The sequence below is a fragment of the Camellia sinensis genome, chromosome 12, assembly GCF_055761805.1.
Source record: "Camellia sinensis isolate YWXY chromosome 12, ASM5576180v1, whole genome shotgun sequence".
NCBI lineage: Eukaryota > Viridiplantae > Streptophyta > Magnoliopsida > Ericales > Theaceae > Camellia > Camellia sinensis.
Window position 1 is genome coordinate 146,998,830 of NC_138972.1, and position 72,089 is coordinate 147,070,918.

General features: G+C 39.9%; 1 protein-coding gene across 1 annotated transcript; it reads left to right on the forward strand.

Moving 5' to 3' along the window:
• The first annotated feature begins 10,237 nt into the window (after positions 1-10,237).
• LOC114283185 (protein RAE1) lies at positions 10,238-24,801 on the forward strand. Its single transcript, XM_028226014.2, has 11 exons — positions 10,238-10,483; positions 10,780-10,866; positions 12,172-12,249; positions 12,354-12,547; positions 14,435-14,576; positions 15,250-15,330; positions 17,463-17,591; positions 23,220-23,297; positions 24,014-24,085; positions 24,418-24,498; positions 24,634-24,801. The coding sequence occupies exons 1-11, from the start codon at positions 10,427-10,429 to the stop codon at positions 24,682-24,684; spliced, it is 1,050 nt and encodes a 349-aa protein (XP_028081815.2). The 5' UTR covers positions 10,238-10,426; the 3' UTR covers positions 24,685-24,801.
• The last annotated feature ends 47,288 nt before the right edge of the window (positions 24,802-72,089 follow it).

The window sequence follows — 72,089 nt, forward strand, 5'->3', positions numbered from 1 at the left end:
GCTGAAGAGTACAGAGAGTTGGTTTATTCCAGCCAACCAATCTTCGGCCATACCCTTACTTCGGCTGAAGAGTACAAAGAGTTGGTTTATTCCAGCCAACCAATCTTCAGCCATACCCTTACTTCGGCTGAAGAGTACAAAGAGTTGGTTTATTCCAGCCAACCTCTAAGTTAGTTTTTCCAGCCAACTTAGAATAATGTTTGGTTATTCCGACCAAACGTCCTGCGGCCTGAATCCTTATCCTGGGCTTAGGAGGGGTGTTGGTTTAGTCCAGCTAACCTCTAAGTTTTTTCAGCTAACTTAGAATAAAATGTTTGGTTATTCCGACCAAACGTCCTGCAGCCTAAATCCTTATCCTGGGCTTAGGAGGGGTGTTGGTTTATTCCAGCCAACCTCTAAGTTAGTTTTTCCAGCTAACTTAGAATAAAATGTTCGTAATGTGCCTAAACTTCACTAAAACTAACTTTTACAGAGAACAACTCATGCTGAAAAGAATTGATCGTTTTATTGAGGAAAAAGAAATTACATATGTTTGAAAAGCTAAAAATAAAATAACTTGAGATTGGCCGTGTTCCATGGCCTAGGGATTGCTTTGTCATCCTTGTCTTCTAGGTGGTATGCCCCTTTGCCTGCTAACCCAACCACTTTATAAGGACCTTCCCAGTTTGGCCCTAACTTGCCATCTCCTGGTATCAAGGTGTTTCCCATTACTTTGCGCAGTACCCAATCTTCGATCTTGAATTGTCTTGGATGCACTGTTTTGTTGTATTTTCTGGATAACTCTTGTTGGTATGAGGCAATGTGAACCAGTGCTCTCTCTCTTCTTTCTTCCGCAAGGTCGAGTTCTAATGCTATGGCTTCTCTATTCAAGTCTGGATCAAAATTTTCGCTTCGAATTGTGGGGAGGCCAATTTCCAGTCGGATTACTGCTTCCATTCCGTAGGCTAAGGAGAATGGTGTCTCTTCCGTTGATCGTCGAGGCGTGGTGCGGTAAGCCCATAAAACATGAGGAAGTTCGTCCGCCCACTTGCCTTTTGTCTTCTCTAACCTTTTCTTCAGTCCATCCAAGACAACTTTATTTGATGCTTCTGCTTGGCCATTTGCTTGAGGATATGCCGGTGTAGAATTGTAGAACTCTATCTTGTACTCTTCACAAAAGCCTCTGAAGATTCTGCCGTCGAATTGAGTGCTATTGTCTGAGATTAGGGCTTTTGGAATGCCAAACCGAGTGATGATATTCTGCCAAACGAACTTCTTCACATCTTTTTCTTTGATTGATGCCAATGCTTCTGCTTCCACCCACTTTGTGAAGTAGTCTGTTGCTGCGAGAGAGAACTTCCTGTTGCCGGGTGCTATTGGAAGTGGTCCTACTATGTCCAAGCCCCACATTGCAAAAGGCCATGGGCTAGTCAATGGTAGGAATTCTCTAGCTGGTTGATGTATTTGGTGTGCGAATTTCTGGTATTTCTCGCACTTCTTCACATATTTCTCTGAGTCTGCCTGCATGTATGGCCACCAGTATCCTTGCGAAATGGCCCTGTAAGCTAGCGATCTTCCACCTTGATGGCTTCCGCACACCCCTTCGTGTATTTCGAACAAGAATGCTTCCAGTTTGCTGGGATGAACACACTTTAGGTAAGGTCCTAAGAATGATTTTTTGTATAATGCCAAAGCGGGGGAGAGCCAAAATCGCTGTGACTTTGCTCTTATTCTGTTGGCTTCTTTTTTCTCTTCTGGTAAGATGCCGTCTTTTAAGAACAGGATGATGGGATCCATCCAAGAGGGGCCTAGTTCTGTGCAACATACTTCTTCTACTTCGGGGTCTTCTATGCTTGGTCTAGGTAGGTAGTCGATCAGTAGTGGATGAGGTATGGAGGTATCTGCCATTGAGGCGAAGCCTGCTAGTTCGTCTGCTCTACTGTTTTCCTCCCTGCCAATTTGTTCTATCCTTACTACTTCAAATTTCTTGATTTCTGTTCTGACCAATTCTTGGTACTTGGCCATCCTATCATCCTTTGCTTCATAGTCGCCAGAAATTTGGTTTACCACCAGCTGTGAGTCGCTGTAGACCATTAGCTCGGTGGCCTTCATATGGAATGCTGATTTGAGGCCTGCAAGAAGCGCCTCATACTCTGCTTCGTTGTTTGATGCTGGGAAGCCAAGGTTGATTGCCTGCTCCACTACTAAGCCATCTGGTGAGATGAGGACTATGCCAAGTCCTGCTCTATGTCGGTTGGATGCTCCATCCACAAAGAGCTTCCACATCTCTCCAACGAACAACTTCCAGCAAGTGGAGGGGTCAGATGATGTCGTGGGGTCAAGGATGTTGCTGGTGTTTTCTTCAAGGTCCATGCTTGCTGTCTGCCCCTCGCCATCTGATTGTACTGTTGGTGAGTCTTGGTTTGTTTCCTCCTTGTTGTCTTTAGTTTGGTCTGTCTTGGAGTCTGATTGAGTACCTTTTACTAGGGGTTGCGCTATTCCAGCGTCAACTTCCATCCCCAGTTCGGTTGTGTCAGTTAGGTCGACTGGGCAGATATGATGACTTCCAGGAGTAAACTTTGCGACGAAGTTTGCCAAAGATTGGGCTTTTATTGCGGTCCTGGGTTGGAATTTGATGTCGAATTGTCCCAACTCTATTGCCCACTTCAAGATTCGCCCAGAAAAGTTCGCCCTCTCAAACAAAGCTTTTAGTGGAAAAGCTGTGAGGACAACTATGGTGTGGGCCTGAAAGTAGTGTGCCAATTTCTTGGAGGCCATCATTAAGGCTAATGCTAGTTTTTCCAGTGGCAAATACCTTGTTTCGGCTCCCAGCAATGTCTTGCTGACATAATAGATGGGTAGGTGTTGGATTCCTTCTGCACGAACCAACACTACGCTAACTGCGTGCTGAGAGACTGCCAGGTACAAAAAGAGTTCTTCACCAGGTACTAGGGTAACAAGCAATGGTGGAGAAGACATATATTCCTTCAAGCTTTCCAGAGCTTGATCGCATTCTTCATCCCACTCAAACTTGGCCTTCAAGGCATGAAAAAATGGTCGTAGTCTATCTGACGACCTGCCTATGAACCGATTGAGCGCAGCTGCCACGCCGGTGAGATACTGCACTTCTTTTACTGAGTTTGGTCTCTCCAAATCCTGGATTACTTTGATCTGGAAGGGGTCTGCTTCTATACCCCGGTTGGTCACAAGGAAGCCCAAGAATTTGCCAGATCCTACTCCGAATGCGCACTTGGACGCATTAAGGCGCAACTTGTGCTTCTTTAGGATCTCAAACATCTCACCTAGGTCCTGAAGATGGTCATTCTCATCCTTTCTCTTGACCACCATGTCGTCGATGTAAGCCTCCATTGTTCTGCCTAACAATGGTTCAAACATCTTGGTGACCATTCGTTGGAATGTTGCCCCTGCGTTCTTTAGGCCAAAGGGCATGACCTTGTAACAGTATAGTCCTCTTGGAGTTGTAAAGGATGTGACCTCCTGGTCTGGTTCATGCATGGCGATTTGGTGGTAGCCTCTGTATGCATCCAGAAAACTAAGTCGGTTATGCCCCGCCGTTAGGTCTACCAGTTGATCTATCCGTGGTAGAGGGAAGCTATCTTTTGGGCACGCCTTGTTGACTGTTTTGTAGTCGACGCAGACACACCATTTGTCATTCTTCTTTGGTACTACGACCGTGTTGGAGATCCATTTTGGGTAGTGCACCTCTCTAATTGCTCCTGCCTCCAGCAGGTTTCCTACTTCTTCTGCCACTATTTCGGCATGGTGAAGTGCCGATCTGCGAGTGCGTTGAATGACTAGTCTGACGGATGGGTGGACATTGAGTTGGTGACAGATGAAGTTTGGATCAATGCCCGGCATGTCGCAGGGTGTCCAGGCGAACACTTCGATGTTAGAGGTTAAGAATTCTAAGACCTCTAATCTCTCAGTGCTGGATAACGACGAACCGAGCAAAAAGAACTTATCCGGGTTCTTTTCATCTATTCTTACCTCGACCAAGTCCTCTACTGCTTTCTGATCCGCCGCTTTGCCGATATCTGCGAATAGCTCATTACTTTCGGGTTCTTCCACCGAATGAACGTATCCTTTGGCAGCGCGACTGCCATTCACCGTGACGAAGCATTGTTTTGACATGATCTGATCTCCATAGACTTCTTCAATTATTCCGGTGTCGTTGGGGAACCGCATTACCTGGTGGTAAGATGACACCACTGATCGCATGGCATGCAGCCATGTCCTGCCCAAGATGATGTTGTAAGTGGAAGGGACCTTTAATACCCAGAACTCCACTTGTTTTGTCACGCTTCCTGCTCTGACTGGAAGAATTATCTTACCGACGGGCCATTCTGGCATAGAGTTGAATCCAATTAGGGGAGACACGGTAGGCGCCAAGTCTTTGTCTTGCAGTTTTAATTGTTTAAATGTCTCGTAGTACATGATTTCACACGAACTACCTTGGTCAATCAGAATCCACTTGACGTCAAAATCCTTGACTCGAAGAGTGACGACTAGGGCATCATTGTGAGGACAGTATATTCGATCCAAGTCTTTATCCGAAAAAGACATGACGTTTGTTGCCTCTGTTTTCCCCTTTTTGATGGCAGGTTGGGCACTTAGCACTTCTCTAAAGTGCTCAGCCTTTTTGATTGATCCCCTAAGCTCGCATACACGCTTAGGTTCAAAAACTCCATGTATCACATTGATAACGCCTTGAGGCGGGGCGTCGATTGGCACCCCATTGGGATTATTATGGTCCTGGGGGGCTGGCTGCGTCCCTCCTTCAATGTATTTATCCAAGTGACCTGCTGCCACCAACTCCTCCAGGTGCTGTCTCAATGGTGTGCAATTCTCAGTGCGGTGCCCCTTTTCTTTGTGGAAGGTGCACCGTGATCTTTCGTCATAGTCCTTCTGAGCTTCTCCTAGCTTGGCTGGCCACTTGACGAAAGGCTCATCTCTTATTTTGCTCAGAATCCGATATATCGGTTTCTTAAACACCGTGGTTATGGCAGTGCGGATTCTCAACCATCTTTTATCCGGGTCTTCTCCGTTATCTCGTCTGCCACATCCGTTTCTGTTCTGACGATCTACTGTGTTGACCTTTGCTGAGGTCTTCTTTTCTGGTACTACGGTCGCACCAGATTTTGCTTTGGCACGTGCGCCATCCTCTTCTACCCTGATGTGCTGATGCACTCTTTCCATCAGGGCTTCCATGGTGAGGGGTGGCGTCATGGTGATCGAGTCCCTTAGTCTGTTCCCAACTGGAAGGCCTCTTTTATATTGTGCAATGGCGAGATTGGTAGAGCAATCCCCAATCTGATTGAATGTCTCCCAGTAGCGACTGTTGTAGGATCTTAGGGTCTCTTTATCGCCCATGTCGATGGAGAGTAGCTGGTCGATCTCCACCGGGGTTTTAGTGTTTGTTCGGAACCTTGTTACGAATGCTTCTGCCAATTGTGCCCAGGAGGCTATGCTGCCCTCTGGAAGTTTCTCGAACCAAGTCAAGCCTAGGTCGCTAAGGCTTGATGGGAAGAGTATACACATTAAGGCCTCGTTTCGCCTGTACACAGCCATGACCTGGCGAAAGTGGCTTAAGTGTGAGTAGGTATCCGTCTTCCCTTCATATGTAGTGAATTTCGGTTGAAGGAAGCCTGATGGTAGGGGCGCGTTTCAATCGCTGGAACAAACGGTGAAGTCTGCAGCCTTGCTAAAGCTTTGTCCGTTGGTTTATAGGCAGGGCGCGGTATTGGCATTCCAACCTCGACGCTTCCATGCGTCCGAGGAGCTAACCGCTGTAAGGAAGAAATTCTGTGTGGATCCTGTGCCCTAGCATCCTCCTTGCATCGTGCTTTTTCTTCGAGCACGGTTCGTAAGTCCGATGATCTGGGTAACTCCGTTTGTCTGGATCTGGTTTGATGCGAATGTGAGGGCCAATATGTGCTTCCTTCAGTGTATAACCTTTCAGATCTCGTCCTCTCAGACCTGGAGTGACGAGTTCTGGAAGACCAGGATTGAGTATCGCTTGTCCTGAGGCTTCTGCTCTCTCCTTGCGAGGGTGTGGTATTTCTGCTACGATTTTCTGAGTGGCGAGGGGGCGTCTTATTTTTGCGCCCCTCTCCTGTCGCCACTTCTTTTTTCTTCATCTGGCGTTTCAAGGCCTCTATGTCCGCCGCCATCTTCCTTATCAATTCATCTTGCTTCTTCACGCGGTCTTCCAGAGCTTGAGGATCAATCCTCCTCCTTTGCCTGTCAGGACTTTGCGAACGAGAGTGACGGGGGCTGTTAGTCCGCCTCCCCCTCGCATCCCTCCTGGAGTTATGTCGTTGGGGCTCCAAGTCCGCCATGGAAGGGACAGAAGGTAATCCTTCTCGCCTTGCGCCCCCATCTGGAGTTAGTTCGTCGATGGCGGACTGTGGCAATTCTTCAATGTGTGCCATTGTTTGAGGAGATGAGAAGCTTAATCAAGAGGTTTTGTTCTGTCTGTTTTTCCCACAGACGGCGCCAATTGTACGGGAAATAAATATACCTTCTCGTATAATCCTGTTGACCAAGTCTGCGCTCCTCCGTACGACGTCGCTTTGTCACCTGAAAACACAAACGTGAGCTAGCCGGCGGGTGTGTGCCGGAAACCTCTCCGATGCCTAAGTCAGCAAACTTGACTAATAGACAAAGCTCTGTGTATTCAGAAAGCAAAGTTGTGTGTTACCTCTCCCAAGGTGATGTTTGTGAGCTTTTATAGGTTTCGTGTGGCACAATCCTAGTAGGACTTCTACTCCTCCATGCAGAGTCCTCCTGGGATTCATACTCCTGAAAGATAATGCTTATCCTTCAACACCCCCCTCACTGCTTAAACCAAGTGAGATGGTTTTTACTATGGCCGAACTACAACATGACCGAAATAATCATGGCTATGCATAGCCATAGAATGAGCCGAACTAATTCTTCCTTTTACTTCTCTCACGTCGGCTTCTCATACACTGCACATGACACGGTTTAGAACGAACTAACGATTCGTGACCGGTATAACTCCAAGACCGGTCTAACCTTCAAGTTGCTTCCGGACCGAAGTAACTTTATACGTATCTCGGGCCGGAGTAATTTTGTACCTCTCTTGGGCCAGAGTAACTTTTACAGCCTTTTTTACTCAGCCCTTTGTATTGTGGGCCACTATGACCATCTTATAGCTCGGCCCAATTTGCACTAAAATTACCCTCTCATGTTCCAAATACATTTCTACCCACTAATTTGAGTGTGGTATTTATTTTGAGCTTTAAAATTATAATTTTACACTCACTTTTGAAAACTCCTTTCCAGACGAGAAAATTTGGCTAACCTGATCGTCCTTCCGGACGTCCCCTAGCCGGTTGATTGGAATAGCGTTCGTTGTTGTTGTTTTTTTTTTTTTTTTTTTTTTTTTGCACTTGTTATTTTTATATTATAAATACAAAATTTTTGAAATTTTTTAAATTTTTATATGAGTTTTAAATAGAATTTTGGATTGTGTGTTTCGTCATGAATTGTAAGTTTTTAAATCAAATAACTTTTCTAATTTTAAAAACTGAAAACTCTTTTCAAAACTCATAACCAAACAAATTTTGCACACTTAAATCATAATTTCAAAACTCACAAACCCAAAATACAAGTCTATTATGAAATCATATTTAGAAAACTTTATCAAACACTATCGAAGATTTTCATGATCAAAAGTCTAAAATAGCAACTAAGCCAACATGCTTGTTCGTAGCCGCAAACTTCACAACCACACCCGCGATTTGGCAAGTCCAAAAATCCAACTCTTATAAGTTTTGTCTGTATCCCGCGAAGGATGGTCGCGGTCGCGACCATGGTGTGCGCACTCGCGAAGGTCTTTGGCCTAGGCCTATTTAAGACATGCTGCTGGTTTATTTTGTATCTCTTCCATTTATTTTCTGTGTACTCTCTTCTAAGCTCTTCTAAGTATTATTATCTTCTGAGAGATCATTTTTATAAGTGAGAAATATTTTTGTGAAAGATATCATTTTATTATGGAGAGATTTTGCTAAGTATTTGAGAGTGAATTTTGTAGCGAGGATTACTTATAATACTCTCACATGCTTAATGATTCATTAGCATCTAAGAACCTCAAGCTAATCATCAAGCTATTCTAAGTCTTTCACACCTTTCAATTGTGAACCTTCTTGGTGGATTCCGAGATTGTAGACTTCGGTAGATTCCAAAGTCATTGGTGTCATGGTGATTTGACATCCATAGCGGAGATCTAGTGGAGGAAGAAGAATGAATCGTAAGTTGAGCAAACGCGCGAGTCTGGAGTAGTCTTTGTAAGATATCTCTTGTACTCTTTTCTTTCATAGTGGATTATTCGCTTGGACAAGGGCCCGTGATTTTTTAGTTTTATTTTTTATCACAAGTTGGTGGATTCCAATTATGATTTTTTCACGTAAAAAATATTTTGTGTCGTGGATTAATTTTTTCTTGCTCTATCTATTTTCTACATTAATTATGGTTGTGTAATTTTCCATAAAACTAGATTTTTTACTAAGTATAAAAATCATATAAAATTGCTTAAGAAATACAATATTATAATTATTGTGAAAATATAATTATAATTGATTTACTTACTAACAAAATATTAGATAAATTATAAATATACCCTTGAGATTTATTTAAAGTATAAATTTCTCCCTTTGATTATAGTAATTAGATTTCGCACCTTCAAATTTCAAAGTGCATAACAAATAATCTTTTTATTAATAAAGCATTAAGTTAATTAATAATTTTTAATTATGTTAAAAATATATTTTAATTAACGATTTTGATAATTTTATTATTGTATAAGAGAGTAGTTACAAATTTTGCAAGAGAGTAGTTAAATAAAAAGATTGACAAAAGAATATTTGTAATTTCCAATATCACACAAAACAATCAATATTTTAAGAAAATCTCAAAATATATATTTGTAATTCATCCTAAATTACATTAGTATAGAGAGTTTTTATACAAATGCGAGATGACCAAGACAATCACAACATGAGATAACAAAATTTGAGGGAGGGGAACAAAAGATGGTTGTGAGAGCTAATTTCAATTCTATGCGAATGATTCAAGTTATTCATTTTATAGAATTCATCGAGAAAATTACACATATAAAAAATTAAATTGATCAGACATTAATAATCATATGATTAAATCCTAATTATTTTTAAAAAATAAATGTATTATCAAAATGATATTTTCCATTCATTTATTTTAAAAAAATGTAACCATATGAACATTAAGGATGTCCAATTATTTTATTTATTTTTATTGATGATCTGCTTAACTTGTTGAAAAGATAAACCATATCATCAAATACGTGTGAGATGAGCCAGCAAGCACCGGCTGGACCCTCAAAAGCTGATCAGGGCCGAAAATAAACCGACAGAGCCCAAGAACAACCGTGGGTTTAAATGTTATGTCCAATCCAATCCCAAGATACAGCCTCCAAACAAAAAAATCTATTTCAGTCTGGGTCAGCCCAAACATCATATCCACCCGCAGTTCCCTTGTCGGGTACTCCGACCCGAACGGCCCATTTCAGCCCCAAATGGTCGCGTATAAATTAGGAGTGTGCGCAATACAATTTAAATGATTTAAGGATAAAATTATAAATCAAATGATAGGTTAGCGGATTAATGAATTGACAAATCACGATTTGAATAGTTTTAAGCGAATTTACAAATTAAAAAATATTCTAACAAATTATCAAACATTTATATAATATATAACACTAATTTACATAATATTCTTTATATGTATAATACAAATTAATTTTACATAATATGTTATATATATATAATTACTAATCTATAATAAATTTCACATTTTAAATCTATCTCATATTGAAAATATTAAAAATTAAAAAATATATAAATTAATTATAATAGGGAGAAGCAATTTAAAAAATAAATAATAAATTTTAAAATTTAATCCACAATTAACGGATGTAACTATACAAATTAATATAATTTTAACGATTCAACAATATTTTAAACAATCCTAATTTCAATAACACTGTACCCCGTAGCGTTATATATGTACGCTCTCTCTCCAATCTAAGGCTAAGTTTGGCGTACTCTAAAAAATTCAAAAAGTTAAAAAGTCACTATCCTATTTAAGTCACATCATCTTATTTAAGTCACATCCAACCCATATTTCATAAAAAGTCAAAAAGTACACTTATTTAGTCTTCCCAAACTTGGCCAATATATATATATACTCTCTCTCTCTCCTCCATTTGAAACCTCTCAACAGTACATCATCTCTGTCTCATATACATATATATACGTGTGTGTGTGCATATTTATTGAGAAATTAGGGTTTATGTACTCAATTAGTTAACGATATCTATCTTTGTCTTGTTTTGTTTGTAAAATTTCTTGCATTGGTAGCTGCAATGGCTACTTTCAATACTGCTTCGACACCGAATCCCAATCCGAACAAGTCGGTTGAGGTAATTCTTTATCTGCTCCGAGGCTCAATCACTTCGCCATGTTTATATTTTCATTGATTCTTGAACTTAATTGGACCTTGAAGATGATTTCTGTCGGTATATAGTTAGTTCTATTGGTATGTAGACACACATTCGTGTAAAGTGTTTGTTTTTGCTACTCTGTTCCACTATTGGGTTTATTTTTGGAATGTGATTTCTTTCAAGATTTGGGATTTTATTACTTATATGGGTATTCTCTCTCTCTCTCTCTCTCTATATATATATATATATATGTGTGTGTGTGTGTGTGTGTGTAGGTGGTACAACCTCCAAGTGATTCTGTATCAAGTCTTACTTTCAGTCACAATGCCAATTTCCTTGTTGCAACTTCATGGGATAACCAGGTTTGTTTTGTGTTGTTTGTTCAACTGCATTTTGTTGTTTATTTGAACTTGTGCTAAAGCTGGTATGTTTGTTTTCTTAGAAAATGCATGAAGAGAAGTCAGATTAAATATTTTGTATCTATTTCTTTCACTTGTATGAAAAAAGAGACAAATACAACATTAACTCAATTGGTCTGAAAAATCTATTAGTTCCATGAGATGAGTTTTTCAGTATGGAGACGCAAGACACAAGACCCAAAATTTAGTTTATTTTTTATCCTGCTGCAAAAAAATTATGTTTTGTTTCATTTACTTTGTTTAGTTTTAAATATATATATATATATATATATATATATATTTTCTCAATATTTCAAATGTTGTATTCAGGGCTGTTTGATAAACTGAAAATTAACTATTGAAAACTGAATACTAAATTTTTTTAATTTAAAATTTAATTGACATTTACTGAAATTTGTTGCTTTGTCTCTTACATTCTTTATATTTGTAGTGGTGGACTGTAGCCACTTAGTGGTGGTGTGAAGTGCAAGTGGTGGCAGTAGTGACGGTGGTTGTGTGGTAGTAAGATAATGGTGACAATGATGGTGGTAGTAGTGGCATGATGGTTGTGATGGTAGGCTGACAGTGGGGTGGTGGTGATGGTGAAAGGAGTGATGGTGGCGGTGATGGTTGTGGTGGTAATGGAGTAGCTGTGGTGTGGTTGTGGTGGTTGTCTTGTGGTGATGATAGCAATGACAACATGATGGCAGAGGTAGAGGGGCAACGGCAGTGATGGTGGTGGTAGCGGAGTGACAGTGGTGATATCGTGGTAGTGGTGGCGGCAGTGGTGGTGCGATAGTAGTGATGATGGTGGTAGTGGTGGTTGGTTGGTAGTGATATGGTGGGGTAGCTGTGGTGTTAGTGGTGGTAAAGGTGGAGGGATGGTGGTGATGGTGGCAATGGAAGTGGCATTTATAGGGTGATAGAAGTGCACCTCACCGGTGACATAACTATAAGCATTCAACATTAGGAATTAAGGAAGAAGTCTATAACTTAAAAATTTAGCCTATTTTTAAGATGTGCTTAAAATTTTAAATGATACTAAGGCCTCGTTTGACATGTGAGTGTTTTAGTCTAAAAGTCAAAAAGTTACTAAAAAAACCAAACAACCTATAACCTATACCAATTTTTAATGATACTATTATGGCTATCAAATGGACTTATTTTTAGTTTCACTGAATACATTTAGTTTAGGTGCTGAATTGTATTATCAAACCCCACTTTCTATTTGTTAGTCCTTTTATAACTTTTTGTTGTGTATTTGCATAGGTGCGATGTTGGGAGATAATGCGGAATGGGGCCACTGTTGGAAGTGTGCCCAAGGCATCAATGTCGCATGACCTGCCGGTATGGTGCCAAATATTTGCAGTAGTGTTTGCAAACTATTTTTGATTTGTTTTCCTGATTTTGAGTTTAAAAGTGTGGTAATTGATTGTTTTATATTTTTGAAGGTTTTATGCTCGACTTGGAAGGATGATGGGACAACTGTCTTCTCTGGGGGATGTGACAAGCAAGTTAAGATGTGGCCATTACTGTCTGGTGGCCAACCAATGACAGTGGCCATGCACGATGCACCCATTAGTGAAATTGCTTGGATACCGGAGATGAATCTCCTAGTCAGTGGAAGCTGGGACAAAACTCTGAGGTAAGTGTTAAGTTAGTTTTTGAATTTTGGTAGAAACCTGTAATTCCATTCTGGATGTACTTGTCTTGATTTTGTACATGCATTAATATGTCAAACTCGTCTACGTGATTCTTTATTTTTCAATTACTCGATTTACTGATACATCATAATGATGCTGTCGTAAGCTCATATTTGATTCAAATTTTTGCTAAGGTGTTTGTTTAGTTATCAAAACAACTTGCAGTCTAGATTTTCTTCCAGGAAGCTTACTCTGAAGAAGTTATTTTAGGAGTTTTGCCTATGATATGGGTCTTTTCTTTAGGGGAGTGCTTGGGTTGGTGTGGGGACAGTTTTTTCAACCAAACCACCCTTGACTTGGTTGACTATTTTGTCACCTGCTTCCAAACATGCCGGGACACAGGCTCTGATTACAGATGCATCAAAGGGTTACCTCCATGAAAATATCAAGAGACCTATTTGGCAAATTTGTTGACTTATAATGCAATGTTTTGCAAGAGCACTGAAGAGTCAGTGGTCCTTATCTCTCTTATTTCTATGTTGCATTAGTTCATAGAACGATTGCCAACTCCTACCCACACAATTTCTGCAAATTCCGCTCATCAAATCCATCAAATTTCCAGCAGAGAAAATTTTGGTATTAGTTTGGAAGAAAATGGTGTGGGGAAGAGGGGCTGGGCTCTTTGGGTGATGGGGGGAGTTGCAGCGAGAGAGAAGAGTAAAGGTGAAGGGAGGGGGGAGTTGCAGGTGTGGTTAAGAGGGGGCTATTTGGTAAGTGATAAGGGGGTAAGGGGAGGGCGAGTTGCAGAGTGAGATGAGACTAAGACAATACTCAGAATACGATGTTGTCGTCATCGCTCATCAGGGTAAATGTGGGAGACAGTGGCGTTAGACAGATGAGGGTCTCACTCATCTGATTAGAGAGAGAGAAGGATCGAGATGAGAGTTTGAGAGAGATGCCATGATGTCAAATGAAATGGGAGGGTTTTGTTTGAGAAGTATGGTTGTAAAGTTTGAACCGTACTTAAACTGATCCACTTTAAAAAATGCTTCAATCCACCCAAGCTGCATTGCCAATCTTTACAAACCGCGCTGGTTTTGATCAGTCTTTTGCACATTCCTATTTTCTTTTGTGGAGGATAGTCTGTCGTCCTATGTTGTGAAGAGGATACACAGGTGCGCATGTCAATGCAGTCAATTATATCTCTCCCAGAAGTTGGTTAGCTATCTCTTGTTTTCTTCTAGCATTCTTCTTATTCATAGGTCTTCTGGCTAGCTATCTCTTATTTTCTTCTAGCATTCTTCTTATTCATTGGTCTTCTAGCACACGGGATGGGTTCCATGCAGCTGCAGAAGGATTTGGAAAGAAAAAAAAAAATCTGTGGGCATATAAATAATTCTATGTCTAAAAGAGTATAATTGTGATGCAGGTTTGTGCTAGAGCCTTGACCGTAGCTAGTTAAAAAGAGCATTTTTATGTGCTTGGCTTCAAGGACGCAGGTGAAATTTTCTAGATTGTTGTCTCAAAAACTATAGGAATGGGAAATGTCCTCTGTCTTCCTTTCAGCTGACTCTTGGTCATTATTTATTCTTATAAACTCACAGGAGGTTAGAAGGAACTATCAACACACCTGCTACTTTGCAAGATGCTGTTTTGTATTATAAAATCTATGACATTGACATTTATTCAATCTAGGCTTTTTAGTCTTATTTCTGTGTTGTTTATGTATTATTTTCTGTATTAATTATCTTTACGATGTAAATTTATGCTCTATCACATAATGTGATTTCCTATGCATTTGATTCATTATTTGCATGACTGTTTGTTGTCTATACATTTGATACCTGGACTTGTATTTTTGTTTTTGATAATATTTCACGTGATTTCAGGTATTGGGATTTGAGACAGTCAAATCCAGTGCATACTCAACAACTTCCTGACCGCTGCTATGCATTTGCAGTGAGACATCCTTTGATGGTGGTTGCAATTGCGGATAGAAATATCATAGTTTTTAACTTGCAGAACCCTCAGGTATTTCTTTCTTCTTCTTCTTTTTTTTTTTTTTTTGAAATGATTGACGTCATTGAACCATGTTTAAAGCAGTTCTTGAATGATCAGTCATTGCAGTAAGCGCATAAGTTTACTGTTTTTAGCTTCATAAATGACATAGACATCCATTATTACAAACTCTAGAATGTTCACTTTTCATTTGATAATATGAAATCTAGTGGAAAACATGGGTGGCAGACAAAACCTATATTATTTACTTCAATGGTAAAATGCTTCCAACTTACCAAAAAAATAATGAAATGAATAAATAAATGAAGAAGCTCGATTAATATTAAATATTAAATACTTGTTATTCACAATGTTGTGTCTACTTTTCCTCACTCATGTTTGAGTGCCATTGTTCAGATGCCAATTGACTGCTGAGACTTTCTTCATTTACTATACTGCCTTAAATTTCATTACATGAATGGAAAATGACACAAACATAATTTTTATACATAAAACTCATCAAGATTGATATAACTGACACTGGCATTTTTACAATTATGATCTATAATGATGGGTGTTTTAACTTGAAATGAAAGGATTACAAAAGGTCACATCATTCTGTATGGAATTTCTGTACAAAAATTCTGTTTGTATGGCATGATTACCCCGTACATGAATAATGGTAATCACTTTTTGAATACGACAGACTGAGTTCAAAAGGATCATTTCACCCCTGAAGTATCAGACAAGGTGTGTTGCTGCATTTCCTGATCAGCAAGGCTTCTTGGTAAGTTCACGGTTCTATTGCGATCCTTTTATTCTCTATGTTTCTGTTCACTTGTGTCCCAATTTTTCTCCTAGTTTATCAGTGCATCTGGTTGATAAATAATTGCAATATCCTGGGCAAAAATTTTCATCTCCCATGAAAGATGAACTTAATTCTCATGATGAGTCTATGAGTGTGATAGTGTGCGCATTTTGGAGGGGTGTTAAACAGAAACTGCTGGGTAGGCCAGGAGGAGCGAATTGAAAGATTGGGCTTTTAACAATAGCTTTGACTGGGATTACGAACATCTTGGGTGCTAGAAATTTGAGAGCTTCAATTTTCTGATACTGACAGTATTTATGCACTTTGAATTTTAATGTACATATTTTGTTTGCTGCTTTCAATTTGAATGCACATGCATCTTCTTTAAGTTTCTGAGACCATTAATTTGTGTATGGGCGTTTTTTTTTTTTTTTTTTTCTTTCTTTCTTTCAACTGTTGTTCATTGTTGGGGGAAATTAATTAGTCATCTCTTGAACAACACTCCATTGAGAGTCACTCTCCACTGTTTTCAGGTGGCTTCATTGTCAGTCTGGGTTGTTTATATTTGATGTGTAAGAGATCCAAGACCTTTAAGATTCAAGGATTTTATGTTGTTTTTGTGGATTTGTATTTGGTACAATATTTACAATTCAATACTTGTTATGGGGAATGTTATGTGGGTATGATTGATAAATGGATGTCATGTCTTGTCTTTCATAAAAATTGAAGGCCAAGTACTTGTCATTTTGAAGTCCATATGCTTCAAGTGAGTTAGCCAAATACTGAGTGCAGTGGAACTATAATAATAGAAATAAAGAAAAATAAAAGGTTAGTAGAAATGAGGACTTAAATTCTCATCGATGCATTGTTGTGAGAACAAGTCATATATCAAGTGTTAAAACATAAATGCAATGATAGTCTTTCTTGCTTCAGTTCATATGAGAAACAATCATATAAACCCAAGAGATGCTTATGATAATAAATGCTACTTACCTTTGTTTGTGTTTTTAATGTCGGTACACATTTATTGACTGTATGTAAAATCCAAGTTGCATTGCTAAGTTAGGGTGATACATTGTGCATATGCTGATAACATTTTCTTACAAAGCTATTAGGCAATGGTTAAAAAACAAATTCTGAATCTAGTTTGTTTTTTTTTTTTTTTTAACATGGAAGTATTTTGTGGCACAGCTCATGAACTCTGAACAATTAGTGCATGCTTGTCTTGACAAACTAGAATAAGTTAATAGGAGTGTGAAAAAAAAATATAAGAAATTTGGAGAAGAATATGATTTGGTTTTCTTGTAATGAAAAATATTTAATGGAACAATTAGTACATGTTTGGAGTGAAAAAATAAGAAATTTAGAGAAGAATATGATTTGTGTTTTTTGTTTTAAAGGAGGAAAGGCAGCAACTTGAAAAGCTAAGATCTGTGCTTGCTATTACTTTGTCTTGTTTGATCATTTAAAAAAAAAAAAAAAATGTACTTTTTAAAAAATGATCAACTTAAGGTAGTAAAAAACTTGGGACATATTGTTGCTGCTTTATAATGTATGTCCTGGCGATGCTTGTTTAGCGCCCTTAATGCATGTAATGTAAATATGGTTGTTGTTTTAGGTCCATAATGATTTGGAGCTATATGAGAAGCATTGCCAGATCTTCATCATTGTTATATGAGAATCTAATGCTTTACCATCTAACTCCCCTCTATTTGGGGCTAAACAATTTAGTAAGCTGATTGATGATTTAACTCTTTTAGTCTTGTTTAGTTGGCACCTACGTTTTGACTCAATGCATCTTGGAGTATTAAAAAATCAGATGAATTCAATTTTGTTATCCCTTGTTAAGATTTTATACATTGGGATAACTCCCTTTAGGAATCATTTTTTTAGATTTGCTTCAGGTTTTTGTGTTCATTATGTATGTTGTTCTGTCACTGGCTTCCTATCTTTAAACCATTGTTGTTGTGTTGTGTACATTAATAACAACATACTAATTTTACCTTGATTCTTTTCTCGTACTCCATTTGATGTTTTCTATTTGTGAATTAATGTTTTCTATTTCAGTTACTGGTTCATTTTTCTAAGACTTTTGAATTGTTTCTCTTTAGGTTGGCTCAATTGAGGGAAGAGTTGGTGTACATCATCTCGATGATTCACAACAAAGTAAAAACTTCACTTTCAAATGCCATAGAGAGGGCAATGACATATACTCGGTCAACGCATTGAACTTTCATCCTGTAAGTTCCCATGTAGCAACTGCAATTTTTTGTTTGGTGATCATTATTGCTAGTTAGCTTATAGCTGTTTGTTACAGTCTACAATTCTTATTGCTGCAGAGTATTGCCTTCACTACTATTAACGTAATAATATTCTCAAATTCAAGTGATTAAGGTGCATTAGTTGGGTGGAAATTGTGAGAATATTATGTTTCATGTATATATGGTAGTTTCTATATTCTGTATATATTAGGGATTTTGTTTCCTTTTTCAGTTCTAGGGTTAGATTGATATATAAACTAATGTATTCTTATATTTTATACAAGGGAATACACGAGTTTATTAAGAAATTCTTGCATGGCATTAGAGCCGCCTCTGAGCCCAAACCCTAGACACTGTCTCTGAGTCGTCTTCCTCATGAGATTCTCACTGAGTCATGATCATAGGTCATCTCCTTCGTCGCGATTAGCTCTCGGAAAACAGCCCTCAGGTTCCATCTCTCTGTGAGTTGGAAGTCATGACTCCCTCTATCTTCGTTTGGTTCGATCGAAGGCCACTAGTGTCGTGCATGACTCAACTAGTGCCTCATCTGCTTCGGGAAGACGACTTCGTGCTCCGTCTTCATTGGTTGAAGGAGTGTCACGTTGGCCTTGTCTCTCTAGGTCGAGTTCGACGTAACCCTCCTTCGGATTTCTTTGGTTCGTGATCATTAGAACTCTTCCTCTGGTCTCTGCCTCTATTTCTGTTTCAGTCGAAGAACCAGGTTACCTCAGGAACCAGGTCACTAGTTGTTGCATTATCTCTCTCTCATTGTCGTCGCTGTTCGAAGCCCTAGGAAGCTCCATCTCTGGTCTCTGTCTCTCTCTCTGTGATTCTACTTGGGATATTTGTTGGTCAGGGTTTCCAGTTTTGTCTATCTAACTGGGAATATTTGTGGGTTGGGTCAAGATTCTGGTTATTATAAAGTGACCCCACCTGGTCATTACATATTTCATTCAAGACCTTGTTAATTTGTGGGTTTGTTGGATAACTTTTTTTTTGCTTATTACAGTTTGATCCTTTAGTTTTGATTTTGGGTTCTTTCACTTGAACCCCTGAGCTTTCTAGTTATTACAATGTCTTTGACTTTTGATGAATGTGCGTACTGCCATCAAATGGGCCATTAGAAGTATTATTGTCCCAAGAATGAATGTCTATCTACTTCGTCTTCTTAACAGTTTCGATCCAATTCTATGCCTCTCCTTTGAGTATTGTTCAGCCTCCCGCCAGTTTTATTGCATCTGCTCTGGCTCCTGATCTTGACTTGGCTTCCTTGAGTGCTCAAATTAGCCAGTTTCAGCATACACTATCTACCTCCCAGCCATCCCTATCTGCCTCCATTGTTTCCTCTCTTCATTCAAGTTTGCTTGAGTCTTCTTCAGGTATCTCTTCATCTGTTTGAATTTTTGAATCTGGTGCCTCTCATCACATGACTCCCCATCTTTCTTTACTTCAAAATTGTACTCCCCCTCCCTTTCCTATTAGTGTTAATGCTGCTAATGGGTCTAGTATGTCTGTTATATCTGTTGGGTTTGTCTTACCGTCGGTTATGTCTGCTATTTCTATTCCATTTGTATTTTATGTTCCTCATTTATCTGTCAGTTTATTATCTATCAGTCAGCTTGATGCCTCCGGTTTTGATATTATCTTTTCTTCTTTTATCTGTTCTGTACAGGATCCGATGTCCAAGCAATAGATTAGGACTGGCCGTAGAGTTGATGACCTCTATGTGGTGGAGAGTTTGCATTTACCTATGACAACCTTTCTGACTGCCTTTTCCTCTTTTCAGTTAGATTCTTTTTCCAATTCTTTCTACTTGTGGCATTTTAGATTAGGGCATTTGTCTGCTGACTGCGTACGGTCTTTAGCTCAATCAGGTATATTAGGTAAAGTTTTTCCTAGTGAACTTACTGAATGTCGGGGATGTAAACTTGTCAAAATGACAGTCTTACCTTTTCATAAAAGTACTTCTAGATTTGATACACCGTTTTTTTTAGTTCATACTGATGTTTGAGGCCCTTCTCTTGTTCTCACCAAAGGGGGTTCTGCATACTATGTGTCATTTGTTGATGATTGCATCCGTTATACTTGGATTTATCTTATGACTTATAAGTCAGATTTCTATCGGATATACCATACCTTTCAGTCTATGATTACTACTTAGTTTGGGTCTCTGACTTAGGTGGGGAATATTTTAAAAATGAGTTCTGTGAGTATTTGGCCAATTTGGGTACCATTCACCAAACTTCCTGTACAGATACACCTGTCTAAAATGGTTGAGCCGAGCATAAACACAGTTATTTCCTTGAGACAACTAGGTCTCTCCTTCTCTCTACCTCAGTCCCGGCTCCGTTTTGAGGGAAGGCAGTTTTTACTGTTGTTTTTCTTCTCAACCGCATGCCTACTTCCTTTCTTTTTGGTCGGTCTCCTTATGAGACTTTGTTCTCTAAAATTCCTAATTATTCCCTCCTTCGTGTGTTTGGGTCTCCCTGTTTTATCCTTCTTCCCCGCAAAGATCGGATCAAACTTAGTGTCCGGTCTGTCCTATGTGGCTTTTTAGGTTATAGTCCTACTTAGAAAGGCTATTGGTGTTACGACCCTGTTTCTCGTCGTCTTTATGTCTCCTGTCATGTTTTTTTTCTTGAACATTTGCCTTACTTTTTGCTTCCTCCTCTCACTATTTCGATTTCCAAAGAGGATTTGGTTCACATTGATCTATTTCCTTCTGAGATCCCTTCTGATGAGTACATCTCTACTGTTCCCCATGAACTTGTTCCCTTTTCTCCTCCTACCACCCCTCTTGCTGAGTTTTTCTCCACTAAACCCCATGAATCTGCTCCCTCTTCTCCTCCTTCTTAGCCTGCTCCTTCTCTTCCTCCGTTATTAGTTTATTCTCATCGCAAGGCTCTCATTCCACCAGTTGTCTCTACCCTTACTGCTGATCCTCCTGCTTCTGACGACTCTGATCCTACTACACACCAATATCCTACTTGTGAGTGTCATCCTCCAAACAGGTTGAGTTGGTCTAATTCATATTTTTTTGCTTCCTATTGTACTTTTTTGTCTGTTATTCATTCTTTTTCAGAACCTCAGTCTTACAAGGAGGCTTGTTAGGATCTCAATTGGGTTTGAGCTATGAAGGATGAGTTATTTGCCTTGCAGAAGACTAATACTTGGGCGTTGGTTCTATTGCCTGTTGGCAAGAATCTGGTTAGTTGCAAATGAGTCTATAAAGTCAAGACTTATTTTGATGGTTCTCTCGAGCGATACAAAGCTCGCCTAGTTGCCAAGGGTTTTTCGCAGGAGTATGGTATTGATTATGAGGAGACCTTGCTTCTATTGCCAAGATGACTATTGTTTGTACTTTGATTTCTGTTGCTGCTATTTGACATTGGCCTCTCTATCAAATGGACGTTAAGAATGCTTTTCTTAATGGTTATCTCACTAAGGAGGTCTACATGCGTCCACCCCCTGGCCTTCCCCACTCCTCTGGGTAGGTTTGTCGTCTTCAACGTGCTCTGTATGGTTTGAAGCAATCTTCTCGTGCTTGGTATGATTGCTTTTAGATTGCTATTATTGAGCTTTGGTTTCATCCTTCTACTTTCGACTCTGTTTTGTTTTTGAGACATACCTCGGCTGGTTTTGTTGCTCTCTTACTATATGTGGATGATATGATCATTACTGGCTCTGACTCTTCTGCTATCTCTACTGTTAAGCAGCATCTCTTCCGTACCTTCGAAATGAAGAATCTTGGTCCATTGTGGTATTTTCTTGGTATTGAGGTTGCTTTTTTTTCAAAGGGCTGTTTTCTGTCTTAGGCTAAGTATGTTAATGAGGTCATTCACCGTGTTGGTCTTACTGATACTAAGGTTTCTGATACACCCACTGAGCTTAATGTGAAGCTCAACTCTACTGATGGTGACTCTCTGGATGATCCCACTTTATATCGAGAGTTTGTAGGTTATTTAGTGTATCTGACGGTTACTTGTCTTGATTTTGACTATACTGTTCATGTGGTTAGCTAGTTTGTTTCTGCTCCTCGTTCCATATATTGGGCTGCATTGGTTCAGATTCTTCGCTATCTCCGCGGTACTATCTTTCTGGGTTTACTATTGTCCTCTACTTCCTCTCTGGATTTGGTGGCCTATGCTGATTCTAATTGGGCTAGTGATGTTACTGATCGCAAGTCCACATCTAGTTTTTGTATGTTACTTGGCAGTTACTTGATTTCTTGGAAAAGTAAGAAACAAACTGTTGTTGTTCGCTCTACTGCTAAAACTGAGTACCGTGCTATGGCTCATGCTACTGTTGAGATTGTTTGGCTTCGTTGTCTCTTATTTGATGTGGGTGTCTCTTAGTCTTCTTCGACCTCCCTTTACTGTGACAACCGTAGTGCTATTTAGATTGTCCATAACACTGTCTTCCATAAGCGGACAAAGCACATTGAGATTGATTGTCACTTTGTCCGTCACCATCTGTAGCTTAGCTCTATCTCGCTTCCTTTCGTCTGTTCGGCTTTACAACTTGCTAATTTCTTTACCAAGACTCACACCACTGCTCGGTTTCTGTTTCTTTTTGGCAAACTCTCAGTGTTTTTTGCTAAAACACCTTGAGTTTGAGTGGGGGTGTGAGAATATTACGTTTCATGTATATATAGTAGTTTCTATATTCTGCATATATTAGGGATTTTGTTTCCTTTTTCAGTTCTAGGATTAGATTGATATATAAACCAATGTATTCTTATATTTTACACAAGAGAATATACGAGTTTATTCAAAAATTCTTACAGAAATTTCACTTGGTTTGGTTTATTTATCTCAAGCACACGTTTTCCTTAACTAGAAAAGTGATTGGGTGGAATCTTCTTGTAGCTTATGTCACGTCTTGGCATTTTCAATTGAATGACATATATGACCTATATATGTCTGAGAGTCTCTCTCTCTCTCTCTCTCTCTCTGAGTGAGTTAACTAATTATTTCTTTAAACCCAGTACTATAAAAAAGAAAAGGAAACTTATTTCTTTAAATCCCCTTCTAACAAAAACATTATTAGCATTTTCATAAAAATCCCTGACAATCTCTATGAGATGGAATTTTATACTGCTATTTTTCATGTCTTTTATGTGAGATTTTGTCTACATTTTGAACCACAGCTAATTTGATGACATGTTTTCATCAACCCAACCAAGGGGGAGTAGGTTGCACTTCATGTTGCTGGTCATGCCTGTGTCATTTCCTTATCTTCATTTACCAACATACCGTTGCAATTGGAATATAGAAGTGTTTACGAGATCTCTTTGATGCCATAGCATCCGAATCTGTCAGCAACAAGCTTTAAGACTTCTGAAATTAAGTTATTGGAGGAACCTATTTTTGTTTTTATCTGTGCAGAAGCTTGTGATATTATGTATCTTTTGGATTTGTTATTTTCTAGCATAAAGTTATTGGAGAAACCTTCTTTTTTTTTTTATTGTTATGCCGGGTGTTCACTACTCATTTAGAGAAACTCTTGGAGAATCAATAAATTGTGTTTTGATGCTGAACTGTTTTCTTCTCATCTGTATTTTTCACTACTTTTGTTCAGTATCTTACCTACTTTTTCTCGTCCCAGGTCCATCATACATTTGCAACTGCGGGATCTGATGGTGCTTTTAACTTTTGGGACAAGGATAGCAAACAGAGACTCAAGGTTTTCCAGATTTCTTTTAAAACCTACCTTTATTTCTTATCATGGGTCTTCACAACTTGATTTACCCTTTAACTGTCCTTGGTTTTATTTTTGGTGCAATTAGTTTTGGTTTTGACCTTTAAACATGATACTAACTGCTCTAAAGGCTGAATATTCTCACAATTATGTTGGGTTCAGATATATCCATCTTCTGAAATTTATACATATGCAGTTTTTTTTTTGATGTATACATCCTGCACGATTGACTGATTTCGGTGTTGCAACTTATTTGGTCAGCTTTAGTTTTCTGTGCATCTTCATCTGATTCTATTAAAAAACAGTTTTGGGTGGGCTTTGGACAGCCCACAGAATGGTGTGTTCTCCAAATGTAATAATTTTAACTTTTCGATAAATGCTCTGAGCATAAGAATACATTCTAATATTGTTCCAGTAGCAACTGACGGATTAATTATGTCTTTCTATTCAATGTCCAAATACATTCTGCAATTTGTTCATAGCCTTGCTAAGGTTGGGTGCTGTGAGGGGTAGATTGGGTTTAACATAACCTCTGTTGTGAAGCATATAAAATTTGTGCTACTAACCTACTCATAGCAGATGCTATAGCTAATATGCTAACCTTTATTTATTTAAAAAAATTATTGCAATAAAATACTGTTATATTTGTTCTGGGATATATTGATAATTCTCTATCTTATCTTGGTCTTGTTGATATCCAGGCCATGTCGAGGTGCAGTCAACCTATACCATGCAGTGCTTTCAACAATGATGGTTCAATATATGCATACTCGGTATGTCTCATTTAAAATTTGTAACAATTGATGCTCTCTCTCTCTCTCTCCAAAAACTGCCCAGCAACAGTCTAAAAATTGAGGAATGTTGGGTCTTGTTTTCCCTAGTGCATGCATATGGGACTGGGTGCCTAATACCTATTTTCCAATAAGGCTTGAGAAGTCTCGGTTGTGAAAGCTGGATTGTTTTGTGTGGCTATGGACCTCCTTGTTAAATCTCTTTGTATTATTTATATTATTTCATTTTTGCATTAATGTTTTAATGCGTCTTTGTCCTCTTGTCCCGGATTAATTTGCTCTTAAAGATTTTACCAGAACTTGTTTGTTTACAGGTGTGTTATGATTGGAGCAAGGGTGCAGAAAATCATAATCCATCAACCGCAAAGACCCATGTTTTCCTGCACTTGCCACAGGTATATATTTAGTACAAATATGAGAGATGTGGTCGTTCATTTTTCTAGAATATTTTCTTTTACCAGCGTTTGTTTTTACATTTTTTTACTCATATGGTTCCAAAAGCCCGAGGTTATGTTTCTCCTATGATGCAGGAGTCCGAGGTTAAAGGCAAACCACGAATTGGAGGTGGTGGCAGAAAGTGAAATTTGCTGCTTGTAATACTCAAGAAAAATATGTACTTGTTTTTGTAAATGGATCCTTTTACAACTATTGATTTATGAATTCTATATTATTTGTTAATATAGAAAGTTTTGCAGCAAGAGGGATTTGAAAGGTCAAAAATAGAAAAATTAAAATGTGTTACTATAATGATCAAATAATTAATTACTACCTTAAAAAATATATATAATTAAATTATTAAATAACATGTGTCTTATTGTATTTTGTAGATTTAGAATTTTCAAAAAAAAAAAAAAAATGAATTAATACTTTGGAATCTAAAAATTACACAATATTTTTGTTTTATATAGTAGTATTTTTCACTCTACGTTTTATACAATGAGGTAAATTGCATTTTGTTTTCTTTTGTTGAGCCATCAAACGTCATTTCAACCTTCAATTTCTGAATGCTGTTTTATCACTTCCTCCTCTCTTATCTTAGGGTAGCTAATTTCATCTATATGTCCTTGTCAAAAAGTGAGAAAAGCATAGGAGTGTCACATTCCCGTTAAAAAATTTTGGTAACTAAATCATTGAAATATAGAGAGAAAGTTGCAATGGTTAAAGGTGATTACAAATTAAATTTGTGTTTAGATTTTGAATTTGATTGTTAGAGAGAGAGAGGGAAATATGAAAAGAAAAGCGGTTTACATTTCATTTTTTTTAAAAAAATTTCTTTATCTTCAAAAGGTCTTACTTGAAATTCAAGATTAAGAGAATATGAACATTTAGGAGGGATAGACATCCAAACAATTGCCTCTTTTCGTGGTCTTAGGAATTTGGATCCTTACACTCCATATTTTGAAGCAAGACAAATTAACAATGATGATAACAACTCATTACAGATTTGATTTAACAAAAAGCATATCTATATATTCTAAGGAATTAATATTATGGTTAATTTGCCAGTAATGTACTAGCTATATATATGCATTGATCATGGTTAATTCTTGTTTTTTTTTTTTAAGTTGAGATTATTTACAATAATGTTATAAAGGTAATGTTATATTATATGCAATTTATGACATAATTTAATCATACGAGAGTCATAACTATTAAAAAAATAAGTTATAAACAAATACCACATAAGGTATAAACCTAGAAATGAGTCATAACTATTTAAAGAGCGAGATTTTATTGTTTAATTATTGCCAACTTTCACAATCAGTATTTAAATAAAAAGACCGTGATAGGCATACAATTGGCAATTCCAGACCACCTCATATATTTTTTTTAATAATTTAAGTTTTGTTCTTCAAATTTTAATTAAAATTCAAACAAATTTGTCCTTAGTGGGAGCGGCTTAGTTGCACACTCAACAACATCAAGTTAGTTATTTTGTTTGATTCAAACTTCAAAATGTCATAAATTTTGATTGTGAATATTATTTTTAAATAAAATTAAAAATTTTAGAATCTACTTATCGTGATATAAAATCAAAATGGATTATGAAATTATGCATGTAACAAAACTAATAAATTTAGTAGTTTTTGAAGTAAATTTCTTAGTCTTCTAAACTGTTAAATTTCAAATGTAATAGTTACTTAAACTGAAAAATTATAAAATTATATGTTGTTTTTGTGTTTGAGTAATTACGAAATTTCACAATTTTTGAATAGAATCTATGAATTTTTTAGAAATTGAGAATTTGGAAAATTATAATTTTTTTCTATTTTTGTGTTCGTAAAAATATAAATTTTCATTCATTGTTTTTTTTGGGGGTGCATAGATTGTGAAATTTCACCTTTTCTATATAGAAAATTGTGAAAAATTATGTAATTGAAAATTTTCTCAAATTTTTTTTTTTTCAAAATTTTATATTGAACATAGCTTTGTTGTTTGATAGATATTCTTGAATAGGTTTCAAAATTATAAAATTTATGAAGAACAAATATTATAAAATTTTGAAACAAAAGAAATAGTTATGTAAAACATTATCTAGGCTCTTTAAGTTTATGTATGTATTTCACAATTTTATAAGATTAGAGTATTTTGATCAAACAGTGACGCATACAACTCCCACAACATGAAAGTATAGTATTAGTAGAATATATATTACACAAATGAATTTTTATCTCGTTAAATGTTATGAGTCACTGTTGGATTAAACTCCTATATTATGAAACTATAGTTTACTAAGCTTAAAAAAAAATATATAAAAAAAAATAAAAATAAAAATTGCTCAATAAGTCTATGTATCATGAAAATTATTTTATAAATCTATCTCAAAACTTTGCTAATCAACTGACTTTATTGATCCTGGTTTGTGTCGATCAGCCAGTCAATGAAATTTGATGATCTTAACATTGTTAGTTATGCCGTTCAAAAAAAAAAAAAAACATAGTTGGTTATGAAAAAAAAAAAATCTTTTATTTCCTTGGAAAATTTGGTGAAAAATTCAATTTTTTTTTGGTATTTATGGCATTAGATTTAAGAATTATTTTGTTTTGATGATAAGACATAATTAATGCAACTGTTTCGTGAGAATGACTAATTATTATTTTGAAGGACTTTTGTAAAATTATTTTTATTCTACTACCGCTAGACTAGTTGATCATAGTAAGAAAAATCGCTAGAAGTGGTTAACGACAATGGCTGGTAGTAGTGGTGGTGATGATATGGACATATAGGCATAATGGACAAATAGAAAATGACATGTTAAAAAATAAGTGATGTAAATAGATAGTGAATAATAAATAAATATACAAATAAATAAAGATGATATATGGGAGGCCCTTGAAAATTTTACTTTTTTAAAAGTCCCTTACTTTAAATTATTTCCGTGAAGTCCCTTAGTTTCTTAATTAATTGCAACCCTAGGATCAAAATACATGCGCCAACAAAAACCCGCAAACCCTAATCGATTTTGGAAACTTAGAAATAATTTCTGATACTCTAATTGACTCCCTAAATATGAAATTACCACTTGGAAATCCTAGTTTTTTCCAGTCTTTATTACGTTCGTCGGTTGATCTTGTTTTTATTCGAAACAATAAATCCAAACCAAATTAGACTCTCTTACACCAATTTAATTTAATTTGACACTAAAATAAATGTTCTAATTCATAAATTAAACCCAATGCCGTCATATTTTTCTTAAATCACATTTTGACCCCAAACTAGTACCATTATACACATATATACCCATATATACTTGTACCTTTCCTAAATAAATAATTTTATACACAAATATTTTCATATATATATACATAAAATCAACAAAATCTCCCCAAATTTAGCACATGGCCAGCCACCCTAGCATAGACACTTGTTGTGTACTTTTGGAGACAACATTGCATGATTTATGAAGGAAAATTTGACATTGGTACCATAATTCAAGGAAAGTTGTCTTGTACTTGTAACTATCTTGGTTCTACTTAAGCCTAACCCTAACTAGATCATGCCTTAATACATGATTAGGCTCCCTAATGATCCTTCATTCCATTACATTCCAACTAAATACATCTCAATTCCGTTCCATTCCAACCAATGGGCATTTTGGACCTCTTACACCAATTTTATTATAAAAACACCACCACCCTCCACATGTTACACATCTTATACACTCACACACCTACACATTCAGTTGAGAGAAAGAAAGAAGAGGAAGAGAGTGAACTTTGGTAGTAGAGGAGAGGAAAAGAGAAGAAATTGTGCAAACATTTCACTAGGCAATCAAGTAAGCCATAACACAACTCTCTTTTTCATTTTCCTTTTTCAAATACATGTTACTAGAAGTTTTAAATGGTATTTTCAGATGTGTTTTGATAGTATTCTCGTGTTAAAAAATGAAAGAAGTTGAGCTTTGATTCTACCCTTCTTGTATTTCTCTTAATCGGTATAAGACTACTTTTTCTATATCAAACTCTCAAAATTTCCGAAGGCACACCTTCACCTTAAATTTCTGAGTTTAATACATATTATTTAGCAAGTTTTCACCACAAGAAAAGTGGAAAATTTCCCCTAGCTGACCTCTTTTCTCACCAAATTTCTATTTTCAAGAACTGTGTCAGAAAAATCTATTTTTCATCAAACTTCCAAAATTTCTATAAAAATATAGAAAAATATTCTAGACCTCCATTTTATGTCAAAATATTCCTTAAGGAGTTATCTTTCAACTAAAATTTGTTTCATTAAAAACGAGTAAGCGATTTGTGAGAAACTCCTATTTTCGTAACGGTCGACGAATTTGGACAGCGCTGGAACATTTCTTAAATAACTAAAAATCTAGAAAATCTATCACATTTCCGAAACATGTTCTGAAAACTAGATTAAATTCTCTACGAACCATAGGAAGGCTAGGTTTGGGAAAGATCTGAAATAGCCCTTTTGATTTTAATCTTTAAATGATATTGAATTTGGAAATTTAGTTTTGCATGGGTGTTTTATGCTCTTGTGTTCATGAATATGCTTATTAGTACGTGATCATGTCTTGGTATGATATTGCATATGTTATGGTTATGTTCCTTATCTTCTTCAATTGATGATGTTCATACTTATGTGAATATTACTACCTTGTTAAGTTGTTCCAATTTTAATTTAAAACATTTAACTCAACGGGAACTTAATTGGGGTGGCATTGGGTTTTCGATCACTTGAATATTGAAGACATGATAATGTGTTATGTATGGATTGATGAGATGTGCTCCCTAATTGAAGGATAAGTCCTGCGCAAGTGGTTATCGCGTAAACTCTAGAATGGAACGGACGTATTCAGACTCTTTGCGATGGTTTGGTTGGCGAGATAAGGTTGGGTTTGGATGGGACATTTAGGAGGATAAAACTTTTTTGGAAGGATAAGGTTGGATTCTGGGTGATAAAACTTTTTTCTTTTCGCTGCCCCTTTTGAGGCCCTGTGGTTGGTGCTACGCGGTATATAACCGTTGGTAGGCATCCGATGTTAGTTCTGCAACAAAGCAGCAAAAGGGGGAGTTCCGAATAGTCCGGTGTCCAATTCTTGTGGTTGTACTACAAGAAAAGAGGGGTAAAAAACACGGAAGCATTAGCGATGGCGCTTGTCTCGTCGCAAAAAATGGTTTTTTGCGAGGCAGCTTAAACCGTCGCAAATAAAGGCTTTAGCGACAGCGTTGTCCCCGTCGGTAATAAAAAATGCGCGGATAGGGGAGTAAATGCATCAGTATTAGCGACGGATGTTTTTACCGTCGCCAAAAAAAATGTTTTGAGACGGCATACGTTTGCTGTCGCAAATAGTTTACATATTGCGACGGTAAATGTCCGTCGCAAAAAAGTCTAATTTAAACGGCGTTGTTTTATGAATAAAATACTTGCCATTTGCGACGGTGTAAAACCTACCGTCGCAAAAAATGAAATTTTTTTTGCCCCCGCTCTTCCCTATTCATCTTGCCGCTCGATCAAAACATAATCCAAATCCCTAAATGTTTGAAACAAAATTTTTTCCCCCAAATCCCTGCGAAGCCGAATGGCTGTATTGATCATTTCAACCAAATCCCTACGAACGGCGAACGGTGGTGCGGTGGTGCTGCGGCGAGGATGACAGGTACCAGCGGCGAGGACGACAAGTCTTCTCTCTGCGTATGCTCTCTCTCTCTCTGTCTGTATATATATATATACAGATCTGTAGATCATCTGCGAATGTATATGATATATCTGTATCATCTATATATATATATTGATAAATTTGTATCATCTACATATATATATATATATATATATATATAAATATGTAAATTGTATATAAATATATATATACATTATAATTCTAATTACATTGATATTATTCCCAACTTAAAACTAAAATTTGTTTTCATTGTTTTCCAATCATTTTATTTTTTTGAAAATAAATAATAACACTTAATTTGTATATTTAAATAAATAATAATAACATTTATGGAAACACTCATTATTTCCAATCATTTTATTTTTTTGAAAAATAATAAACTTTTAAAAATTCACAACCTATTTTTAGATATTTAAAAAAAAAAAAAATTTGTTAACGGGTCTCTTATTTGTGGCCACTTGCTAAAAATGTTGGAAATGAAAATATACATGACTTATAAAAGTGAATGATGTATAATCATTTTTAGCCTGATTAATCAATTGTTTTTGTAGGGGTGTTTACATACTAGTTTAATTTGTTTATGAGATGATCCAAGTACTAAACCTATCCTTAGAGAAATTTTGGAATCATAAATTGTGAAATTTTAGAAATCGAACCAAAACCAAACTGCAAAATTTGTTCAAATCCAGTTTAGTTCCACGATTGAAGAGTTTCAAAAAACTTCATTGGTATACTTCAAATTTCATAATATAATCCAACAAATTTCTCATATTATATACACTAGTTAATCACTAAAGTAATGCAATTCTCAATAATATAAGAAGTGTCCAATAAAAAATAATATGAAAAATTACAAAAAAAAAAAAAAAAACTCAAAGTTTAAGTCTTATAATAAAATAAATCATGAGTTTAATTTTGCTGATACTGTTATTGATGTACCTATCATTTGTTCTGTTTTTCTTCCAAACAACTGTATCGAAAAGTGGTCTTTTTGATCATTTGATAAACTTTTGGGAATTTAGGCTGGGACTTGATCCAGGAACTTGAAGCCTTTATTTTTTGGTGGATTTTAAGTTCTAGTCACCACTCTATCGACAGGTAATGGTTCTGTGCTTAATTTGGTTGTACTGTACATCTATCTAGTCTGTGAACTTCATAACCATAGCTAATGCAGTTCTGCTATCATTTCATTATATGTAGTTTTTGCATTTTCTTTCAAGGAGAGCGTATCTTACAATGTTCCCAACATGTAGCGTGCGAGGCATTTAAGTATTTACGTTACCTGGTTGATCTTTGCTGGTGTGTTTGTGGAAGTAATTTGTAGTATGGAAAGTAATTGGGCCTCCATATATATAGATAGAAAAGAAACTTGGACTGGGCTTTCTTATTCTACTTTGTTACATAAGATTATGTATGTGATGTTCAAAATTATAATATACAGAATAATGATCCATCTTTATTAAATAATTTTTGAGACAATATACTTGATTAGTGTGTTTTTGTATAACTCATCTATCAAGTTTATAAATAATGCCGCATAGTATTATGGAATACTAATAATTTGGAGAATTCTACCATACACATCCATTTATCCCATCATTAGTTATGTCATTTTTTTTTTCTTTAGTTATGATGAATTATCTTCGTTAATTATGATATTATTTTAGTTAAGACTTATAAGATCTTTGGTTGTGCCTCATGTGGTGTTTGGTTATGATTTATTTATTTTTTAAGTTATGACTCAGAAAGTATGAAATTATATCATTTTTTTCTTCAATTAATTGATCTCACGTGTTGTTGTATAAGTATTTAATTTTTTATGTTCTCCTATTAAATCGGTAAATAACTAACTAGGATAAGACTACCTACCTATTTGAGAGAAATTGGATGGATAGGTATCATGGTACATGAATACGTAGGTATTATATTTAGAATTACTTTGATGAGATATTTTTGTGGATGTGTACAGATGATGGATAAGAGTTGGATCGATTTGCCAAATAGGATGTCGAGCGAATACATTAATGGGATTGATGAATTCCTTGTGTTTGCCAACACCAATAGGGTTGAAGGTTCGATGATCAGTTGTCCGTGTAGGAAGTGTGAGAATCGATACTATTTTGTACGAGAGGGTGTACGGGAGCATCTGATTTTGAATGGTTTTTTAAAAAAATACAAACATTGGATTAATCATGGGGAATCTTACGTATCTCTGCATGGGAAACATTTGCTAATTTAGACATTGGGGATGATATGATTGGAATGATACAAGGGGTTATGGGAAATCCACATGCCGGTACAAGTGTTGAGGGTGATGAACCACAGGGGCCTGATCCCCATGCATTTGAACCCCAGCTCGGTCCAAATGCAGAGACTGTAAAGTATTTCAAACTTCTTCAAGATGCACAAAGTGAATTGTATCCGGGTTGTCAGAAGTTCACATCTTTGTCATTCATTGTTCTACTTTTACATTTGAAGGTGCTTAATCAGTGGATAGACAAGTCTGTTGACATGTTGCTTGAGTTATTGAATGAGGCGTTCCCGTTGGGTGTGAAACTCCCGAACTCATATTATAAAGCTCAAAATGTCACAACAGATTTGGGCTTCACGTATGAGACGTGGGATGCATGTCCCAACAGTTGCATGTTGTTTCGAAACGAGGATGCCAATCTTGACAAATGTGTCATATGCAACAGTTCTAGATGAAAATCAAATGGTGATGGTGGTTCAAATGGTCCTAACAAAGGTGGCAAACAAATAGCTGCAAAATAGATGAGGTATTTTCCTTTAAAGCCAAGGTTGCAGAGGTTGTTTATGTCATCCAAGACGGCCAAGTTCATGAGATAGCATGTAGAGGAACGAACTGATGATGGTGTCTTTAGGCATCCTGCTGACTCCCTTGCATGGAAAGATTTTGACCATCGAAATATTGACTTTAGTAATGATTGTCGAAGTGTAAGGCTTGGCTTAGCATCTGATGGTTTTAACCCATTCAGGACGATGAACATAGTTCATAGCACTTGGCCTGTTGTGCTCATTCCATACAACTTGCCGCCATGGATGTGTATGAAGCAACCATTTCTAATTTTATTCGTGCTTATTGACAGCCCGAAAGGACCTGGTGACAAGATTGATGTGTATATGCAACCGTTGATTGAGGAGTTGAAAGAACTATGGAATGAGGGTGTGTCAACATTTGATGCATCAACAAATCAAATGTTTCAAATGCATGTAGCTTTACTGTGGACAATTAGTGATTTTCCTGCATACGCAAACTTGTCAGGATGGAGCACTAAAGGCGAATATGCATGTCCTTGTTGCAATAAGGAAACTACATCGTGTTGGTTGAAGCATAGTAGGAAACAATCATACTTGGGTCATCGCAGATTTTTACCTACTGGCCATAAATTCCGGAAGGATAAAGTATTATTTGATGATAGTCGGGAAGTCAGACTCAAACCAAAATTGTTGTCTGGAACTGAGATGTTGCTACAATTAGAATATGAGGGTATTTTAACCCAATACAAGAGGGATGACCTTAAGGAGAGGCATAGGAGACATGTAGAGAAGGAGAAAGCTGGACATCGCACCCATAGTTGGAAGAAAAAGAGTATCTTTTATGAATTGCCATATTGGGAGCACAATCTAATAAGACACAACCTCAATGTGATGCATATAGAGAAGAATGTTTGTGACAATGTGTTGTGGACAATATTAGGGGTTGCAGGAAAATCGAAGGATGGTGTTAATGCTCGGCGTGATTTACAAAATATGAATATTAGAAAACCCCTACATTTGCAGTTAAGAGGGTCGAATAAAGCCTATTTACCACCAGCACAATTCACGATGACCAAGGATGAGAAAGATTTGTTCTTGAAAGTGTTGAAGGAAGTAAGAGTTCCCGACAGGTATTCATCCAATATATCACGTTGTGTGCGCTTACATGATAGAAGCATTGGGGGTCTTAAGAGCCACGATAGTCATATTCTGATGCAACAACTTATTCCATTGGCTATTCGAAGATCGTTACCGAAGAATGTAATTGAATCCTTGATTGAATTGAGCAATTTCTTTAGACAATTGTGTTCGAAAGTGAATCGTGCGACGGATTTGCAATATATTCAAGATCGTATCGCTATAACACTTTGTCATCTAGAGAAAATATTTCCTCCGAGTTTTTTTGATATAATGGAGCACTTGCCTATACATCTAGCTGATGAAGCCTTATTGGGTGGAGCGATTCAGTTTCGATGGATGTATCCAATTGAGAGGTATTTTCTTACTTTGGAGCAATACGTGCGTAATAGAGCTCATCCTGAAGGATCAATTGCTAAAGGATATCTTATGGAAGAATGCATGAATTTTTGTGCACAATATCTCAATGGTGTGGAAACCAAATCTAGTCGACTCGTGAGGAACTATAGCGGTGCTGATAATTTGGGTCATACTATTGGTGAAAACATAAGCTTTTATCTTGATAATACTTCTTGGGTACAAGCTCGTCGGTACATCTTATTCAATACAAGCTCGGTTCAACCATTCATAAAGTAGGTTAAGTCACTCACTCAATATTTTATTATGTTTTATTGAATTTTCAACTAAATTTTTTGTATTGCTAAAATTTCACTCTACACAGCAAACACCTTGAAGTACTTAAGCTCAAAATGCCTCGTGTCGACGATCATCAACTTCGGCGTGAACATTTTGAAACTTTTCACATTTGGTTTAAGGAACATGTATGTATTTAACTCTATAGATTCTAGTTACTTAAGTCGATCTACATTTTAAATTTTACATTTTCGTGTTAAATAGGTCCAAACTTTGCGAATGACTACTGATGTCATATTTTCTGAAGAGATTATTCTATTGGAAAATGGTCCTCATAACCTGGCAAGGAGGTTCAACGGGTATATATTGAATGGGTTTCGGTATCGAGTAAAGGCCATGGATGATCGTCGAGCCACACAAAATTGTGGTGTAGCTTTGAAGGCAGATACCATAAGTTATGTTAGTCGAAAAGACAAGAATCCTCGTGTGGGGTCTGTGTACTATTATGGACAATTGACAGATATTGTTGAGATTCGATATTCCAATGAGAAGAAACATATGTTGTTTAAGTGTGATTGGATTGACAACATTCACGGAAAGAAAGAAGATGTCTTCAATTTCACGTTGGTGAACTTCAATCATTTGTTGTACCGAGATGATCGAATTACCAATGAACCTTTCATCTTGGCGTCCCAAGCAGACCAAGTTTGGTATGTTGCAGACCCGTTACAACCAGACTGGCAAGTCGTGGTGAAGATGTCTCAAAGAGGTTTATTTGATATGAGTTCGACTGATCCACAAATCGAGCCATACATGAGCCAACAATTGGAAGAAAATATAATGCTTCGTGATGAAGAAGTTGGTTGGGTGAGGGAAGCCGCAGAAGGGGAAACAGTTGATGTTCAAATAGGCTGATATTTAATCAACATTAGTAATTCAATTAAGGCCAAGGTTGTAGTTAATCATCAATTTCTTAATTTACTTTGTCTTTGTAATTGTATTAGTTCAATTAATGTCATATTATAGTTGATGACAAACCATTTTCTATGTTTCTAATGTCAATTAATGTTATATTGCTTGTAGATTATTATGGGAAGGAAGAGGAAGCCTGATCATCCCCGGCGCATGATGTCTGATGTGCTACATAACAGGACATCAGTAGCACCACCATTAGAGGAGGTATCACATCGGCCACCATCGGAGGAGCCATTAGTGCCACCACCATCTGAGGGGCCATTAGTACCACCGTATCGACCACCATCAGTGGCACCACAGCAGCTACCATGTACTCAGCCTCCACGCCTACCATCGGTGCGTCCACCATCAGTGGCACCACAGCAGCTATCATCATCAGCTTATGAGCCATCTGCAGGTATATAAATTTGCTTTGATTTGTATGAAAATTATTTACACATACATTTATTTATGCTCATTATATATAACTTGTTTATTCTCATTGTATTTTGCAGACCCTTCAACTTCTTCACAGCCCACCTCAGGTTTATTTGATATGATTTGTATTCACATTATTTAAATTTGCATTTGTTTATTACCATTGCATATTGTTTATTGTTATTGTATCTCGCAGGTCATGTTAGTTCTTCATCAACCTCGATTAGGCGTGGTAGAGGATGTGCCAAGGGCATTAAAGAGTGGGGTACTGGTAAAAAGCTGGACATACAATTTGATGCAAATTACTGCCCAATAGGAGATAACGTGGCCAAGTTAACTACTCAACTTGGCATTATTGTGTGGAATGGTAACATTGTTCCTCTTACTTTTCTTGATTGGAACAATGTGCCTGATGATATTGTTGATGCTATCTGGAAGGATGTGAAGGTAAAAGTATATTTTTGTCCACAAATTCGAATTCCAAATTTGTGTTATACTTAGCCTTAAACTTTGAAATTGTGTTTTATAGGACAATTTGAATATATGTCCAGAGGAGTACAAGCCAATCTGCATGAAAAACTGCAACAGCATATGGAAGGATCACAAGAACAAGATTAAGGCTAAGTATTTCAAGCCTAGAAGTTCTGATCCTAATCTGAAGGATGATGTTCCTATGCACATTGTGCCAAGCCAGTGGGAACAACTTGTGGAGTATTGGCGTACTTCCGATGTTGAGGTATACAAATAAGTTATATTTATGATATGTAAACATACAAATCATATTTACATACTTACATTTGTTGAACCTGTTATAGAAAATTGCGAGTAGGAACGCTAAAAATCGGCGAGCTCACGGCATAGCTCATACCACAGGGCGTACTACTTTCTCTCAGATCCGGCATGAGGTTTACATTTTATTGTTTTATTTTTGTATATAAATAAACATTGTATATTTGCAAATTATTTGGATTCTAATTTTCATATTTCTAAAAAAATGTAGATGACCAGTAAGGGGGAGTCTACTGATAAGATGAATGTTTGGCTTATGGCACGTAGAGTAGATGACCCAGATGTTATCCAGACCTTGGTAGTTTCCAAACACCTTTGATTGTATTTAAAGTTTATTTTTTGTGTGTCAACCATCTTAATTTGGTATATACTTGTCTGTCTTATTCAATACAGGATGAGTTTAATTGTCAACTCTCTATGTTACTTGAGGATGGTCGGACTTTGGAGGCTAGGAATGCCATTTTCCATGAGTTGATAGGTCATGACAGACATGGATATTGTCGCACATACGGGAGAATTGTGCCTCGGAGAGTAGTGTATAAAGATGGTGCTAGGCCATCACAGTCAATACCCCAGCCATCGACTATTGATCAAATCACGCAGCAGGTTCGTGCAGAGCTAAGGGATGAGTTGAGGGAGGAGCTGCGAGCAGAGTTCTCTACACATTTATAGCAGATGAGAGCTAAGATGATGGCCCTTGTGTCACAGGGGCGAGTGTGGATCCCAACAGACAGGTTCCATATAAATTAAATTGTTTGATAGTTCAATTTTCACTCAAGATTATGTATAAAATTCGAATATGATTAACACATTATGCATTGACTAACATAGGTTCCTGATGCATTGAGTGGCCACCAGGCATTTAGGGAATCTGCAGAAGATGAGAATCCATATACACCACCACCAGAAGATCAGGTATAAAATGTATTTGCATTCTAAGCTAAAATGTATCTTTGTATTCTTTACATTCTAAGTTAAGAGACTTGTGGGAGAAGACGGGACTAGTTAGAGCTGGATTTAGCATGAAACTTGGCACACACGACCATTTAGGTACGAGAGACTTGTGGGAGAAGACGGGGCTCGAATCGGGTTCCCAGTTTGGGAGTTAGAGTCGGATTTCACTTTGGGCAAACTAGTTCCTTAAGAAACTTGAATTCGAGAAGTTAAGGCCCCAAAATCACCAAATGGCGTTGGTTTAGCACGAAACGTGGCACACACGACTGCCTAGGCAAGAGAGACTTGTGGGAGGAGACAGGGCTCGAATCGGGTTCCCGGTTTGGGTGTTAGAGTCGGATTTTACTTTGGGCAAACTAGTTCCTTAAGAAACTTGAATTCGAGGAGTTAATGTCCCAAAATCACCAAACAGCGTTAGTTTAGCACGAAACTTGGCACACACAACCGCCTAGGCACGAGAGACTTGTGGGAGAAGATGGGGCTCGAATCGGGTTCCCGGTTTGGGAGTTAGAGTCAGATTTCACTTTAGGCAAATTAGTTCCTTAAGAAACTTGAATTCGAGGTGTTAACGCCCCAAAATCACCAAACGGCGTCGGTTTAGCATGAAACATGGCACACATGACCGCCTAGGCACGAGAGACTTGTGGGAGAAAAAGGGGCTCGAATCGGGTTCTCGGTTTGGGAGTTAGAGCCGGATTTCACTTTAAGCAAACTAGTTCCTTAAGAATCTTGAATTCGAGGTGTTAACGCCCCAAAATCACCAAACGGCGTCGGTTTAGCATGAAACTTGGCACACACGACCGCCTAGGCACGAGAGACTTGTGGGAGAAGACGGGGCTCGAATCGGGTTCCCGATTTGGGAGTTAGAGTCGGATTTCACTTTAGGCAAATTAGTTCCTTAAGAAACTTGAATTCGAGGAGTTAAGGCCCCAAAATCACCAAACCGCGTCGGTTTAGCACGAAACTTGGCACACACGACTTCCTAGGCACGAGAGACTTGTGGGAGAAGACGGGGCTCGAATCGGGTTCCCGGTTTGGGAGTTGGAGTCGGGTTTCACTTTAGGCAAATTAGTTCCTTAAGAAACTTGAATTCGAGGTGTTAACGCCCCAAAATCACCAAACAGCGTCGGTTTAGCACGAAACTTGGCACACACGACCGCCTAGGCACGAGAGACTTGTGGGAGAAGACGGGGCTCAAATCGGGTTCCCGGTTTGGGAGTTAGAGCCGGATTTCACTTTAGGCAAAATAGTTCCTTATGAAACTTGAATTCGAGGTGTTAACGCCCCAAAATCACCAAACGGCGTCGGTTTAGCACGAAACTTAGCACACACGACCGCTTAGGCACGAGAGACTTGTGGGAGAAGACGGGGTTCGAATCGGGTTTCCGATTTGGAAGTTAGAGCCAGATTTCACTTTAGACAAACTACTTCCTTAAGAAACTTGAATTCGAGGCGTTAATGCCCCAAAATCACCAAACGACGTCGGTTTAGCATGAAACTTGGCACACACGACCGCTCAGGCACGATAGACTTGTGGGAGAAGACGGGGCTCGAATCGGGTTCCTGGTTTGAGAGTTAGAGTCGGATTTCAGTCTAGTCAAAATTATTTACTAAACTATCTTTCTAATTATATAGTAGTCAATTTTTTTTATATTTTTCTGTAATTAAAATATTAACACCATTATATGGTTATTAATTATTTTTTTCTTGTTTTTTTTAGATATTTCTTGAGTAGCAGTTTGCTTCTTGTGGAATGCGGGCGTATAAAGATTATGACCAACTTTTGTTTTTGTAACCCACGAAAGAATCAAGACGAAAACTTTTGGTTTTGATTTTGATTTATGTTATTTAAATTTGCGAACAACATTATGTATGTATTATGCGACATTATGTAGTGGCATAATTTTTATTGTTATGAATTTTTATTTATGTATTGTTATGAATGGAACAACATTATGAATTTTCATTATTTGTCAACTTTTGTTTATGTATGTATTTATATTATTATGTAATTTTTGGATATTTTTATAGTTATTTTTCATTTAATACATGTTATGTTAATTTTTTTAATAATTTCCTAATAGGTTTTTTTTTTTTGAGACGGCATACCACCCGTCGCAAAAAAAATTGTACGAGGCTTTTGCGACGGCACCCATACTGTCGCAAAAGCTATGGAATATAATTGAAAAATAAACCTTTAGCGACGGCTCAGATTGCCGTCGCCAATAGTTATCAGCTACGACTCTTTTAGCGACGGTATTCTTGCCGTCTCAAAAAACCCATTTTAGCGACAAAAATACTGTACCGTCGCAAAAACTCAGATTTTCTTCACTTATTGGTGACAGAAAATTGCCGTCGCAAAAAAAGGCACTCTCCCATCGCAAAAAACAATGGCGACGACACTTACCGTCGCTAAAGCCCTTTTGCAACCCCCTTTGTCGCAACCCCCACTTGCCGTCGCAAAAAACCAAATTACCGTCGCAAAAAGTATTAGCGACGGCGTATGGGGCATTTGCGACGGCGTTTTGCCGTCGCAAAAAACACTTTTTTTTGTAGTGTTGGGAGGATGAAATCTCTTTGGGGGATTTCTAGAATACTAACCACTAACATTATAACCTTTGTTATCTATTTGAATGGCATGTTTTTTTCCTCTATTATTAAAATTGCTGTTATTGACTTGAATATCATGCTTCACTACTTGCATGGTGTAAATCTGATGGTGTATTGGATTGGGAAAAAGGGACAGGGTTTGTGTGCATTTACTGGACATTCAAAACTCATGGCGTTTCATGCCAGGTATTGAAGACTATTAGACCGGTTGAAGGCAAAGCTAAAGCATTTGAGGACGTACGGCTACCCCTAGGAGGATTAGAAAATAGTTTGTAAACGTATTTTGAGATTGTAAGTGATAGATCCCATGTCGTATTTAAGACATGATTTTGTAATTTGTATATATATAACATTTGTAACTTATCCTTATACTCCGTCAACTCATGTAGGCCTTGTGTTAATACCTTGTCAAGATCTGTCAAAAAGGTAGCTTTGCTATCTAAGGTGGTTGGACTTTGAAGGGAGGCTATTTTGACTCCTCTGACCTTCCTAGAATCTTGCTTGGTTATTATCCAAAGGACTCATTAGTGACGTTTCCTATTCTTGTAACCTTAGATAAACCCTGTATTTAATGGTTAATATATTATCTGATGTTCCCGACTTTTGGGGCGTCACAATAAAACATTTTAAATTATTATTGTTCTTTTGTTCCTAAAAGAATAGACCTTGAGATTATTAAACAAAAAAGTTTAAAATGAAATTAATGCGAAATTTTATTATACACACCTTTGGAAGGGTGTACCATTTATGCATCCTTAGTCATTTTCTTTTTCAGTTATGACAATATTTTAGTTATGCTCATGAAATTTTTGATTATGTCTCATATGGTGTTTGGTTATAACTTCTTTTTCTTTAGTTATGACTCAAAAAGTACGAAATTGTACAATTTTCTTATTTAATTATAAGTTACCTAGGTGTGTACATAGTCTTTTCCATAATAACCGAGTGCACTCTTTCTTTTCTTTTAAATAAAAGATGAATTAACGGGTGACACATACAATGCGTGTGCAATTAAGATAAATAAGAACAAAAATAAATAATAAAGAAATTAATATCATAATATGTTAGTTGCTTAAATGGTAAGTATGTTTTTAATGAAACCCAAGATTCTTGAGGTCAGACCTTGCTTTTAGACACCAAATTCAGTGTTCACGTATATAATAATATAAATAGATACAAGATAAAGGGACAACAAAGCACAAAACTTTTCGAATTCACAAAGACAACTTTATGCCAAAAAAATCCCTCAAAATTGACAGAGTGGAAAACCTCTTTATTTATTTATTTATTTATTTATTTATTTTTTATACTGGGCAAATTTTAGTTATTGTAATACAGGAAAAAGTAGTTTTAGCGATGTTTTTGTTAGTCACCAAAGTGTAATTTTCGTAGCTAGATTATCGAAACCATGTCACTAAATGATTCGGCAACCAAATAAATTGTGGTCACCTTATAAATAAATCGGCGACCAAATATTTTAGTCGCCAAACAGCAAAAAATTTATCGTTGTAAATTAACATTTAGTGGCTAAAAGTAGCCTTAATTGAATAAAAGTAGCCTTAATTGGTTGCTAAATGTCAAATCTTTTACTAAATCTTAATCGAATAAATCGGCGACCAAATATTTTAGTTGCCAAACACCAAAAATTTCATCGTATAAATTAACATTTAGTGGCTAAAAGTAGCCTTAGTCGAATAAAAGTAGCCTTAATTGGTTGTTGAATCTCAAACCAATCAAGTTTTTGGTTGGTAAAAATTCATATCCTATTCACCATATACTTTTAACAGCGAAAACAAAGTGTCACCAAAAGTAAATTCATAATTGAAAAAACTATCACAAAAAATTCATTATTTTTTTACAATTTCCTCATTCAGTACATAATTTGTAAACCTATAAAAAATAATCAAAACCCAAACTTACTTTTGTGCATCGTTTCTACACATACATGCAATCAAAACAAATTAACACACTTATGCAAAGCATCCAAAATATAAACTTCAAAAGTAACAGGCATATTAAACATAACTAAGATATCAAATCCAAAACATCCAATATAAGTACAAATCCCTTACAATTTGAAACTTCAAACATGTCACAATGAATTCCAAGAAAACTTTCAAACTCGCAAATTCATAACAAAATCCTATGACAAAATATATTCAAAAATTCAAAATGCAATCCTCTGATATTCCCTGAACTACGTTCCATCCATCGCCAATCTGTCCAAGATACGAAAAAATTTACAATATTAAAATGTTACTAATAAAATGCTTGGTCTCAAAACTATGATATACCAATTGGAGTGTTTCTACTTAAAATTGACAAATTTAGCTCGACTATTATGCACAATGCAATAAAATCTATAATTCCAAAGTCGATTAATTAGCATCTTGCAAGTGAATAATCCCAATATCTAACATGCAAAAAAAGTTAATACTCTAGAAAACAACATTAATTATCTTTCAATATTCTGTTGAGTACAATTAGGAGGAAATTAAGTGTTATGTGAAATCCAGATTTAGCATCAATAATAATATAGTAGAACGGTTAGTACCAGTGTTATGGGAAGTTCAGAGTTATCATCAAGGCAATAGATACCTTGATTTCAGATGTGGATGCCATTTCAACATATGATATGGACTCCAAAAGCCTAAAGAATGATGGAAATTTCCAAACTCCAACTCATTTAGCTATGCTATAAATAACAATGAAATTAACATTACTCTAGGAGCAGATTCAAACTGAAAAACAAGACGAAACGAAGGCAGAGAAGAAACAGAGAAAGAACTTGAGAGAGAGAGAGAGAGATGAGAGAGAGAGAGAGAGTGTACCTTGAATGATGGAGTAATAACAACATTATTCATCCTAATCTTGTCACGACCCGAACCCGCCCCTATGGGTTAAGGTCATAACCGGCCAGTAATCACGAGATTACCTACGGCCTCAAACCAAATAAGACAAAACTCGTCAGAGTAAAGGGGCTAAACGGAAGTAAATTTAAAACTTTGTCCATAGAGCCGTGCTTCTATGGCACATCATGACAAACCATACATATACATGTTAATAACTCACATCACAATATGTACTAACACAAAGCTCTGTACATACAGGATCATTCAGTCTAGGTCAGCCAATCAAAACTATATACAATCATAAACCAAAATCCTCGCCAACATGACAAAATAAAACAGGATGGCAAAAGGACGAAGACGGGTCTCGTGCGTGAGACATATGGCTGACTCTTCAAAACCTTGGTTGTTCGACACAAACTTCACTGAGGCTGGGTTTGAACCTCCCTTGGCTCACCTACAGACACATGAATGTGCGTGAGCGATAGTCCAGTGAATAATATCAAATAAAGGAGATACATTGGAACAATATACATCTAACAGCCTTAGGCCCAATTCTTATTTCTGTCTAATACATACATATATTCATACACAGGTCAAATAGCTATGGTTCCAAACACATCAGACGGCCTCGGGCCCAATCTATTTGTGTCAAACTGGCCTTTGGCCCACTTATCTTTTGTTCATGTCAAATTGGCCTTCGGCCCATTCATACTTTTCAGGTCAAACTGGCCTTCGGTCCAATCATACTTTCATGTCAGACTGGCCTTTGGCCTATTCATTTTATCATGTCAAACTGGCCTCTGGCCCATTCATTCATTTATGTCAAATTGGCCTCTGGCCCATTCATTCATTCATGTCAAACTGGCCTCTGGCCCATTCATTTTGTATAGCAAACATTTGTCCCCCGTTCAGATAAACAGACTTATAAGACTTACATAGAAGTAAGAAATTGGACAAATAACGTATTTCAGATATCTTTAATAAGATATTACTTACAGTGATCGGTTGGTTGATTTGCCCTGGAGCTTGACCCTACACATCATATAACACATATGGGTCACAAATGATTCAATCCATTCTTAATTCACATATTCCTCTTTAGGCTTCTTTCTTATCCTTCTAACTCATTTACAATGCTCAATGTATGCCTTAGAGTACTTAGAAGTGAAAGAGAACAGAAAATGAAACACAGAAGGCCTTTTTCAAAATTTCAGAAAACAGGGTCCCCGCTCGAGGGTGGACTTCCCCGCTCGAGCGGACCCATGAGGTCTGCAAAAGTACTGGTTAAGTCAAATTTACGCTCGATCGTGAATTCTGACGCTCGAGCGGAAGACATCACTACATGGCTCCCCGCTCGAGTGTGAACTTCCCCGCACGCTCGAGCGGACGTCATGTCTGCAGAAAATACTGGGAGCTCGTATTTCCCGCTCGAGCAGCAGTTCCCATGCTCGAGCGGACATCATAAATTCTGGGTTTTCTAGAATGGTTCTTGAGCCCAAATTCAACATTCAAACCAACATTTCTTGCATATTATGACTCAAACTTAACATGTACATATACTAACATGGTATAAATACCAAATTACATTATCATGGAGCTCAATTTCATGAATCAAACACATGCATGTTCCAATTTGACTCAAACTCATCACCAACACACTAATTTCAAACATTCAAAGCTCACACTTTCATGATTTGCTCATGCATGTGGGAGATACTCATTATCCTCAACTTAATTGGTGAAGAGATGATCAAATGCATGGACCTCAATAAAAAATCAACATGGATTACATACTTTATGCCTAAACATGTAAATTCATAGCAATTTCCTACATGCATGCATACATTGACCTTCAATTCAACATGATCAACTCAATTTCATTTCAATTCTCAGTCTTGATTACCCAACTAGCTTGAATACACAATTTACAAACTAAAATCCATGAGTCAATGGTTGATTACTCACCTAGGAGCCTTAATTCTCACAATTTATGGTAAATTCTTGAGTGTGCCCTCAAGATCACCAAGCTTCTTGAGCAAAATTGCACAATTCTCCCATCTCTCTCTCTATAGCCGGCCTTCTCACCCTCACAAATGTATAACTCAGATTTTGAGCTCAAAAGGAACAAATGAGAGTGTATATGGCCCTATATATATAGCCCCATGTAGACGTCCCCGAACGCCTCGGGAGGATGAGTCCCGTTTTGTTCGTTTGTGGGTTTACTACAGTTCGGACTTAAATTGTCACGGTTCTTAATCTGAACCAAAGAGTCCAAATCCGACAAATCGTTTTGGAAAATTGATTTTTTGAAAGAAGTGCCAAACATGGACTGCTTTGCCAGATACAAAGTCGCCACCTAAATATTTTATTTTAGGGGGAATTTAGGAAACCCTGGCTCGTTGCCTAAGGCCACGTATCCGTCATCACCAAAGTTGCCTCGGCTCGGGAACTTGGGTATGATTGGGGAAGGTCAGCTATAAGCACCCCCTCTCGCCCGATCCGAAGATTGGCCTCTACTAACCATGATATCTTGTTTTGAAAGCATTATGTGTTCTTATTCCGGTTATCAGCCTAGATTTACTACGTGATGCGCACAGCAAACAAGTATAGACTAAGTCGCCTAAATTGGAACAAAACATTTCATATTTGTTTGTTTGAAAAATGGTTTGATGGTGCTACCTGCAAGTAGGCTAAGACATGAATTTTGCCACCCTCAAGTGGGCTTAGAAAATATGGTTGTGCCACTCTCAAATGGGCTTAAAACTTGCATTCAATGCATTGTTCCAATTTAAATAACCCAACCTTCACCCACAGGCATTCAAGCAGTTATATCACATAAGCAGCTAGCCTCATGGTAATCATGCTATTATGGCAACACTCACACGCATGCGGTATGCTAAAGCATAAAAGCTTACCTAGTACTCCAAGCCAAAACAGAAACTAGTTAGTAATCATATGCATGATCCTAGTTCATGTTAAAAATAGCTAATGCAACACAAGCGAAATGCAGCTAGAATAGGCTCGGCTATCCTAAAGATGGCGTGTGAAATGCTACAACTAACACGTATTCAATTTGGAATTGAAATACAGATGCAGCTAGAATGATGCGCCGAGCCCAGTGCATGCAAAACGGATGAATGAATGCAAACATGCTATCATACTGTATGCTAATTTGAATATGCCCTAAATTAACCATCGAAAGCTAGTAAATAAAAGGGAAGAAAGACGTGGGGTTGAAAGACATGCACACGCTCATGCACACTTATTACACAATTGCCCTCGCTCGGAGGGTCCGAATAAATATTACAGTCCGAATAAATAATACTAAATTAACTATTACAAAATTTCTAATTAATCAACAAATTGAATGCAAAAAGAAAATGGCCACAGCCCTGCCTCGGGATACGTGAATAATGCATGCTTGATCTACCTTGCCCGAGAACTCGCTGCCATAGCACTACTGCCTCTGTTTTCACTACCTTGCTTCTCTGAAAATTTGTACAAGTCCCAAGGATGCTTTTCTGGACACTGAGAACACCATCGGCTAGGAGGAATGGCCACTGGCCATGGGAAATGGTCACCGGCCGCTGATGAAGTTATTGGCCATTGATGGATGGCCGGTCGGCACTAGAGATGGCCGGCCGGCCAAATCTTCCTGCTGAAACCTGCAGTTGACAGCAGCAGAGGGCAAGCAGTGTATGGCATGGAATTTTCAAACAAATGTATGCATGGACACACTCCCTGTCATGCAATGGACTCAAGGGAGCATAGCCTTCGACCCTCGGGCCATAAATTATGCATTTCGATGCATGATGGCCTAAGAGGCCAAGTGTGCAACTTCAATATCAAATGAAATGCAAGCACAAAACACATCAAAGGGCCCCAACCCCTATCATGATTGATCAAGAGGCAAGGGATGTATGCTCAATGAAATGCAACCTAGGCATGGAGGCTAAGTATGCAACATGAACATGCAAATGAGCAATGTATACTAGGCGCGCAACCTAAACATGTAAGCAAACATGGCATGCAACAACATGCGATGATGGACTTAAACTAACATGGATAGCTCGTAAGCATGCCAAAATCAGTGGCCATTAGATGAAAATGAGATAATCGAAATGTGTTCACACATGCACGTAAACCGAGGACCGAACCTAAGGCATCAAATGCCACTCTACCAAGGCATGGCAAGGGATGCAAGGTGGCATACAAACATGTAATTTCAGCACTGCAACATGATGCTAAATGGTCCCGAAACATGGAAATATGGCACCTGATGCATGAGATGAGCCCCAAAACTCAAAATTAGGCACATGTATTGACTTATAGTTATACAAAGCATGCATTATTTGACTATGAAGCACAAAGACAGAGCTAAGGCAGTCCCAAAACATGAACATTTCTAGTTCAAAGTATGGCCAAAAAGTGTTCACATGAAGAGCTAAGGCAATATGCAAAATTGGCTAGTAAGCATGAGTTGTATTACAACTATATGATGCGCATGAAATCTCACCAAACTAGCCAAAATCGGTGAACAAATTATGTCAAAATATGTCCAAATAACCACTGAAATGCAGCCAATGCATGCAAAAATGATGAGCTCCTGTAGAGGGCCATACAAGGGGTTATTAAGCACATACAAGATAGACACTTAGCAAGACCAAACCAACTCTGGAAATGGATTATGATAGCCCTAAAAATCACCAAAAAGGGCCTGAAAAGTGACTTCAAAGCATGCAAGATGGAGCCCTTTTGGAAGGCCAAAAAGGCCAACAAACAAGACAAGGAGAGAGGGGGTCACCCCCCTCTGATTTTGGCTCTCAAAACAGTGTACTAGCCACTGAAAATCCACTAGATTTCAGTGGCTAGAAGGCCAAACAAAGCATGCAACAAAGGCTTAGATGCAAGGCTCGAAACAAGAGGCAATCAAGCATACAAGGGAGTATATGACCTCAAACAGAAAAATGCCCTTAATCAAACATCAAGAGGGCCTCAAAACAAGACTTTTTTCAGTTTATAACAAATCTCGAAAATGTTCACAAGTAAGGCTAAAATAGGATGCAAAATTAGCCCTAAAAGAGAGATTGAACAAACAAGGAAGTAGATGACTTCAAACAGAAAAATTTCCTTAATAAATATTCAAGAGAAGCTCAAAATATGACACTTTTTAGTTTATGACAAATTCCATAAATACTTGCAAGTAAGGCTAATCAATGGAGCAAAAAAATGCAAGTTTAAGGGAAATAGGTGCTTACCCTTGAAGAGCAGCAAAGCTGGAGCTTTTGGACTAAGTTGGTGAACCTTCAACCCTTGAAAATCAGTCTTGAAGTGCTGGAATGGATGGTAGAGGTGTGGTGCTAAGGGTTGTAGTGCAAATGGTCCAAGAAAACTAGAGTTCGGAGGCTCAAGTGTAGAGATATAGAGAGAGAGAGAGTTGTAAGCCTCTGGAATTTTTTAGAACCTGGTATAAGAAAGAGGAGAGCTTCCTTTATAGAGTCAAGAGAATAAAGCTTCAAACCAAGAGCAAAGATGTATGGAGGATCTAGTCTGTGCCCTCCAGCTGGCACAGCTGGCATCCATTCAATCTGTAGAATACTCCGGAAGGTCGTCGGCTAGCAAAATTGGTCGGTCGGCTACTTTAACTGGTCGGTCGGCCATCTATTTGGTCGGTTGGCCATCTGTTCTGGCTGGTCGGCAGGAAAAGAGGGACGTTTCATACTTAGAGTGATGAAACGTGCCTCAATTCCCGGTCGCCGATGCTCTTGATCATACATGATAGAGTTTTAGGCTTTATGTGTTTACTTGTGCATTCATTTCATATTAAATTGTGCAACTTTGCCTCTCGGCCATTACGCATTGAAATGCATAATTGGTGGTCCAAGGGTTGAGAACCACACTCCCTTGAGTTCATTACATGATAGGGAGGGTGGTTGTGCACACATATGCTGCAAATACATTGCCATGCCCTCTGTCGCAGAAAATTGGAGTTCAGTAGCAACAATTGGCCGGCCAGCCAGAAAAACTAGTTGGCCGACTACTTTTCCTGGTTTGTGGCAACAAAAAGTGGTCGGTAGGTGGCTAGAGAGACCAAAAGTGGTCGGCCACCCTCCCACAGATCTCACAAGATGGAGTTTAAGCTTTCTGGAGCTTGGTGTAAGGTTCTGAGGACAATTGCAAACAGAGGCAAATCGGGGCATCGCATTGTATTTCCGAACGAGGCAACTGGACATGCATGCATCCTTCTCCCTCTGAGGCTCCTGTTTTATTGCTTTCCTTAGCTGCCATGCTTAGATAGCTTACTTATATATTTGGTTATAATTTGATATTAATGCGTTAGCTATTCAATTCATTTTGTAATAATTAGTTAACTAGGATTAGTTAATTAATTTGTTTTGTAATAATTAGTTTAATTAGCTTAGATTTGCTAGTTAACTTCTTATTCGGTCCCTCCTTCGAGAGGGCGTATTGTTGTAATAAGCGTGCGTGTGTGTGATGCATGTCTTCCAACCCCCATTTCTTTCTCCCTTTTACTTAACCGTTTACGATGGTTAGTTTTAGGGCATGTTTCATTTAGCATACCTTATGCTTGCATGCGTACATCCATTCATCTGTTTTGCATGCACCGGGCTCGGCACATCATACTAACTGCGCATTGTATTTCAATTCCTATTTGAATACATGTTAACCAAGTTACATTTCACATGACATTCTAGGTAGCCGAGCCTATCTTAGTCGCATTCTCGCATGTGTTGCATTAGCCATCTTAACATGAACTAGGATCATGTATGATTTCTAACTAGTTCTTTGTTTTGGCTCGGAGTACACTGTGAGTGTTTACGCTTTAGCATATTGCATGTGTGTTAATGCTGCCATGTTAGCATGCTTGCCATGAGGCTCATTTCTTATTTGCTATAATTGCCTGAATGCCTGTGGGTGAAGGTTGGATTACTTGAATTGGAACAATTCATTGAAATCCGCATTTTAGCCTACTTGCGAGTAGCAAACTTCAAACCGTTTTCAAACGAATATGCAATGTTTTGTTCCAACTTAGGCGATCTAGTCTATTCTTGTTTGCTGTGCGCAACATATAGTAAATTCTAGGTTAATAATCGGAATAAGAGCACATGTGTTTTCAAAAACAAGATATCATGTTTGGTACAGGCTGATCTTTGATCGGGTGAGCGGGAGTGCTCATTATATGACCTTCCCCAATCGTACCCAAGTTCCTGAGCCAAGACAACTTTGGTGGTGATGGACACGTGGCCTTCGGCACCAGTCAGGGTTTCCTAAATTCCCCTAAAATAAAATATTTAGGTGGCGACTTTGTATCTGGTAAAGCAGTCCATGTTTGGCACTTCTTTATAAAAATCAGTTTTCCAAAACGATTTGCTGGATTTGGACTCTTTGGTGATTTATCGGTCTCATATCGCACATTGTGAGATTAGATTCAGAACCGTGACATTTGAGTCCAAACTGTAGTAGCTCAGAACAAAACGAGATCCCCGCGCCCTCGCCATGGCGCGCGGATGTCGGAGAGTTCCCGAGAGCGCGTCTACACATGGATTTGGCATTTGTGGCATCACCGAACAAAACCGATACAATTCTCCTCCATGGTAGACCAATAGTAACCTTGCCTGAGAATCTTTCGGGCTAACATTACTTCGCTCATTAGGCGTTTTGACTCCTTTGCTCCACACTCTCCCCCATGGATAGCCTCCATTAGGCATTTTGACTCTTTTGTGTCAACACATAACTTGTGCATTCTTAGATGACCTATCTTGTACAATTTACCTCCACAGATGATAAATTGAGGGGCCATCCACCATACTTCCCTTTTATCTTTGGCGTTTTCCTTAGGTGGATACACTGCCTTTTCTAAAAAGTTCCAAATATCATAATACCAGGGGTTTTAATCTTGAACTTCATCTATGACAGCTATAGTCTCATAGGCTGGCACATATCTCTGCTCAATGATGATTGGATACATCCGGACCCCCGATGGGATGTCTATCATAGATGATAAAGTTGATAAGGCATCAGCGAACTTGTTGTTCTCTCTTAGTAAATGCGTGAAGGTAAATTTCTCAAACCTAGGAATCAAAACGTCTAGGGTTTGGTGATAGATCTTCATTCTTTCTTCTTTGACCTTCCAGTCTCCATTCGCCTGAGATACAACTAGGTTCGAGTCCCCAATGATGTCTAACCTTTTTGCCCCTAGTTCCAGGGCGGCTTCTAAACCAGCAATACATGCCTCGTATTCTGCTTCGTTGTTAGATACCTTGAACCGGAGTTTGAAAGCTAAGGGTATATGGTAATTGTCAGGTGCTATCAGCAGCACACCTATCCCATAACCGCACTGTGACATCCCTGTTCTGTATTATGCTAAATTGGTCCTAAATCTGTTTATGGTCATGTGTTTAGCATGATTTTGTGTGCCATTATGTGATTTTGAATTCGTATCTGTCCATCGTAGGAATATCTGTTTGAATAACCTGCTTTGGAAACTAGATTGAGGGCTTTATCGGCCACAGAACCCGAAATTGATTACGCCATTGTGGTTGGCATAATTTTTAGAGCCTACGATGAAGTTTAATTAAAAATTTATTTGGGCCAAATTAAATTGATTAAGCTGGTAAAATGGGTGCCCAATTACTCTATATTATTATTATATTGTGACTTAGTGAGGCTCTATACACTCAAATCCCTCTTTGTTATTCCTCTTGGCTGACTTAAACGTAAGAGAGAGAGAGAGGGGAGTCGGCTAGAGAGAGGGAAAAGAGGAGAGTTTGGTGTTTGGCTCAAATTTGTGAAGAATCGGAGGATTAAACTCAAGGAATTACTATAGTTTGGAAGATTGAGCCTCTAGGTAAGCATTTGGTCTTGAATTCATAAGTTAGAAATTGTGATCTTGTAAGCTCAAGGGTTGTTGTGATCAAGAGCATGTAATAAGTTGATTTTTGTTGAGTTTGGAGTCTTAGAACTCATGCATGTAAGAAATTGCTTTGAATTTGCATGTTTGAGCTTGAAACACATGATTCATGTAGAGTTTTGGTTGAAACTCATATTTTGATCACCATCTGTACCATCTAAGTTGAGAATGATGAGCATCTCCCACATGCATGTACAAATCATGGGAGTATAAGTCTTGAATGTTTGAAGTTGAGCATGTTAATGATGGGTTTGAGATATTTTGGGGCATGCATGTAGATAAATCAAGAAATTGAACTTCATAATGTTATGATCTTGCAAGGGAACCATGTTAGTATGATTATATTTGAGATTTGAGCCCTTGCATGCAAGAAAGGTAGCTGGGAAATCGAGTTGAAGCTCAAGAACACAATCTGGAATTTCCAGAATTTCTGCTTCCGCTCGAGCGGGTAAGTCCATGCTCGAGCGTAGAAAACGAGCTCCCAGCATCTTTTTGCAGACATGATTCCCGCTCGAGCGGGGGATTTGACGCTCGAGCGGGGAGCTATGTAGGCAGGCATTACGCTCGAGCGGCCGAGTTCACGCTCGAGCTGGAATTGAAGGCAACCAGTACTTTTGCAGACCTAAGGGTCCGCTCGAGCGGGGAAGTCTACGCTCGAGCGGGGACCCTATTTTCTGAAATCCTGTTTTTGCATTTTGTGTTCTGTTTTCCGTTCTCTTTCACTTCCAAGCGCTCTTAGGCATATGTTAAGCATTGTAAATGAGTTAACGAGATAATAATAAAGCCTAAAGAGGAATATGTGAATTAAAGAACGGATTAAACTGTTATTGACCCCTTTTGTGTTCATGAAACGTGTAGGGTCAAGCTCCAGGGCAAATCAACAAGCCGATCACTGTGAGTAATATCGATATTTGAATGCTTGTGAATGTCCAATTGTTTATCCCATTTTTAAACTTTATGAACTGCTAATTGGGATTGTGGACGTAAGTCCGATATGAATGGGCCAAAGGCCGTTTTGACATAAATGAATGGGCCAAAGGCCGTTTTGACATAAATGAATGGGCCAAAGGCCGTTTTGACATAAATGAATGGGCCAAAGGCCGTTTTGACATAAATGAATGGGCTAAAGGCCGTTTTGACATAAATGAATGGGCCAAAGTCCGTTTGACATAAATGAATGGGCCAAAGGCCGTTTTGACATAAACGAATGGGCCAAAGGCCGTTTTGACATAAAAAATTGGGCCTAAGGCCGTTTGGAACATGTTGTTCTACATTGTTATGTAACTTCTGTATTTGATTTGATATTATTCACTGGGCTATCGCTCACGCTCATTCATGTGTTTGTAGGTGAGCCAAGAGAAGTCCAGACCCAGTCTCAGTGAAGTCTGTATGGAACAACTAAGGTTTTGAGAGAGTCAGCCCTTGTGTCTCACGCACGAGACCCGTCTTCGCCCTTTTGTTATGTATTTACATTTTGTCAGGTTGGCGAAGTTTTGTATATGTCTGCTTATAGTTTTTATGGGTTGACTTAGTTTTGGATGATCCTGTCTGTACAGAACCTATGTCGCTATGTTTCTGTTGTGAGTTATTAACGTACATATGTATGGTTTGTTTTGATGTGCCATGTAAGCACAGCTCTACGGACAAAGTTTTAAATTTTGCTTCCCTTTTGGCCCCTTTACTCTGATGTGTTAAGTCTGTTTTGGTTTGAGGCCGTAGGTAATCCTAGGATTACTGGCCGGTTACGTCCTTAACCCATGGGGGCGGGTTCGGGTCGTGACACGCACTGATTAGACACTTCGTCAAAGTACATTGTCCAAATCTCTTCTTCGACTTGCAGAATAGCTTCATCCAGGAATAGGTATTCTACCGCTTTGTCCCCTTCTACTGGGTGATCCGCCAGGAACTCTGCTACTACTCTCCCCTTAACAGACTTGCGAGTCACATACTTCAAATCAAATTCGGAGAGAAGAAGTAACCAACGGGCTAGCCTACTCGTAAGCGCTGGTTTCTCAAAGAGATATTTGATGGGATCTAATCTCGAAACCATAATTACGGAGTGAGCTAACAAGTTGTACCTTAACTTCCTGGTAGCCCATACTAAGGCCATGCAACCCTTTTCCAGTGGGGTGTAACGAGTCTCGTAATCGGGCATTTTCTTACTCAGGTAATAGATGGCTTTCTCCACTTTATCCTCAGATTCCTGAGCAAGCATGTATCCCATTGTTGTGTCTGTTACTGATAGATATAGAATCAAGGGATTCCCCGGCTCTGGCGGCAACAACACAGGTGGATTCTGAAGGTACTGCTTGATCTGCTCAAAAGCAAACTGACATCAATCATCCCATCAAAATTTCTTTCCTTTCTTCAGGAGACCAAAAAGTGCTTCATAAGTCAAGGTTAATTTTGTAATAAACCGTCTTATGAATTGCACCTGGAGAGGCCCAAGTGGTTGCATATGAAGCTCGCAGACCCCTCAGGCTCTGAACCATCATTTCTATCTGCCCCCACAGTCATCCCGATTCTATCTTTGATAGTCACCACCACCAGTTCAGGTTAGGTTAGGGAGGTGCTCAATATGCACAAATCCGTGCTGTCCAGGATGAACACCTCCAGCTTGGGTAGGTTGGAGGGAGTGATATATATGCCAGGGTCGTAAGACACAACCCCAATTTGGATTAGGTTAATGCATTTGGGAGGTGGAGCTTGGTTATGTGGTGGGAGAGGGTTGGTTGTGACATTCGGCTTCTCCGGAGGCACAATCACCCTGCTGTCGATGAGATCCTGAATCTCATGACGCAATCTAAAGCACTGGTCGGTTTCGTGACCATGCTGTTGTTGAAAGGCACAGTACTTCGCGGGGTTATGGGTGGGAGGAAGCTTGTCCGGTAATGGCCGCGACTCTAGGGGCTTCAAGTGCCCTTTCTTGATCAAAACCCCCAGAGCTTTGGACAGGAGCATGTATAGTGGAGTGAAGGCTCTCTGGCCTCAGGGTGCATATCTGGCTGTTTGTGAGTTACTTCCAGACGCACTGGTAAAGGGTGTAGTTGCAAGGGTTTTTGGGGTGGTGGTGGTGACCATGCCCACATCTGAAGTCCTGGCAGCTGCAGCACTACTCGTGCCTGCATTCGTACTGTGGTTGAATGCCCTCTTGGGCTGATCTCTCTCATGGTCAATCAGACCCTACTTCATGGCGTCCTTGATTTGCACCCCAATCTCATGTAGATCCATAAAGGTAGGAAGGGGGAGGACGATAATCTTTTGCATAAGCTTGGGCTAGAGGTTGCGCACAACCATCCGTATTTGATCCTTGTCGACCGGCCTGATGCTCATCATAGAGGCTTTGGCCCTCCAACTGGTTACGAAGTCGGATAAGCTCTCTTTTGGTTCCTGTCTGGTTGTCTCAAGATCACGAGTTGTAATCTCGATCTGTGTGTTATAGGAGTATTGAGCTATAAAGGCCTCAGTCATCTCCTCCTAGCTTCTCTTGGTAGAGTCCTCTTGCTTTGCATACTAAATAGCCACAACACTCGACAGGGTCTGGCCGAAGAGGGAAAGCTTTTGCAGTCTGGAGAGGCCCATCGGCCTTAGGACATCTGAAAACAACCGGAAGTGTACCATGGGATCCCCAGAACCATTGAAACGGTCAATATGCGGCATTTTGAATCGGTCTGGCAGAGTCACGGCTGAGTCAGTGTATCCATCCTCTATATCTGGAATGGAATGAGCTCCTTGAGCCTTCTTGAACAGCTTTTCTAGCATGCTCACTTTTAGCGTTGTTGGATCCACCTCAAATTCAAACGGTATATCCACTAGATTGGTGGGCGCTTTGGACAGCTGAGGTAGGATTGGGGGTGGAGCTGGCCCCGTTGGGACGTCCATATTTTCCTGGACGTTTGCTATTTCCCTGGGTGTCGGAACGCTTGGCGGGGGTGGATGTGGGTGCGAAGCAGATGCTCTAGCTTGTTGTTGTGGTTGCGGTTGCAGTTGTTACTGAAGTCTGGCAATCAACTCTGCTTGTTGAGCCACAATCTCTGTTTGGCGGGCAGCATCCCGCTGCATGGTTTGCATAGTCTCTTGGAGTTCACGCATCATCTCCTTGTAGACGCGCCCCGCGAGGGCTTCCGTGCTACAGTTCGGACTCAAGTGGCACGATTTTTAATCTGATCTCACAATGTGCAATGTGAGATTGATAAATCACCAAAGAGTCCAAATCCGACAAATCGTTTTGGAAAACTGATTTTTTAGAAAGAAGTGCCAAACATGGACTGTTTTGCCAGATACAGAGTTGCCACATAAATATTTTATTTTGGGAGAAATTTAGGAAACCCTGACTCGTTGCCTAAGGCCACTTGTCCATCATCACCAAAGTTGCCTCGGCTCGGGAAGTTGGGTACGATTGGGGAAGGTCAGCTATGAGCACCCCCGCTCGCCCGATCAAAGATCGGCCACTACTAAACATGATATCTTGTTTTTGAAAACACATGAATTTTTATTCCAGTTAATTAGCTAATCTTTACTATGTGATGCGCACAACATACAAGTATAGACTAGATCGCCTAATTTGGAACAAAGCATCTCATATCCGTTTGTTTGAAAATGGTTTGAAGGTGCTACTTGCAAGTAGGCTAAGATGTGGATTTGCCACCCTCGAGTGGGCTTAAGAAAACAGGATTTTACCACTCTCAAGTGGGCTTAAAACTCGCATTTCAATGAATTGTTCCAACTCAAACAATCTAACCTTCACCCACAGGCATTCAGGCAGTTATATCACATAAGCAAATAGTCTCATGGCAAGCATGCTATCATGGCAACACTCACACTCATGCAAGATGCTAAAGCATAACACTCATAGTGTACTCCGAGCTAAAACAAGAAACTAGTTAGTAATCATGCATGATCCTAGTTTATGTTAGCAATGGCTAATTCAACGCATGCACAATGCAACTAGAATAGGCTCGGCTAATCTAAGATGGTATGTGAAATGCGACAACTCGATACACGTATTCAAGTTGGAATTAAATACAATACAGTTAGTATGATGCGCCGAGCCTGGTGCATGCAATACGAATGAATGATGCAAACATGCATAGCATAAGGATGCTAAATTGAAAATGACCTAGAACTAACCATTGAAAGCAGGTAAGTAAATGGGAGAAAGACGTGGGGTTGGAAGACATTCACACACGCACGCACGCTTATTACAAAATTTGCCCTCTTGACGGAGTGTTCGAATAAATAATACAAATTAACTAATTAACTAACTAATTAATTATTACAAAAGACTTAATTAATTAAACAAATTAATTACAAAACAGTCTGAACACTAAACTAAAGAGGCCGCCGCAGCTACGCCTCGGAATGATTGGATGATACATGCTCGATTCGCCTCGCTCGGAAAACCTGTTGCCATGCCTCTGTTCCTTTATTTGCATTGTTTTATGACTCTGAAGACTGCACAAGTCCCAAATATGCTTTTGTACTACTCCCTGAGCATTGTGGGATGTCACCGGCCAAGATAAAATTCCACCGGCCATGGAAATATGGTCATCGACCAAAAGTGGGACCATCGGCTGGATTTTGGTAGTCGGCCGGCATTGAAAGTGGTCGACATTGCTTCTTGCGGAACACTGGTTTTGCTACAGCAGAGGACAGACAGTGCATGGCAAGGAATTTACAAGCCATATGTATGCACGACCACCCTCCCTATCATGCTAATAACTCAATGGAGTATGGCTCTCAACTCTTGGGCCACCAATCATGCATTTCAATGCATGATGGCCAAAGGTGCCAAGTGTGCAAATCAATGTGGAATGAATGCAACAAAACAAGTGAATGCTTAGAACTCTATCATGCTTTGATCAAGAGTGTCGGCGACTAAGGATTGAGGGGCGTTCTGTCACTTCAAGTACGAACGTCCCTCATTCCTCATGTTTGGTTTGACACCCCAAACCAAACACAATGCAATGCATGTATGCCTAAATGCAATGCAACATGTAAAAGCAATGTTATGCAACCTAAGCATGCTAATATGCAACAAGGCTTCAAGTACGCGCCTAAGGCTAAGGTAACGAGTAGGCCAAATGCAATGCAACCTAAGCTAGCAATATGACAAGATTCAAATTAATAAGCATGCAAAATGTAACATGAACATGCAAGCACACAATATATGATAGGCATACAACCCAAATATGCAAATATATGTAGCATCTAACAACATGCAAAGTGAAGCAAGTATGCGACAACATACAAGACAAGCATGCAACAACATGCCGAGATGGACTTAAACTAACATGGGTAGACCTTAGCCATGCCAAAATCAGTGGCCAAAGTGCCAAGGAATGATGGACAAAACACACCCAAGCATGCACATGTAAAGGTCCAATACTTAGGCATAAAAAGAGTCGACTCTTAAGCACATTAAGAAGAGACAAATATGGACAAATGACAAGCATGATAAGCTCTGAAAAGGTGCAAGGGATGATGCCAAATCAACCAAGCCATGCAAATAAGGCATGCAATAAAGCCCAAAACTTGAGACTAACAAAGGGGTTCAAACCATGGCCATATCAACCAAGTCTCAAAGAGCCAAGATGACTTAAAATAGTCTTAGGGCAGACCAAAATAAGGCTAGAGCATACATGGAACAAGGCCAAAACATGCTAAGAAACGGGCGCGATATAGAGGGCATTCAAGGCCACAGAGAGAGCATTCCACTACAACTACCTCAACCAAACATGGCATGGGTTATGCAATGAAAAAAACAGAGTTATAATATGCCAAGACAAGCCCCAATGCCCACTTAGATGGCATACAAATGACCTAAGTCTAGAGGTATGCACAATGGCCCAAACATGGAGCATAAGACAAAAATTTTTCAAAGCATTGAAAGGATGGAAAATGCAAGCATGCAAGCATGGAACATGAACTGAAATAGCATGATAAGTGATTCCAAACCACTGAAATAGCCCAAGTAAAGCATACTCATGACTCGTACACCCAAAGCTAACAAGCTAAAATGTATGGTGGCTATACAAAACATGGCAAACATGACCAAATCAAAACCAAACTGAGCTTAAACATGTCACAATATGGATAAAATCTTCATGAAGTCAAGCTAAAACATGCAAGCATGATGGTCTAAATGCATGATACATGTTTAGGCAAATGAGAGGATTGCAAGGCAAGTATATGATGCATGCAATGAGCCAATGAACCAACATGAAATAGAGGTCTAACATGATAAACTAACTCCAAATACCCACTGAAATGAAGCTAAAACACATTAAGCCAACATGCTACCTTTACAAGCCAACAATGCAAGCAAATGAGACATAAGGGGAGAAGGGTGTCCCCCCCCTATACAAGACCTCAAAACCACTTCTCCACCACTGAAAATCCTCTAGATTTTAGTGGTGAGAAGGCCAAAATAAAAGGGTTCCAAAGCTCAAGAAGAAGGTCACAAAAAGAGGCCAAACAAGGCCTAAGAGGGGGTAAACAACCCCCAACCCAAAAATAACCTTAAACAAACACCTTAAGGATGAAAATACAGAACTTTGATAAGTTATACACTAAGCTTAAATTAGCATGGAAGATAGGCTAAAAGCTTAAGGAAAAATGGGAAATAAAAGAGGTAGTTCTCACCCTTGAAGAACACTTCAAGAACATCAACTCCAGCACCTCTTTCTGAGCAAAATCAACTCAAAAACTCTGAAATCAACCCCTCAACACCTCAATAACCAAAGTATAGTGTAACACTAGGTGCCTTAGTGCAAAAATAAGAACAAAAACACACTTTTGAACACTATTACACACACAACTCTAGAGAGAGGGAGATATAGAGAGAGAGGGATATATATATATATTGTATATCACTTTTTGCTGAACCCTGAGAAGGGAGGAGGGCCTCCCCTCTTATAGAAGGTTCAATCTCTAAAGCTTCCAAGAGAAGCTAAACAAGGGGCAAATCCCTTCAGACACGTGTATGGAGGGGAGCAAATATGGATGCTAGCTAATCCAGCTGGCATAAAAATATCTGCAAAAGCAGATGAACAGGGTTCGGCCAGCAAAAATGGCCAATTGGCCAACGAAGGTGGACGACCGACCAAAAAAGGTGCCGACTGGCCAACACAATTGGCCGATGGAAATAAAACACAGCTGTAGACGTCCCCGAACGCCCCGGGAGGATGAGTCCCGCTCTGTTCATTTGGGGTTACTACAGTTCGGACTCGATTTGTGTCACGGTTCTTAATTTGAACCAAAGAGTCCAAATCTGGCAAATCATTTTGAGAAACTGATTTTTGAAAAAGTAGTGCCAAACATGAACTGCTTTGCCAGATACAGAGTCGCCACCTAAATATTTTGAAATGGGGAAATTTAGGAAACCCTGACTCGGTGCCGAAGGCCACATGTCCGTCATCACCGGAGTTGTCTCGGCTCGGGAGCTTGGGTACGATCGGGGAAGGTCAGCTATGAGCACCCCCTTTCGCCCGGTCCGAAGATTGGCCTCTACTAACCGTGATATCCGATTTTGAAAACGTTATGTGTTCTTATCCCGGTTATTAGCCTAGAATTACTATGTTATGCGCACAGCAAACAAGTATAGACTAGATTGCCTAATTTGGGAATAAACATTGCATATCCGTTTGTTTTGAAAATGCTTTGGATTTGCTACTCGCAAGTAGGCTAAAACACAGATTTCAATGAGTTCTTCCAACTCAAACAATCCAACCTTCACCCACAGGCATCCAAGCAGTTTATAACACATAAGCATCTAGCCACATGTTAAGCATGTTGACATGGCAACATTCACACTCATGCGATATGCTAAAGCGGAAATACTTACATCGTACTCCGTGCCAAAACAAAGAACTCGTTAGCAAACATGCATGATCGAAGTCCATGTTAAGTGCCTAATGCATCGCATACAAAGTGTTGCTAGAATAGGCTCGGCTATCCTAAACATGGCATGTGAGAAATGCACAACTATCACATATTCAGTTTAGAATTTGAAGTACAAATGCAGTTAGCATGATGTACCGAGCCTAATGTATGCAATACAAATGTATGGATGTACGCATGCATAGCATAAGGTATGCTAAATTAAATGTGCCCTAATACTAACCATCAAAGCAGGTAAGTAAAAGGGAAGAAAGAAGTGGGGATTGGAAGACATACACACCACCCACGCACACTTATTACAGATTTGCCCTCGCTCGGAGGGACCAAATAAATATTACAAATTAATTAACTACGCAAGCTAATTAATATTACAAATTAATTAATTTAATTAACAAATTAAATAAATTAATTAAAACAGGAAAATCGCCTCGAGAAACGCGCCGCCATGCATAGGCTGCCTCTGTTTTCCTTCCTTCACTCCTCTGGAGGCTGTCAAAACCTCAGGATTACATCCCTGGACACTGGGGAGTACCATCGGTTGAGTGGAATTACCACCGGCAGTGGTATGTGGCCATCGGCACAAACTGAATCCATCGGCAGAGGATTGATTGCCGGCCAGCACCTTACACTGCCGGTCGGCAAAGAAAGCCTGCAGAACCTGCAACTCACAGCAACAGAGGGCAAAACAAAGCATGGCAGCACAATTCAAGGCATGTATGCACCAACCATGTCCCTTATCATGATAATGACTCAAAGGGGCATGTGCCTCGATTTTCGAACCACCAATCACGCATTTCCATGCATGATGGCCCAAAGACCAAGTATGCAACTTTGATTTCAAATGCAATGCAAACCAATCAAACAAACAAGGCCCAATTCCTATCACTAGCCAAGGAACAAGGCATGCATGCAAGATGTAATGCAACCTAGGCATACAAGCTAAGGATGCAACATGGCATGCCAACAAACTTATGCAAGCATACAAGCATACATATGGCAATGCAAATAGATGGAAAGATGGACTTATACATGGATTAGGCAGCTTTAATAAGGCCCAAAACAGTAGCCATAATGCCCAAAAACGAAGGCTAAACATACATGCACACATACACATGTTAAGGCCCAACACTTAGGCACAAAGCAAGCAACATTCAAGCACACTTGAAAGAGGCAATCATTGGCATGCAACGCGAGCTCTAAAATCATGTTATAAAATGATGCCAAGTCATATTAAACAAGACAAGCAAGTGCATGCAAGCATGGTCCAAGTACTTGAAGCAAGTCATGAAGCTTTGAAGCATGTTTATCACAACAAACATGGCATGCATTAAACTACTAAAACAGATTTTTAGCATGTCAAAACAAGGCCAAAGGACTCCTTAGATGGCATCTAAGTGGCTCAAATACAAAGGCATACATAGACACCAAAACATGGAGCATTGCTACACAAGCTTCCAAAGCATTAAAGAGGCATGCAAGGCAATCAAACAAGCATGGAAATGGGACTGAAATAACATGTGGAGGGACCCCAAATCACCAATTCGATGCAAAGATGTCATGCTACACATGCACATACTCAAGGCTAACAAGTCCAAATACAAAGGAGCTATATCAAGCATGCCAAAATCGACCCAAACACTTATGGACAGACCTAAAACATGGCAAAATAAGTACATAATCTTCACAAGACTAAGCCTAAAACATGCTCCAACTAAGGCTAACAACCTAAGACATGTTAAGGCATAAACAAGGCATTACATGGCAACTATGCTAAGCATGCATGGAGTACCAAAACCAATTTAAAATCATGTTATATTATGGATATTTAAGCATGAAAAACAACCTAAACATGCTCAACACACACTCAAGCATAATGCTCTCTCAAGAGGCCAAAATATGCCCTTTTCAAGGACAACAAGGAGAGGGGGTGGCCCCCTCCTTCTTGGGACTTCAAGGCATCATCTTCACCACTGAAATCCCTCAAGATTTCAGTGGTGAAGAGACCCCAACACCAAAATCCCGGAGCTAGCACAAAATGGCCCAAAATGAGGCCTTTCAAGGCCTAAGGGTGGTCCACTACCCTCAAACAACAAAACACTCTTAATAAACAATAAAGAGGGCCTAAAAACAGAACTTTTTTATGTTATACAATAAGCACAAAAACAACTCTAAGATAGGGGGAAAATCAATGCAAAAATGGGGAATAAAAGTGTAAGTTTCTTACCCTTGATGATCCCTTCACAAATGGTGCTCCAATGGCCTCCTTTAGCTTGGATCCCACACCAAAACTTCAAAACCAGTCCTTTAGAACCTCAAGAGCCAAAGGAAGGTGAAACACTAGGTGTTTGTGTGCAATAGTAAGACACAAAACACCTAGTGCACAAATGAGAGGGAAAGAGAGATAGAAAATGTATCTAACTCAAACCCTAGAACAAGAGCTCAACAATGGCTGTTTTTGCCCTCAAAATCTCTCAACTCCCTAACCTAAGTCCTCTCTTTTTGTGTTACAAGAGAGAGCCTCTCTCTATATGTCTTGTAAAGCTTACAAGACAAGCTTTACAAGAGGGAGATCCCTCCATACACGTGTATGGAGGGATGCAAAAGCAAGACAGCTGTCTAAAAATATCTGCAAAAGCAGATGAACAGCAATCGGCCGGGCAAAAATGCCATCTTGGCCAAAAAGAGTGCCGACCGGCACAAAATAGTGCTGACCGGCAACAAAAGGTGCCGGCCGGCAAACTACATTGCCGGTGGCAGCAAACACCAGCCGGTGGCCTCTAGCCACTGCCGGTGGTGGGTGGGGGATGGTCTACAAGCCCTACCCTGCCTCTCAAAGGCAAGATGCAAGTGTTTGGTGCAAAACCAGACACTAAACGGTCAAGTTCGGAGATTTTGAGACAAGGCGTACGAGCCGAGGCCTCCGGGAACTCCAAACGAACACAAACATGGATAATCACCGAGTGTTCAAACGGTGACGTCCAAGTCTTGAGGACGGTCAAAAATGGGGTGTCTACAGTGTTCAGTATGTCATACCCGCCCAGGTCGCCCGTTGTGCACCCGGTTTGGGCTCCCCAGTTATACCAGGCTCGTGAGCCCACCACCTTCGAATTGATGGGAATGATAGGGGACCTCCAGAGGACCGTGGCCGATCTAACCTATGGAATGTCGGCTTCGCCGCTAGCGGCGCCATATACCGGGAATTTTATACCACAGGAGCCCCCGCTACTGGGGCGGATTGTGATAGAGCTCAGCCAGCCAGAGGTGGCTTCCAGCTACAGCCGCGACATGCCAGCACCAACCCAGACCCTTGATCAGGCTGAGGCCAGAGGAAAAGACAAGGCAAAGGTAAACGCCGATCCTATTGAACAACTGCTGTGGGCAGTCGAGGCTCTGAAAGCCAGAGGGATGAACAAGTAACAAACATCTGCGATCGTGATCAAAGCTGTGGATGATGCTTTCCCCGCTCCGATCAAAGGCAATTCAAGCCAGGCAGAAAACCGGGATGGGCCCCGTCATGCCCCGACAATTCCTGTAGTTCCTAACCCTGCACCGGGAAAGGTTCAAAAAGCCAAGGCAGCGCCGGCCGACCCTTTCGCTAGCGCATCTGGCAAAAATCCTCAATCTTCAAAGTACCTGCCCCGAGGGCGCAGGGTCTTTCACGACCTCCACATGCCTTTGTCTAGGGCATTGCTAATATTGGCGAAGAATGGGCATCTTAAGCCTTTGGAGCCCCGGCTACTCCCGAAGAATCTCCCCGCCACGCACGATGCTACCTTGTACTTCGCGTACCACCAACAGTCCGGTCACAGTACCGATGGATGTTCCCGCCTTCGTCATGAAGTGCAGGATTTGATTGATAACAAGGTTATCTTACCACCCACCTCAGGCAAGCCCGTCACCACTCAGCTGTTGGATTTCGAGGGTTCAGATATTGCGAGTATGTAAAGTGGATCGCCTGCGGGCAACATTTGGTGTATTTTGGATGTAGCATCTGGCACGCATTTTTTGAGCATCGGTGAAGTCGAGTTTTGTAAATCCTGGCTCGAATATCGAGTCAGTCTTTTGTTTTGAGTCTGTCTCTTTGTCTTGAGTCAATCTTTTTTGCTTAAAGGTCTGTCTGGCTGTATCGAGTCAGTCCCCGTTGTATATAATACCAGGTGATTCTGGGGTTGTTGCCTCGAACACTGTTTTGTTCTGGAATTACCTGTTTTGGTTTTTGAGTCTGTTTCTGCCGAGGGGCCAGTTGCACCAACAGATTCGGATGAAACAGCTGTTGCTATCTCAAACTTCATGCTTGTTTTCAGCATAAGTGCCAGAGAATTTGATCGGGCTGACAGTACACCTCGCCTACTCCCCTGCGCACCAAACTCATTGCATTAACCTAAGTTTTTCAAAAACAAACTTTTTTGAACACTGCGGTGATAAAAACGAAGAGGAAGGAATTCCTCGGCTTTTGCAAAATTTTGATCATTTTGAGAGAAAGAAAGGCGTGCTAAGCCTTTTTATGAATGAAACCATGCTTGTCGGCGTGAGTACTGAGAAGGATCCTGGCCTGATCCAGATTGGTTCCACACTATCTTCGGCGCGAGCGATTTGTCGCTTTCTTAAAAACTTTCAAAAACAAATGTTTTACGCGGCCCTGCGAAGACCTATGTGGAATCGCTCTTGAGATTGCGCAGCCTAGGATCGCTCTCATCCTCAAGATTCGGCCTGTTGTCTTGAACCTCGAACTCATCCGGAACATTCAACAGTCAACCGTTAGAGGAGGCCCGTGTGGCCAGTTTTGAAGCAGCCCTCGAGCAAGAGGCACCAAAGCCAAATCAGAAGGAGTGGATCTCACCAGAAGAAGCTCGTGGAGCAACCGTGATGGATTCTTTTGCAAATCAGTGCAACAGCTGTTCTCCTGGACACAGAGAGGCTTCAATTAAAAAAACCATTTGACATGGACTTGCTACACTTTTTACCCTTTGAGAGGCTCGCTGGGTCGAAAACCCAGAAGGGCGACCCAGGCAAAAGTTAGAGCAAGAGAAAAATACAGAAAAGTAAAAAATACAAAAAGACAAAAAAAGGAAGAGCAAAAAAAAAAGAAATGAAAAAAGAAATAGAAAATGAAAAGAAGCTCGCAAGGTCGAAAACCTGCATTGGGCGCCTTGGCAAAAGTGAGAGCCAAACAAAGTGAAGGTTAAAATACCCGAGTGTACCTTAACCGGAACTACGTGAGGCTTGATTCCCATGTTTGGGATACGTAGGCAACTTCATCGTGAAGTCCAGCCCCCAACGCTTTCATAGCGTCTCAGTCCATGCAATGGTTTCGATTTCATCCCCAAAGTCCAGTGGCCAACACTCTTCAAGGTGATTGTGTCCATATATGTGTTGTGACCGTCTTCGCCATCGCTGTGTCCAAGAGCTCGACCACCGCCAATGAAGACTGTCTGCGGATTGCTGCGGCACCATCCCAAACAAGGGGCAACTTTCCGTTGCCACAAGCCGTTGTGAGACGCCATTCAAACTAGGGGCAACTTTCCGTTGCCTCCCACTCCCTTCAAACCAGGGGCAATTTTCCATTGCCTCCGATCCGAGGTTGCGCATCTCGAAGAGTAAGTTCCATGCTTGTTGAGCATCAGCCGTTTGAAAAATAGTTTTTGAAAATTTTTACTGAGGTTGACTATTTTCTCGAAAACTATTCCATTTTCCAAAACTGGACCATTGTCTTGGACCCAAAAAAGGAAAATTTTCAGTACTTGCAGCCTGACTTGCACGGTTTTCAAGTCAAAAATTGAACAAGTACGTTAATCCGACTCTCATTTTGATCAAAACTGTTTTAGTAGAAAGCAAAAACAAAGAATGGTTAAAATGATGAACTAGGGGCACAGTCGAGCCAGGCGTTCTGTCTTTCCCCGGTCATCGACGTACTTGCCAGAAGAGCGCTCTACCCGTCAGAAGAAATAGCTGTGAGCTAACGGCATTGGGCATGAACCCGCAACTTCCTATTTATCCATCAATCACCCCGGGGAGGGATGAAAAATGAGAGAATGAAGAATAGAGAGGTGTAAGTTGAGAGAAAAAGCGAGAAAAGGGTTTTGAGAGAAAAAAACCGAGCTTGAGAGCCGAGTGATGTGAGAATCACAAATAAGAAAGGGTGGGAATAATACCCGATGAAACAGGCTCCCTGTGCATGTCTGTGTGTCGTGTCTTTTGTTTTGTTTGTCTCAATTCTTGTTTTGAGTCGTTCTGAGCGTGTCTCGTTGTGTTTAGGTCGTGCACCTATATTTGAGTCCTCCCCGCTGTGTTCAGTTGTAGGCTCGATATCCCGGTTTGAAAAACCCTCATTCAATCTCGAAAATCATTTATGCTCAAGAATGTTGTGCCATTCTCTACATTTGAGCGTGTTCCGACTCCAACTGGTTCCACTTTTGAGGTCCGTCCTGTTAGATTGGGCCATTTGTTCAGAATTTGCCGTGTGCAGAATGAACCGAATGCTGTGTTATGGGCTGAATACAGATTAATCCCCAACAGTGTAAGGGCCGTGTATCCGGAATCAGACAGTGGGTTGCTTGGGTTATTTTGCTGTTGGCTGTTTAGTCATCTGATTATTGCAGTGCAAGTGTTCAATTTTCAGACAGCTAATCAATTTCATTTACATTGAGGTGTAACATGATGGAATGCGATGCAATGCATGAGATATGTAAATGTAACACTTTTTAAGCAAAAATTTGTTCATTTCATAATCTTTTTCAAGTACAAAATTTTGAAGAAAACAAAATCTGCCTGCGGCAGTACAAGGTAATCTAACTACCAACAAAAAGAAAAGTACAAGAAAGAAGAAAAGATAGCAAAAATCTGCATCCATGTCAAGCAACTCCAAGGGCCGTCAGTCCGTCCTAGTCCTCTTCCTGGACGAGGGTCCAGGAGCATCATCAGCGTCGTCGTCAGAGCCCGAGCTAGAACCGCCTCCAGACTCCTCCTCCGATGACTCGGACTCCGCCTCTGACTCCTCGTCATTATCATCGTCCGGGACTGGAGCTCGCGAGCTACTCCCGACATGAGTACGCCCTCCCCTGGTACGGGGAAATATCCTGCCCTCCTCATCTCTCCCCCGAGCAGGGACAGAAGGTCCGGCTGGAGCACCTCCTGCCATGGGAATCTGGAAAGGAGGCTGAAAAAGTACACAAAAGGGAAATGCATCAGTATACTGTAGACAGTTTATCAGTGCAGAATGCAATGCAGAGTACAGTGTAGGAATGCCGTGAGCAGTCTATCAGTGCAGAATGCAGTGTGCGAGTACAGTGTAAGAATGCCGTGAGCAGTTTAACAGTGCAGAATGCAGTGTATGCAGTATGTTAGATGCTGTGAGATCAGTGTATCGGGTGTTGTGCCGTGCGTCAGATTATGTAAAGCAGTGTATGAATGGTTTGAGGCCAGTGTCAGAAGGACATACCGGTATGCTGTAGAGGGCCAGGAGATCAAAGGTCCGCTGGAGCATCCCCATCATCGAGGCATTCATCGCCAACGACTGACGGGTGTACCCAGAAGAAGCCTGCAAAAGTATCAGATGCATCAATATTCTGTGGAATATCAAGTAAACTGAAATGAAATGACTGTACGAAGTGCAGTGATATGTACCGGTGGTAAGTCGGGGACGTCAATGAACTCGTGACCAGCCGGTGGAGGGGCGAAGGGGATCTGATAGGTCGCCCCACCCTGCCCCTGGAAAGTCAGTACAGCAGGCAGGGCAGGCCAGCCAGCTCCCCGTCCTCCCTGCACTCCGCCCCTACCACGGACCCGGGCCCTCCTCGAAGATCCAGCCCCTGCTCCCGCTCCGGTCCCAGCCGCCGATGCCACAGGCCTGGCCCCCTCTGCTCGACGGCCGCTCAAAGGTCGCATCAGGTACGTCCGTACGTACTCCTGATAGTCGCCGGTACCTCTGAAGCGGGCCTCCTCCCAGCCGATGGAGTAATCATCCAGCTGCTTAGTCGTGAGCCCCTCGGTCTCCCTCATATCTGTAGGAGGGGGAACCGGGACTATCTGCTCAGGTGACCCTAGGGTCTGGCGTAGAAAACGCTCCCCCAGGTACCAAGCTCGACAGATCGGGCCCTCAAGCAGAATCCGAAAACGCGAGGTCTCCTCCGTACCAGGGAACCGACCTCGCATCGCCGCCGGCATAGGAGCCCACGGCCGCCAAGTGATCTGAAAATGACAGACAGTTTGTTATCTACTGTTATTGAAATATACAGTTGGAAAGCGAAGCTTAAATGAACTGAAAGTAAAGCATACCTCCGCGGGGGTGATGGTGTCGAAATATCGGCGGAAGAAGCCGAATGTCTCCCGTGGTCGCCGGGTGCATCTCCCGTCGAAGCGACTCGAAAAGGGGACGGCCAGGGGAGTCTCCGCAACTGGCACGGGGGCAAGCCTTGGAAAGTAGGCGTAAACCCACAACTGCAAAACAGATGTCAGTATGACCGTCAGATAAAGCAGAAATGGCAGAGCCGTGTGTTGTGCAGTGTATTGTGTGCAGTGTACAGTGTGAGCAGTGTACAGTCAGTGTAAAGCAGAATGTATGTGTGTGCCGTGTGTACAGTATACAGCAAGTGTAAAGCAGACTACAGTGTGTGCAGTGTACAGAGTACAGAAAGTACGAGACAGAAATGAAAAAGCGGAGAAGAAGTGTACCTCCCAAGCCCGCCAGTAACCTCCAAGTAGCTGGCCGCTGCCGCGCGAAGCCGAGCTCATGTACCCGTAAAGGGTGGCCAGAGCAGCGCCGCCCCAATCATAGTGCAAGATGTCACGGACATCCACCAGTGCGCTGAGAAGACAGAGAGGCACGGTGTTCGCCCGGTCGGCGAAGATGGTAGTCCCAAACAGGAACATGAGGAAGCCGCGAGCATACCTCTCCACGTCCTCCGAGGTCATCTCCGCCTCCTCCTCCAACGCGGGCTGGACCCGAAACTGGACCTCAAACCAGGAATATCGAACGAAACCTGGGCGAGCTAGAGGTGGTGCCTCCCCCAGTAGATGGACCTGAGCGGCGGTCCACTCATCCATCGCGATGTCAAATGGGATCGGATCACCCCCCACCCCGATGCCTGTGAGCATCGAGAAATCATGAGGGGTCATCGTCATATCCCCTGTAGCAGAGAAATGAAAAGAATCGGTGGTGTCCCACCATCTCTCCGCCAGAGCAGCAAGGAGAGGTCTGCAAGTGGAGAGCCTGGAGAGTCCTCGGCAGAAGGCGCCGAAACCCGCTCGATCCACGATGCATCGGACTGCGTCGGGGAGCTCATCATACCACTCCCGTGCACCAGTATTCCCATACCCGCGAATGGTATGGGAACCCTCCTGTAAACAGAAAATAACGGTGGCAAGACAACTTTCAAAATGCAGTTTTGAAAAAGCAGATATAGCATGTATGCAAGTTTGTCAGATTCAGGCAAATACCGGGTGCCGGTGTGCTTACAGTGAAATACGTGTGATGTGTCAGCGTGTTTGGGTGTTTCAGAACAGATATAGCATGTGTGCAAATTTAATTGATTCAGACAAATACTGGGTGCCAGTGTGTATGCAGTGGAACACAGTGAGCGTAGTGTGTTTGAGTGATTCAAGGCTAGTGTAGTGTGTGTGCATGTGTCAGTCTCAAGCAGATATCAGTTGTATGTATGTTTACAGTCAACTACAGTCTACAACATATCAGTTTTCAGCAGTTAAACAATACAACTAACTATGACAGTTTTGTATCCTACATTGCGGAAAGTAAAGCAGAAGAAAGAAAGTTACCTCGGAAGTGCCGAATGAAAGGTGGGAGGTAGGCTCACGCAGTAGTAGCTCAGGTGCCACATGCCTCTCGAAGCTCTGGAACTGACGCAGGCCGTCGGGGGGCAGAACATGGATCGCCGGCTGGTAGGTCGCCGGGTCGAACGGGCGCTCGCTCAGTGGTAGGAGCTCGGCCCCGGGATCCATCTCGTGGTCCGGGGGAGTCCCGCCACGTGGAATATCGTCCGCCATATCAGAAATGATGAGAAAATGGCCGGAGGAAGGAAAACCGGGCCGGGATGCGAAGAGTCAACTGAAAAGTCAACCCCCGAGAGGGTCGCAAATGGCCGGAAAGGCCGGAATATGAAAAGGCACGGAAATGAAGAGGAAAACAAGGGGAACAAACCCCGAAAAGGCAGGAACGCCAAACGAGGCACCGAAACAAAAATGTGATCGGTTGAAAATGTCCGAAACGCGAAGGAAATCGCGAATCCGACGACGAAACAGGCGTAGAACGCGAAGAAATGGATGAAAAATGAGAGAAAAACACTCTAGAGAGAGAGAGTTAGAGTTTTCGGCGGTGGAGAAGTGAGGAATAGGGTTTTGAAACCCTATTTTAAAACACCCAGGGTGAAAAGTTGAATCTGCCCCGACTCAGCAACTGTTTGCCGGTCGGCAATGTTTTGTGCCGGCCGGCACTTTTTTGTGCCGATGGAATTGTTTTGCAGCCGGTGGACAGCCGGTGACCTCCCCTCCCGGCCGGTGATGTTCCCACAGCCTTGTTTAGGCCATATGAGGAGTTTTTGGTCTTCATAGCTCAAGAAGGTGCAAGAAAGTGCATTCCCGACGCTCAACCGGCCTCCGTTCTGACTTCGGACTGCATCTGCCGTGCGTAGCACTTCAACCCATGCAAGATGTATCCTTTTCGTATCCTTTTGACTTTTTGCAAGGTCCAAAAGTTGCCCCATGTATATCGCATATCAATCGCACTGTTTTGTGCATTTCAAACCATCGCACTGTTTTGTGCATTTCAAACCATCGCACTGTTTTGTGCATTTCAAGCCATCGCACTGTTTTGTGCATTTCAAGCCATCGCACTGTTTTGTGCATTTAAATCAATCGCAC

Coding starts and splice junctions, on each gene's coding strand:
- LOC114283185 (XM_028226014.2), top strand. CDS start 10,427: ATGGCTACTTTCAATACTGCTTCGACACCGAATCCCAATCCGAACAAG. Junction 15,331..17,462: donor CTGATCAGCAAGGCTTCTTG/GTAAGTTCACGG, acceptor GTTTCTCTTTAG/GTTGGCTCAATTGAGGGAAG. Junction 23,298..24,013: donor ATAGCAAACAGAGACTCAAG/GTTTTCCAGATT, acceptor GTTGATATCCAG/GCCATGTCGAGGTGCAGTCA.